At 35.0% G+C, this 69,728-nt stretch overlaps 8 protein-coding genes and 2 pseudogenes across 11 annotated transcripts; 7 read left to right on the top strand and 3 right to left on the bottom strand.

The window, feature by feature from the left end:
- Positions 1–14,501: 14,501 nt before the first annotated feature.
- On the top strand, positions 14,502–15,750 carry LOC18599789 (cytosolic sulfotransferase 15 pseudogene; annotated as a pseudogene).
- A 1,792-nt stretch (positions 15,751–17,542) lies between these two features.
- Positions 17,543–20,974, top strand: LOC18599788 (protein EMSY-LIKE 4-like). Its single transcript, XM_007029896.3, has 8 exons — positions 17,543–17,696; positions 17,797–17,909; positions 18,062–18,171; positions 18,366–18,558; positions 19,037–19,171; positions 20,098–20,169; positions 20,298–20,355; positions 20,443–20,974. The coding sequence occupies exons 2-8, from the start codon at positions 17,823–17,825 to the stop codon at positions 20,619–20,621; spliced, it is 834 nt and encodes a 277-aa protein (XP_007029958.3). The 5' UTR covers positions 17,543–17,696; positions 17,797–17,822; the 3' UTR covers positions 20,622–20,974.
- A 1,491-nt stretch (positions 20,975–22,465) lies between these two features.
- Positions 22,466–24,840, top strand: CAX7 (calcium exchanger 7). Its single transcript, XM_018121717.2, has one exon. The coding sequence runs from the start codon at positions 22,687–22,689 to the stop codon at positions 24,484–24,486; it is 1,800 nt and encodes a 599-aa protein (XP_017977206.2). The 5' UTR covers positions 22,466–22,686; the 3' UTR covers positions 24,487–24,840.
- A 5,246-nt stretch (positions 24,841–30,086) lies between these two features.
- On the bottom strand, positions 30,087–32,177 carry LOC18599786 (Sodium/calcium exchanger family protein). Its single transcript, XM_088806779.1, has one exon. It carries the CDS (start codon positions 31,890–31,892, stop codon positions 30,159–30,161), a length of 1,734 nt encoding a protein of 577 aa, XP_088662905.1. The 5' UTR covers positions 31,893–32,177; the 3' UTR covers positions 30,087–30,158.
- A 2,113-nt stretch (positions 32,178–34,290) lies between these two features.
- Positions 34,291–37,043, top strand: LOC18599785 (DnaJ/Hsp40 cysteine-rich domain superfamily protein). The gene is made up of 3 exons (XM_018122099.2): positions 34,291–34,661; positions 35,705–35,966; positions 36,790–37,043. Exons 1-3 carry the CDS (start codon positions 34,488–34,490, stop codon positions 36,855–36,857), a joined length of 504 nt encoding a protein of 167 aa, XP_017977588.2. The 5' UTR covers positions 34,291–34,487; the 3' UTR covers positions 36,858–37,043.
- A 158-nt stretch (positions 37,044–37,201) lies between these two features.
- Positions 37,202–39,311, bottom strand: LOC18599784 (Plasma-membrane choline transporter family protein). Its single transcript, XM_007029890.3, has 3 exons — positions 39,150–39,311; positions 37,742–38,884; positions 37,202–37,660 (listed from the first exon to the last, which is right to left on the bottom strand). Exons 1-3 carry the CDS (start codon positions 39,207–39,209, stop codon positions 37,526–37,528), a joined length of 1,338 nt encoding a protein of 445 aa, XP_007029952.3. The 5' UTR covers positions 39,210–39,311; the 3' UTR covers positions 37,202–37,525.
- A 2,826-nt stretch (positions 39,312–42,137) lies between these two features.
- On the top strand, positions 42,138–45,795 carry UNE7 (Core-2/I-branching beta-1,6-N-acetylglucosaminyltransferase family protein). The gene is made up of 4 exons (XM_007029889.3): positions 42,138–42,863; positions 43,006–43,081; positions 43,236–43,351; positions 45,177–45,795. The coding sequence occupies exons 1-4, from the start codon at positions 42,374–42,376 to the stop codon at positions 45,695–45,697; spliced, it is 1,203 nt and encodes a 400-aa protein (XP_007029951.3). The 5' UTR covers positions 42,138–42,373; the 3' UTR covers positions 45,698–45,795.
- Positions 45,796–47,555: 1,760 nt separating this feature from the next.
- On the top strand, positions 47,556–49,716 carry LOC18599782 (protein-S-isoprenylcysteine O-methyltransferase B pseudogene; annotated as a pseudogene). 3 transcript variants are annotated; one of them, XR_001927741.2, is made up of 2 exons: positions 47,556–47,671; positions 49,052–49,716. The product of XR_001927741.2 is annotated as a protein-S-isoprenylcysteine O-methyltransferase B pseudogene, transcript variant X3 (transcript). The 3 variants fall into 3 exon arrangements; XR_016026143.1 differs by having other exon boundaries at positions 47,556–48,896; positions 49,057–49,716; XR_016026142.1 differs by having other exon boundaries at positions 47,556–48,896.
- A 484-nt stretch (positions 49,717–50,200) lies between these two features.
- Positions 50,201–53,500, bottom strand: LOC18599781 (C2 calcium/lipid-binding plant phosphoribosyltransferase family protein). Its single transcript, XM_018122372.2, has one exon. The coding sequence runs from the start codon at positions 53,341–53,343 to the stop codon at positions 50,347–50,349; it is 2,997 nt and encodes a 998-aa protein (XP_017977861.2). The 5' UTR covers positions 53,344–53,500; the 3' UTR covers positions 50,201–50,346.
- A 2,274-nt stretch (positions 53,501–55,774) lies between these two features.
- LOC18599780 (Cyclin/Brf1-like TBP-binding protein) lies at positions 55,775–66,459 on the top strand. The gene is made up of 19 exons (XM_007029884.3): positions 55,775–56,272; positions 56,377–56,458; positions 56,896–56,968; positions 57,261–57,349; positions 57,442–57,518; positions 58,714–58,770; positions 58,900–59,012; positions 59,124–59,203; positions 59,298–59,384; positions 60,187–60,267; positions 60,790–60,951; positions 61,070–61,174; positions 61,587–61,638; positions 61,736–61,854; positions 62,914–62,994; positions 63,461–63,598; positions 64,176–64,265; positions 65,208–65,261; positions 66,226–66,459. The coding sequence occupies exons 1-19, from the start codon at positions 56,211–56,213 to the stop codon at positions 66,439–66,441; spliced, it is 1,818 nt and encodes a 605-aa protein (XP_007029946.3). The 5' UTR covers positions 55,775–56,210; the 3' UTR covers positions 66,442–66,459.
- Positions 66,460–69,728: the final 3,269 nt, after the last annotated feature.

Genomic DNA, 69,728 nt, shown 5'->3' with positions numbered 1-69,728 from the left:
AGAAAACCATTAAAAGGTTGGCAATGAATTTCTTCTTGGATGGATACCTCTTATATAAGAGAAGTAGGGACCAAGTGCTTTTAAGATGTGTGGATTCAGCCGAAGCTCAAAAAATAGTTGAGGAAGTTCACGAAAAAATTTGTGGGGCACATGCAAGTGGGCATATGTTGGCAAGACAGGTCATGAGAGCAGGGTATTACTGGCTCACGTTGAAAGCGGATTGTATAGATTTCGCTCGAAAGTGTCAGATATATGCAGACAGAATCCATACTCTTGTAAATTCACTGAATGTATTGACATCACCATGGCCATTCTCAATGTAAGGCATGGATGTGATTGGGTTAATAGCCCCGAAGGCATCAAATGGGCATCGGTTTATTCTGGTGGTGATTGACTACTTCACTAAGTGGGTAGAAGCAGCATCTTATGCCAATGTGACCCAGAAAGTGGTATGTAAGTTCATCCAAAAAGAAATAATATGCCGCTATGGTCTCCTGGAAAGGATCATCATAGATAACGCTAGTAACCTTAATGGTTCAATGATGAAAGAGGTTTGTGCCAAATTCAAGATCAAGCATCACAATTCAGTGCCTTATAGCCCAAAAATGAATGGAGCGGTAGAAGCAGCCAACAAGAACATCAAAAGGATAATTGAAAAGATGATAGATGTATACAAAGATTGGCATGAGAAGTTACCCCTTGCTTTGCATGCTTATCGCACAATAGTCCGAACTTCCACGGGAGCTACGCCTTTCTCTTTGGTATTTGGGATGGAAGTAGTTTTACTAGTTGAAGTAGAAATCCCTTCCCTAAGGGTCCTTAAAGAAGTACAGTTGAAAGAAGCCGAATGGGTTAACGCTCGTTATGAGCAATTGAATCTGATAGAAGAAAAGAGGTTGACAACACTTTGCCATGGGCAGTTATATCAAAAGAGAATGATAAAGGAATATGGCAAGAAGGTACATCCTCGTCAGTTCCAAGAGGGAGAGTTAGTATTGAAAAGAATTCTTCCGAACTAGCAGGATCCTCGCGGGAAATGCACGCTGAATTGGGAAGGACCATTTATGGTGAATAAGGCTTTTTCAAGAGGAGCACTAATTTTGGCAGAGATGCACAGAAGGGAGTTTTCCAACCCAGTGAATGCCAATGTTGTCAAGAAATTTTTTGCGTAAAAAAATCAAATCAAAAAAAAAAGAGAAAGAAAAATTTTCAAGTTGAAAGCTTGAACAAGTGGTTTGAGTATGGGAAATGTGTTTAGGGCGAAAACCCGAAAGGGCGGTCTAGACATGAAGGAGGTCCAAATACTACAAGGGCTTAACACAAAAAGGATGAAAATCATGATCCGAGATGTTCAGACAAAAGACAAGGGAGCTGACGCTTGTGCCTACTTTGAGATAAAATTTCGAGGCTACTGTCAATATCTATCGGAACAGTCATTAAGAAATAACTGTATCTCTTTTGTATTAATCGATTTTCCCCTGTTCCTTGTCATTATGCCTGATTGTAGAAACTTCCCTTTTTTCTAATGAAAAATAGCCTTTCTGCTCCCAACATTGTCATTATTTCCATTCTACCAAGAGAGGAGATATGAGTACATTGCATTGCATTTGTTATAAAATTGGAATGATATTTAATAAAGAGCATGATAAAGTAAAGAAATGTTTACAATATTTTGAAAAATGATCATAATTGACAGGGAATGAAATAGAGTCTGGTAATATAAAAATGAAAGAGAAAAGATTAAGAAAAGAAAGAAAGAAATGGAAATAGCAACAGAATGGAGAACAGTAAAAATGTGAAGAATGATTGGACCATGCATATGATAGAGGAAGAAAACAGTTGTGAGCAATGAATTGGGGAAGACGAGAGATCGGAAGTGTGATCGGTTCATCCCCCAATGATCAAAGAGAAGGCTCTAAAACACACCAAAGAAAAAAAGCTGATGATTAGGATATTCAAAATGCCATGTTCAAAGTTTTAAAACAACTGAAAAAGAAAGAAATTCATCTTTAAAGTCGTAGAACCTCAGATGAGGTAGATTATTTTTCACCATTTCAAAAAAGAAAAAAGGTTTCGTTGCCTCAGTTTTGAGGAGTTCATTTTTAAAGTTAATTTGCCTCAGTTTTCGAAGAGCCACATTTCTTAAATCCTCCGGGTACATTCTGAAGACCTCCGAGTACATTATTCTCTTAAATCCTCCGGGTGCATATTCTAAAACCTCTGGGTTATTAGTTTCAAGACTTTTAAAAGTCTCATTGCCTCAGTTTTGAGGAGTTTATTTTAGAAGTTTCATTGCCTCAGTTTTAAGGAGTTCATTTTTTAGAAGTTTCATTGCCTCAATTTTGAGGAGTTCATTTTTTAGAGTTTCGTTGCCTCAGCTTTCAGGACTTCATTTTTAAAAGTCTCGTTGCCTCAGTTTTTAGGAGTTTATTTTAGAAGTTTCGTAGCCTCAGTTTTGAGGAGTTCATTTTTAACAATCTCGTTACCTCAGTTTTGAAGAGTTCATTTTTAAAGTCTCGTTGCCTCAGCTTTGAGGAGTCTCATTTAAAAAAAACATAAAAAAAACAACAAAAAAAACAAAAAACAAAAAAAAAAGCTTTGGTAAAAGAATTTAGAAATTTTAAGTCAAGTACAGTGTCTACGTCTTTGCACTATTTCAAATTACCGAAAAGAGCAAAGAGAGGTAGCTGTCGACACTTAAATTTTGACAAATAATAAATCAAAATTAAATATTAATTAAAATTTAATTAACTGAATAATTAGAATATTATAAAAAAAAAGAGTGTACTAGCAGAGTGCGAATGCCCCTGCCAGTACCACCACTACAGTGCCAGACACGAAAAACTCACGTCTGGCAAAGTAGTGGAGCGTGCCCCCTCCAGAAGCCATAAACGAGTACAAAGGGAGGGGGCACTGTAGCAAAAGGGCAGCTAAGAACGAGCAATCAAAAACGCTAGAAAATCCTAGCAACCAGCAACCAAGAAATCCTAGCTTTCTAGCAACCGAAAACAACCACAATCCACAACCAAAAAAAACAAAAAAATCGGCAGCCAAAAAACTGAGGAATCGAAAAAAACCCAAAAATCCCTAGCAAGCTTCCTAGCAACCATAAAAAATCCACAATCAAACCCAAAAACAAAAAAAAAAACAAAGAATGAAAAACCAAAAACCATAATAGAAAACTTTAGGTGCCGCCGGATTTGGGAGGAGAATCTTGGGTCTCTTGTCGTTAGTTAAAAAAAAAGGTTTTGGGGGTTTTGCGTCTCGACCTTAGGATGAGCGAAGGAAGGAGAGTTGCAGGCCTCTTGTCTTCGGTTAGAAGAGGGCGGTTTAGGGGGTTTTTACGCTGCCGTTGGGAGAGATTTGAAGCTGATTTAGGTGGTTGCCGGTAGAGGGAGGAGAGAGAGATTCGAACGGCATCAGGAAAGGAAAGGCTATTGGGTGGTCGACGGTTGGCAAGCTAGAGAGGAAGAAGGACTGACTAGCATAGATAGAGAGAGAGAGAGGAGCTCGATCTTTTTGGAGCTGACAAATGGAGATTGGAAAGCCGTTTACAGCGTCGGCGAAAGGTGTTTTGTAGATCCTGTCTTCCTGGTAGCCGGTGAAAGGAGGGAGGTCCAATTTGGGTGAGTGAGTAGAAAAAGAAAATGGGAGAGAGGGTGGGTAAAGACAGCTTGGATGTTTGGATTGTAGATACATAAAGTGCCGCCATTTAGGTAACTGGAGTGGTGCAAAACGACGTCGTTCCCGAGGGAAAGAGTGGTTGCCGGTTAAGCATTGAATCAGTACATTTCAGGGGCGATCCAGTGGGCTTTTGTAGGGTAGGCCAGTTGAGGCAAGCTGTCTGGGTTGGACTATTGTCAACCCATTGAAGGTATACCTCTACTTTCTCTAATGTTAACTTTGTGATATTGTGTTGGATTAATTATTTAGATAGGAGAATAATTAATTTAGCTTAATTAGAATAAAAGATATAATATAAAAAATATTTTTTAAATGACAAAGGAAAACATATAAAAGAAGCAAAAATATAAAAGAAAGATAAGGGTGAAAATAAAATGTTTAACAATATATATGCAAAAATGGAAAATAGAAAAATGAATGAATATATTTGATTATGTGAATTTATATAGGTAACATAGGAATGAATTTTGAAAAATAAAAAAATAATAAATAAATAGAATTCTCATTTGTGGACGATAAACTTGTTCAAAGAAATAGTTTTATAAAAATAGAGAGATGGTGAAAATGGATTAAAAATGAACTCAATACCGATGATGGGATGATTGGTCGAGAGGCGAGGAGTCGCAATCCCGGGTTAATTTTTCCTAGGTTCGGAATCCGAATTAAGGCTCCACCAGTACGATGGGAGGGCCTCGATTTTAAGATCCCGAAGGTTTTATAAATAAAATTTAACTATACAAAAATCATTTTAAAAAATAATAAATAAATAATAATAGATAAAAATAAAAATAATAATGATAGTTCAAATATATATATAATAAATTTGTGAAATGTTAACATCCATGACATTAAATAAATAGACAAATAATAAAAACTATTAATAAGGAAAATCCAAAACAATAAATAATTTAAAAATTAAACATTAAATATCTAATGGTATAAATTATAGATTAATAAAATATTATGTAAAAGAAATAAGACAGAAAGTAGAAAAAAAATGGAATTAAATATAGATATATAAAACAAGATTTTAGGCATTAGGTTTGAACAAAAGATTGATTACAAAAAATAATAATACTAACAAAAAATATAAGATGCTAAAATAGCAAAAAATAAAATAAAATAAATTTTTGTTCACTAGGGTAACATAGAATCATGAATAATTTATAAGGTACCAAATTACAAAAAGGAAATATGTAGAAGGAAGATTCATAAAAAATAGCAAAGAAAATATAAGAGAAACTTAGAATAAAAAGGATACAAAAAATAAAACAAAGGATATAATGATAATAAAAAAATATAATGATAAAAATAGTTAATTTCAGGAGTATAGCATTTACATATTGCATCATACACATCATTGCATATAAGTATTTTTGTTTACGAGTTAAGCCCCAATGATGGGATCTTTCGAGGATCTTGCGAAGGTGGGTATTTTTCAAAAAGTTTCTTAAGTGAAAAGATATTCTCGGGTCCCACCAATATGATGGGAGGGCTCGAGAAACATCTTCAATAAAAGGCTTTCGCTCGTATTAGGTTCATTATGCATGAAAATATTATTTTTAAAGAAAACGTGTGATAACCCCGATGATGGGATTTATTCGTTGAATTTGCGAAGGTGAATTTCTCGGATAATTCCTTAGGTGAGAGAACACCCCGGGTCCCACCAGTATGATGGGCAAATCCGAGAGAACGTCCTCGATAAAAGGTTATTCGTTCGACATTTTTTATCTCACGCCATGCATTTCATCTTGCCTCACATTTGCATTCCATTTTAGGTTAAATAGGAGATAAAATAAGAGAATAATAATTAAGGAAATATAGTGAAATTAAAAATTAAAGCCTAATAGAATAATCTAAAAATGGTACCATTCATTGAATGGGCGTCCCGGGGGTGCTAATCCTTCCCCGAGCGTAACCGTACTCCCAAACTTAGATCTAGAAAAACGTAGACCAGTTTAAGGTTCTTTTTGATGGGTTTAAAATTAATTTAAGGCTTCATCGATTAGAATCGAGTCAATAGGTGGCCAATCACACCTAGTAAAAAAAGATTGGTGGCGACTCCTAGTTTTTTTTAGAGTTTTCACCCTCGTCTGGCTGTCGGGTTCCCGGACTCGCACGTTACGACTCATACCATAAGGAATGTTTAACAAAATCATCATGCATTCATTTTTCAAAACAATGCAATTTATTTGAGTTCTTATTAAACCCCTCATGTAAACCCCAAATGAGAAAAATCACTTATTGAAAAGAGTCTATGCTCAACAAAGGTTTTGGATAGTGAAAGCTTTAATAGCATCTATGTGAATCAAGTCAAATAAACGATGGGTCCTCGCTGCAGCGGAAAGGCATTCTTGCAAGAATGGCTTTCTGCTACAGTGACACTTGACCTAAATTATCGTCTAGCCAAGGGTTTCTTAACTGGCCGAGGGTTTCTCACCAAACCTCTTCATTTTAAACTTAATTCATTTATTCCTTAATGTTGGAAGTCCATGCTCAACTATGGTATCAAAGAAGTGGAAAATAAGGCAACAATTGATCAAGATGTGAGACAAAACAGAAAGTTTTTCGCTGCAGCAAAATTTCTACCCTAAGACAAAAACTTTCTCGCTGCAGCGAGATTCATTCTCACTGCAACAATTTTCCAGCCAGCTACCCTCCAAAAACTAGAAAGTTTCTGGCTGCACCGAGAAACAGGGCACCAATGAACAATTTTCCTTCCTCCCAAAGAAAACCATCCTGCTGAAATGTCCAAAACTAATAAGAAACACATAACAACTTCCTAAAGTTTAACATACCGAATTTCACATACATTACAACCATATACCATTACTCATAAATTTCTTATAACACACATATTTACGTATGTATATATATATATATATATATATATATATATACATATGCCCATAATCATCATGCACACCATCCTATCATCACCAGCTCATGCGCACTCCCTACTCGCACATGGCTGGGTCATCATCGATTTATGCACACTCCCTACTCACACATAACCGGATCATCATTGGCTTATGCGCACTCCCTACTCGCACATAGCCGAGTACATATGATTACACAATAATATATTCGAACGTATATACATATTTCAACATATTGTAGCAGTATAGGAATCCATAATAGCCACATATCACAACATAACCCATTTCTCAAAAGCTTGTTCCCAAGGCACTCATTTTTAAGAAAATTTGTATTAAATCATTCAAACGCTTTGTACAAACAATCACATTCCCCAAAATGAATTTGAAATGCAGTTCACTCACCGGTTTATTGTTGAGCCTTTAGTTGACTCTAATTCTCCTAATGATCCAATTGGGGTAATGGGACTTCGTTAGAACCTAGAATCACATTAGCATCAGTATTATGTTAATTCACAAACTATAAATCCTAAAAGCTGTCTCTTAACTAGCTTTCAATTGCCATTTTAAATGGCTATCTATGTTCACTACTAAATCTGTCAAACCCTATTCTATAAAATAATTACGACGTCATTTACATGCTCAATAGAATGTTTGCATGTTTAGGAAGTTCGAGGAATCGTTAAAAGACGATATTGCCCCTAATGGTACCATTAAGTCGATTAAGCCTCGAACTAGTTCAAATAGGAATTTTGAGGTGAAATTAAGAGTTTCACAGCTCAGGGATGACTCAAAATGGTAATTCGGAGTTCAAGAATCAATTTGGAGTCAAACCAAAATTTTCACTATCTAGGGGCAAAATGGTCATTTGCCACCTGGGGATAAAATGGAAATTTTGAGAAAAGATTTTTTTTGGCCCCATTTAACTTATTGGAGCATGATTTGAGTATTGGAGTATAATTTGAGGGTTTGGCAGTGAAAAAGTTTAACTTTGGTGATTTTTGGAGTGTAGGGGTAAAATCGTAATTCTTCCACTCGCGGATAAAATTTGAGATTTTGAGAGAATTTAGATCAAATTTGACAAATTGGAGAATGGTATGAGTATAAGGGATGAAAAATATGTCTATGGGCAATTTTTTAGTTTTTGGGATAAAAATGTAATTTTTACTTTTACGGGGGCAAAAGTGTAAATTTCAAAAATTACTCCACCAAGACTTATAACATATCATACTGTATCACTTGGAGTAGTAACACCTTGGGCAGTACCACCTTAGACAGTAACACCTTAGCCAATAATGCTTCAGTTAGTAACACGTTACTGCCTTGTGTAAGGTGTAATGTCAATTTTTTTTGTAATTTCAATATCTTTTATAATATTTGATTGATTATGCAATAATATTTTTTTCATATAAAATAAGATTTTCAAGATACAACTAGTAAAAGGAAAATTAATTTTTTTCATAAAAAAACTTGATTCTATATGACTTATAAATATCAAGTTACTATGAACAATTTTCTTCATTCATATTCAAAGTAAAGCAAAACAAATTTCAGAGCAAAGTCGATTCTTTTGTGAATCTTTTCAAGCAAGTAAGTTTTTTTTCTTCTTGTAATTTTTTTAATTTTCTTTTTTTTTCAATCAGTTGAATTTCTCTTACTTGTTGCCCTTTGCATGAAATTTTTTTTAATTGGAACATGAAAAAAGGAAAAGTTTCATGCATAAGATGAGGTCTTTTTTTTTTTGTATATATATATATGTTCAAGATATAATTATTAAACAAACGAAATTGGGAATATTGTTCTCTTATTAGATATAATTAAAATCCGTATGAAATTGGATTATTTCCAATAAATTTTAATTGAGTTTAACAGTTTAAGACTTTTTTTTTATTTCACGAATATTCTAACTCAAAAGTAGTGTCTAAAAATATTATATATATATATATATATATATATATATATATATATATTTGTAAGTGTACCTTCGGATGGGAGCCTTCTAATACATAAAAGAAAAGAAAAATAAAAGAGACCTAGCCTTTGATGGGAAATTTTTTTTTTAATATGTGAGAAGACAAAAAGATGAAGGAGACTTAGCTATCAAACTAACGTTGAAAAGATAAGTAAACAAAACTGGCCTAGTTTCATATAGCATTTAAGTGAGTCTATTCTTTTGTTTACTCACTATACAAACTTGTGCTATTTTTTTTTATTTAATTGATACTTTTCCTTACCATGAAACTCACAACTGCAGTGCTACTTTGTTTTAGAGTTGGCAACTTTGTGCCACAAGCAATTTCAATTGAAACTCACGGCACTTTTAAGTGAAGTTCGCGACATGTGCCGCAAGCTTTTTTGAGTAAAGCTCGCGACAAGAGCCGCAAGCTGTTTTATAATTATTATATATTTTTTAAATATTGTGTATATATATATTTTTAGTTTTATTTATTATTATTATTATTTATTAGTTATTATATATATATATTTTTTTTTTATTAACAAATATATAAATAATAAAATTTATTAAGTATGAATACTTATCTCTTTTTTCATGATCTTACTTGTAGGCTTCTTTTTCCATCATCCTCTATGCCTAGGACGCGTGTCCCTCAGAAGATCAATTATGGTGACCCTAGAAAGGCTGTAACAAGAAAAAAACTCACTGCACATAAAAGGAAGAATAATGATTCCGAATTAGTTGCTCCCAAGAAAATTAGAGTAGGAAAGAATAGTGAAGTTCCTCTTGTCCCTGAAAATTGAGAAGATAAAATTATTAGAGAAAAAAGAGAAGATTGTTTTTGGGAAAAGGTTCGTGCCAGACAAGTTGATGAACATCCCTTTGAGCCTGTTGGATATGATTGGAATCATCTATACTCAGAAGTACCTCTTCATAAAAGAAATGGTATTCCAGGATTATCTATTCTAAAGTTCAAGTTTAAGCGTGGTAAGTTTCCCCTTTCTACTACCAAGCTAGGGTCTAATTCTTAATTTGTTCATGGTTGGAATGAGTGGGTAAATAAGGTGTTAAAGAATCCTACTTATGTTAAACTTCTCTCTTCTGCTGGGATACTTGATACTACACGTATCACTTCCAAGCTTAATATTTGTAGAGAAAAGAGGATGAATGTATGGCGCGCTATTCTTGCAAGGTGGAGCACTTTTTCTCATACTATGATTACAGCATGGGGGGAATTTACCTTCACTCTGGAAGATGTATGTGTTCTCTTGGAACTTCCTTGTATAGGAAAGCATGATTTTCACTCTATTAAGCTTTTTGAAAAAGATGTATGTATTCGAGACTTTTTCTTTGATCTACTTAAAAGTCTGAGTAAAACTTCAAAGGTTGCACGATTCTCCAATTGGATAGGGGTTTTTTATAAGAAGTTCAATGCTAAGGGAATTGAAATTGGTTCTCTTGAGTATCCAGACCATAAGCATGAGCTAGTGGCTTTAGTAATCTTTTGGTTGGCACGACACATACTCTTAGGGTGTCCAGATGATGATATTTCTTTAGCAGTTGTTCCTTTAGCAATAAAAATTGTTAAAGGAATATGTTTTCCTCTTGCTCCCTTGTATTTAGGATCTTTATATAAGAGATTAGACTTGTACTAACTCAAAACTGTTGAGTAAGCTGGGCGTTACAAAGTTTTAACTTATGTGGATGCTTTTTCATTCAGATGTGCCTATGGGAAAGGTTTAGTACTTACGCTCCCGCGCCTAATATATATCCTTTTGCATCTTTTTTTGTGAATAACCCTTTATCCAAGAACAACTATAGAGCTTGGGCATGGCATGATCGATTCTCGATAGGTATTGTCCTTGAAGTGATGGATGTGACAAAAGAATTCAATCCTAGACCTTATGTGCAACCCATAAATGGATTTGATGATCCTGAAATTTATTATGATTGCCACCCTCTACAGTATGGAAGAATGAGTTCACAAGGTATTAACTTTTGTGTATGGGTTCACAGTTCCCAATTGCCATCTATGATTGCGAGTTCCAATTTAGGTGGAGATAGAAATTTTGCTTTTTGTCGAGGTATATTCTCCTTATAGTGTGGCACAATTTGGGTTTGACTAACCAACTCCACCTGACTCTTCTTCAACTATCAGTTTTTCTTCTTGCATTTCTTCATTTCTCATGGTAGGACTTCAACTCTATTTAGATAAACTTAAGAGTTGTACTATCCCAGCTTTTGATAGAGTTGGTATCCACACTTCTAGATGGTTTGCCTATTAGAGGGAGTGTGTTGAAGAATGGAGATCTTTTATTGTACCTTTGACTAATCCAAAAGCTTGTCTCTACACTCCTCCTATAAGTAACTCCAATGTATCCTTACGCTTAATTTCTCTTAAAAAGAAAAAAAATGTAAGTGAAGAAGAAAATGATGCTCCTCACACTCTTACTTATCAAACATAATATGTGTATCGAAAAGTAAGTTCATCCTTTACTTTTTCTTCTACTTCTTTTTTCTTCTTAAATTCATTTTCTCATTATATTTTTTTTATAGAAAGAAACAACTGCGAGAGTAAAACTTAACTCAGTCGAAGAGGAAAAGACTTTTGAAGCTGAGACTGAGGAAGAATCATGTGACTCTGAACATAGTGATGAATTTGATGATGAGTCTATTGATGTCGATGAAGCTGAAGTTGATGGTGAGCTAGCCCTTTTTGATGATTTCATTAATTTGGATGTTCTATTCCCTTCTCATGTTCAGAGCTCCACCATGAACCAAGTATAAATATATTACTATGTTATTCCAATGGATGTTGATCCAGTTTTTTTTTTTGAAATTAAGATCATTCTTACTGCCCAAGTTATTCAAGCTAAGGCTATTCCTAATACTGAGGTTGTTCCCAACACTGAGGTTATTCCTGCTGTTGAGGTTGTACTTGATGTTAGAGTTGATGTGGGAGTTATTCCTGATGTTGTCATCGATAATGTCGAAGCAATTCCTAATATTGAGACTGTTCATGATGTTAGAGCTGTTACTGATGATGCTAGAGTTACTCCGATTAATTCTCGTGCTTCTTCTTCCCCAATACTAGCATACAAAAATACCAATAGTGTTTTTGGTACTCAAGTAGCATGTAGGAAAGTCAACTTCCATGGTTTTCAAATATCTTCAGAATACGTGGAATACTTGGAGCAAATTTTCAGTATAAAAAGAAAATTTTGGAGTACCTCTTTTTTGAAGAACAAGGATGCCATTTGTTTAATGATGGAAGTGTTGTGTAGAGTTCTAGTCATTTCCCATGCTCCATTAATGAGTACTTCACCAGAGGAATTGCAACAAATGTTACAAGATTTCGATGATACTTGTAACGTTGGATTCAAACTTAAATGCCTCAATGATTGTAAATCTAAAGCCAAAGCTTTTCTCAATAAGTCTTCCTTGGAAAAAGAGTTGGAAGACATTGCAACAAAGATAGCTTCATTGAGAAAGCGTGAAGCTGAACTGCAAGAACAATTAGATATCTATACCAATATTAAGAATAGTAACTCTTCTCTATGGAATATGTAGTTGACTAGGTTTTTGCTTCCCTTTTGCTTTTCTTTTACTTTTTTGAAAGCTCGTTTGAGCTAGTACTTTGCTAATGATATATCGTATCTTTATTTTCTTTTTGCAATAATAATAATATCATACACATGTTGCGTACTTATTCTTATTTCGCATTATTGTATATGGCCAAAAAAAAAACTCTCAACTTTACATCAAGGAGATTAACTCTAACTTGATATGAAGGAGATTAATTCAACCCTTAAAGTAAGTAAGCATAAAAGCTACAGCCAATTTGTAAGTAATAAGCTAGGGCCAGGAAATGAGCGATAAAGCTTGCGGCCAATAACATAACATCATTACAGCCAAATTATGAGCGATAAAGCCAGCGGTTGAAATATGAATAATAAATTATGGTCAAAGAATAAGCAATAAAGCTTGTGACCAATAGAAAAATATCATTACAGCCAACATATGAGCGGTAAAGCTTGCGTCTGAAGTAAAAATGGTGAATTATAGTCAAAGAATGAGCGATAAAGCTTGCGACCAATATTATAATATAATTACAGCCAAAATATAAGTGATAAAGCTAGCAGCTGAATATGAATTTTTTTTGTAATGTCAAATTGCAATTCATAAAGCAATGAAGAGTCAAAGTCATAGAAATATCATACATGAGTAGGAAGCAGGTTGTTTTGGATCCTGTTGTTCTCAATCAATAACTCTTTTACTTGTATTTTCTTGTGGAATATTTCCTTCTAAAAAAAGTCTCTTCTTTCTTTACTTCCTCTTTAAATTGCATTCAATGTTAGAATATTCCTTTTATTGAAGCTAGTAGCTTCCCTTTGTCTCATCATCCAATCCCGCTAGTCCGAGTGTTTCCACAAACTCCAAAACATGTTCTCATGCCTCACTAATCTTACCATTGAATTGCTTGAATTTAAGGCTAGTGTAGCCCTTAGGATATGATTTAATAACATTTGGAGCTTTTCCATTATCACAAAGCCTTGAGTAGTGGTTGGTAGGATTATTGCAGTAGAGGTAATGCTGGCATAACTACCATATAGAAGTTGATCAAGTTGGGATTTCCAACACCGACCACATCAGTTGCACTTTCTCCATTTCCTCTATTCGCATTTGTGTTTACAATTAAGGGAATGGATCCATTTGATGCATTTTCATTACCATTAAGGTGTATGAGTTGAGCTTGAAAAATGGTGGGAATGGGGAATGCAAGTTGAGATATGGTCTCCAACATCCGCCTAGCGTTGTCTTCCAACATTTGCATTCTCTCTCAAGAAGCCTTAATCATTTTCATCAGCTCTTGGATGTAAGTGGGAATAGGTGCATCTTGGTTACCAGAGGAACTACCTATCTCTTCCAAGAACGCAAAGTTTTTCCAGTAAGTTTTTTACTTAATGCAATCACTCCTCCCTAGTGGAGTTACCGAAATGCAAAGGGGGTTCTTGTGATAGGGAGAGGAAGAGTTGCAAACAAGTAAGAGGAGTCGGAGGAAGCAGAGAGGAAGATTAGAGCAGTTCTTAAAGTACTGAGTGTCGTGGCAAATGGAAGACAATAAGAAGATAATTAAGGAGTAAAAGAGAATTAGAGAGAGAAGCTCTGGAGGAGAATGTGTTAGTCTTTTTAGGGAGGGAAGAGCCTCTTTAAATGAATTGTGAGGCTCTATATATAATGCTAAAAGTGGCGGTTACTCAAGAATAGGCTTTAATGCACCTAATGAATGACATTATTATGAAAAATATTAATGTGAGTAACCGTTATTATAATTGGATATAATAAGACTTGTTCTCCAGTAAAAGGTAATAGACAAGAGGTATACGTGAAAAGGTACAAAAGAAGAAACTAAACGTGAACAAATACAAGAGAAGAAGGTGTATGAGAACAGGTATATGAGATCAAGGTGTATGAGAACAGGTATATGAGATCAAGGTAAGAGGGTGAAACGCTTGTACTTCAGGAAAAAGTTAAGAGGAAGACCTCTTAAGTACCTCCATATCAAGCTACCAAGTCAAACTCTTCGGAACATCCCAAAATGAAAATAACTCATGTACCTTGCCACTTATTCCGAGTTACTTACTGTCATTCAAGTGAAGTGGTTATTCTATGCGAAGTAGCTGTTCTACTTATATTAGTTATTCCATATGGAGTAGTGCTCTACTTATTTTAGTTATTCTATGTTAAGTAGCATTTCACTTGTTCTAGTTATTCTGCGCGAAATAGCACTTCACTTATTCTAGTTGTTCTCTATATAATATTATATTGTAACATAATTTTTTAAAAAATAGATATTAACTAAAATCAAGTATCTACAGTGATAATAATAATAAAATTTTATAAAATATATATATGATATAATACAAATTATATATTTATTTATTTAATAAAATAGTAACATGGGCTGGGACTTTATATCTTCGAGTTTCAAACCAAGGACTCATGGTTCCATTGAGTAGCTAGTTTTGAGTGGTCTTCTCCATTTCTACCCCTTCCTCAATTGCTGGTTTCATTATGGATAAAACAGAAACCTTCAAAGACAATATTGTTCCAACACCCCAAGATGAGGCGGAGTCATGGGATGATGAATTCCGAGAATTGAAGCGAACCCTCCCTAAGGAAGAAGGCTGGTATGAAACTCCTCTTTATTTCTTCCAAGGATTTTGGTGTTCATCTCCTGCACTTAAAGACGTGATTTCTTTTCAGAAACATTTTCAGGCACTTGATAGTGATATTATTGTCGCAAGTGTCCCCAAATCTGGCACTACTTGGCTTAAGGCCTTGACTTTCTCAATTGTGAACCGAAATCAATTTAGAGGGGAAGAAAATCCCTTGCTCAGCTCAGGCCCTCACCAACTTGTTCCTTTCCTTGAGTTTGATCTTTACTTGAACAACCCTTGTCCGGATCTCGAAAATAGTTGCCCTTATCAACCAAGAACATTCTCAACCCATTTACCTTATGCTTCTTTGCCACCTTCCATTAAAGATTCCAACTCTAAGATTGTATATATATGTAGAAATCCGATGGATGTATTCATATCTCTTTGGTTTTTCCTTGATAAACTTCATTTTAAACACCTAAAGCCTCTAGATGAGGCGTTCGAGTTGTTCTGCAAAGGAATATATGGTTCTGGACCATTTTTCGATCATGTATTAGGGTATTGGAAGGTAAGCCAAGAAAACCCCAACAAAATATTATTTTTACAATATGAAGATCTTAAGGAAGACATCATTTTTCATGTCAAAAGGATGGGAAAATTCTTGGGTTTTCCTTTCTCTGAAGAGGAAGAGAAACAAGGAGTAGTTGAAGAAATAGCAAGGACATGTAGCTTTGGGAACTTGAAAGAATTGGATGTGAACAAGAGGGGCGTGCACATTTACGGGATTCCACACCACACATTCTTTAGGAAAGCAGAAGTAGGAAATTGGAGCAATTATCTCACACCTGCAATGGTAGAACGTTTGGAGAAGCTTATTCAAGAGAATTTAGATGGATCGGGTTTAGCATTTAAATTCTCTTGAAAAAAGAACTCCAAATGATGCTTTTTCATCGTGTGTATTTCTAGAGCTTAGTTTATGTTGGGTTTTCATTTCTGCAATATCTACGATCTTGATCTTGTACTTGTTGCATCTCTCATGTCTTGTAATTACCTTTGAGCCATTTCTCCACAAGATATCATGTCCATTGTTGTTTATGTTAATCCTATTTTTTTCCTTTTTTTTTTTCCTTTTCTTTGCTGTGTGTTGATATAAAGGAAGTTCAAGAAAAGAGTAAGTAATTTAGGTTTCATAACTACATTTACTATATATAAACCACTTATATGAAAATTAAGATCATGTAACACTTATATGAAAAGTGTTAGGATGAATGAATAAATAGCTACAACTATATATAAACCACTCTTCTAGGATTAATGCTAAAGGAATTGGATCATGATTACCCCTCAAATCAATATTCATCTAATTCTATACCTTTGGATTAATTCATATTTTTCAGCACCTCTACACTTTGGGTGATATAGGGGGGTTATGTCGTCTATATTTAAAATTCTTCCCTCTCACTCTATCTTTCGACTCAACGGGTTAAAAAAAGAAAAGCAATAGAAACAGAAAAAGAGAGCCAAATGTTAATTCGATAAAAGCTCCATCTCTAAATTTACCGGCGTCGTGGAAAAAATTAGAAGAAGTAAAAACCCTCCGGTTTCAGATTCACCCCGGTTAAAGCCATAACCAAGAAAGTACCGAACTCTCTACGTCGGACTATGGGTTGCTCTAGGCAATACCAAATGGTAATTTTCCCTTCTTTTTCCATTGTTTGTCCTTTACATTTTCCGTTTGATTGTCAAGAAAATGTAGCAATCAGAAAGAAAAAAAAAAACTCAGATTGGAAAAACCAATAAAATAAAACATGGGTTGTTTTCTTGGAGACCCAAAAAGTCTTATGGTGATACAAAAGGATGTTTTATTTTTCCCTTTTTTAATTGGACTTTTAATGATTTTTTTTTTTGGGGTTTTGAGATGTTCAATGTTTTAGTTTTAATAATTGTGGTATAAACATTTAGATTTATTTTTCTATGCATTTGTTTGTCTTGCTATGATTTGTTTGATTGCCTGTATTTGTTCTTACTGTCGTATAATTGCAGCATGTTAACTTTTAAACTCTAAATGTAATTCCTCAAAAAAAAAAAAAGGATAATGTAGGGAGGTGATCATGCTTTTTCTTTGCCTAGAATCTGGATTACATGTGAGACCCACTTTTGGATATTCCCTTCCTTTCTTTTTTTTTTTTTTTTTGGGGGGGGGGGGGGGGGGGGGGGTGGTGGGTAATGAACGTTAGATTGATATTCAATTGATTGGATGATTTACATATGCAATCCTACGGGGCTTTGATCCCCTCCCCACTGCTCGAATTTCAAACCTATTACTTTCGAAGTTAAGAGTCTTCAGTTTTAATCAATGAGATTTCCCTTGAGACAGTGCTTAGATAATGTTTGTTGGTTGGAAGTTCCTAGATATCAACTGTTAGATCTAAGAAACTAAAGATAACTTGATTATGAGGATGCCAAGTGTGTTTGTGTAGTTTCCACTTTTCTGAATATAGGTTTTATTAGCAAATGCTTATAAATTTGGAAGTAATTTTATTGTTGAAGTTGCTTATTTCATTCTTCAATGTATAGGTCAACTTCCATTTGTTTGACTGAACTTCTTCAGATTGTGAATTGCCTTTATTCAATGTGATATGAAGGGATCAACCCTTAAAGTGGGTCTAGCAAGGGATAGTGACATGCCTTTGCAATTGCAAAAAATTACTGATGTAAATGTAATTGAAGGAAAATATAGGGATGGTAGGCAGCTGTGAGTTAAAGTAATTCACATTGAACTGTTGAAAAGTAGTACTGGATTGCCCTATTAAAATGTGCCTGTTCTACTCTAAGTAACATTTCTTTGACCTAATATGCATTGAGAAAGTGGTCATTCTTTTCCTCATTTTTATTCTACTAGCACTTATGTTTTTAATAGTAACTATTTTGGTCTCTATTCAGTTGTGGTTGTACAACTACTTGCCTTTTCATATTGTAATTTAGATCTTTTATTAAGGGAAAGCAAATTGAGAAAGAGTGAGTTCTTTGAACTTTTGAATGATCTGATTGATATACTGAGAAATTAGGAATATATTTCACCATAAAATCTCATTGGTGTGATTTCACCTCATTGCAGAGCCTCATGGAAGGGATGAAATTGACATGATATTTCAAATTCACTGTACGGAAAAAGAGGCTTACGGTTCTGTTTTGAGAGCTTTCTTTGCTCAATCTGACCTTCTTTCATGGGTATACTATTTTGTACCTGTTCCTTGCTTTGCATTGACTCTTTCTGATTTTCCTATTTAGTTTTTACCTGTTCACTGCCTTCCATGTCCTATTTTTTTTTTTCCATTATTGATTTCATCTTAATTGCTCCAAAGAATTATTTCATTTTACAGGGTAAGGAGAGGCTCATTACAGAGCTGCGGCAAGAGCTTAATGTTACTGATGTAGAACATGGGGAGCTGCTTTGGAAAATTATTTCTGATGAGTCATTTAAAATGATAAGGTGTTTCATGTTTGTAATCCTTTTCCTTCACCTGTTTTGTTTTAATTTTTTTTTTTCCATCACAATGCTTTGTTTTACTTTTCCTTCACCTGTTGCTGCGTAATTGTGTTTGCTTGCTCTGAACATTATGGTAAGTAAGAATGAATAGTCTCACTATTGGTACTACTTGTTATGGGTGGTCATAAATTGAGCAGGGAATGGCGAAAAAGTGCCCCTTATGTTCAAGATTCACTTGCTGGTGAATTGAACGCTTCCAGATCTGCTCCTAGTCCAATGGGCCATGCCTCAGAGAAAAAAAGGAAGACTTCTCATGCTTCTGATTCAATATTCCATAAGCAGGAGCCTCATGGTCAGGCTTCTTTAGGATTTCTTCCTTTTCCAACTCCAGTAAGTAGAAAGAGGTTGACTCATCATTTTTTTCTTTTAAATATATCTATTTGTATATCTAAAGGCAGGTAGATAATTCGATAGATTGACAAGAGAGAGGAAAGGAAAGAATTTTGAAAATAATGTAGGAGTAAAGGTAAGAAAAAGATACCACTTTTAACCTAATGTAAATTCAAAAGAAAGAGGGCATGCAAATAAATGAAATACAACTTGTTTAAGAAAATTACACGAATAAAGACTGAGTTGGTGTGACACTAACTTAAGCAAGGGCTTTATGTATATTTTTATATGTAGCTCAGATATTTCAATAAGAATTTAAAAGTTTAAACCTGCTTTACTACCTGTCAAGAGTCATCTAGTGCCAAATTTAACTTGGGTATATCAAGCACAGTGCTGAGATGTTCAATGCAGTGACAAATTCATTATGTTCTCATTGAATTCTGGCCGCTCTATTCAAGTAGCTAGCCATGATTTGCAGGCACCGTCAGATGACAAAGGAAGGCGAATAGTGAAATCTAAAACAAAGATAGGTTATCATGGGCCATACTTTGAGCATTTAAAGGAGGGAGCTGATGTTATTCAGATCCGTGAAACAAAAAGGCTTCTTCATGAGGTGAGCTGATACTTTGGTTTGTATATTATTTCTCTTCTAGGATATTAAAAGTTTTGCTGTTGTCAGAACCTAAGTTGCATGCACTAAAATGGCTTGTTTGGCAAATAACTTCTTCATGCAGGAGAGGCCAAATAAAAACACTTTTTAAGCAGTACTGATCCTTGTTGAAATAATTTGTAGAGCAATAAAAGGATGTGGCTTACTTTCTCCAATTATTTCACGCCAACATTATTATTCCAAGTCTTAAATGTGGTTTCAGCACTGCTGCAATATCCTATGGTGCCACCAACTTTGCTTTCAATACACGCAACAGTGACTTCCATTGGATGTTTTGAATTGCACAACTCTTTTTTGGAGACCTGTATTTATTGGAGGAAAAGAAAGGAGCAGAGATGAAAAAACCATGAAATGCTACAGTTTAAACCTTTTGCTATAGCTGAGGAGGCTTGTTTTCTGTTTATATATTTTTGGAGCTGGATATGGGGCAGGGAGGAGGAGTTTAAATTTTAAGCTTCAGAAACTGTTAATTATCATTTGGTGGAGGTTTGAAAAGGTTTGTGATAACAAGACGTCTTGGTATACTTAATTGGTGATGATGAGATCAATGATGAGAGTTTAGTATTTCATGGCATAATTGGGGATTCTTATATTTGTTTTCAATGTCAGGTGGACCTTAAACTTTTTAGGCAATTATCTGAGAACAGGGTTTCAAGGAGGCTGAATTTTGAAGTCAATAGTATTGCTTTGCTTTTGTTACTTCCATTAAAATTGTTATTCTTTTCATTTGGATTTCTTGCAGGTCCATTGACTGGTGATTTTGCTGACCATTGTGACATATTTTCTTTAAGCATGCATTTATGATATCATGCAGCTGCTCTTGTAGCAATTCCTTACTATTCCAAAATCTAAGACCTTTCATCTGTTAGATTGAAAAGATGATCTATGGAAGAAAAGGCACTGACCAAGTACAAGTTGAGATGGCGAAACTAATCCTAAATGTAATTTTGGTTCTTTCATTTGAAGCAATCACCATCTACTCATGTTAATTGTTTTGTACTTAATAAGAGCTCATATTTGATTGTCCAATTCCAATGATAATACTGCAAAAATTCACTTTTTGGTTTAGGATCATGAAAGATCTCTCCTCTTGGCACTTGCTAAACTTTCTCATGTGTCAAATGATGGTGAGTCTCATTTCTCTTTTAGGTTAACTAGATTCTTTTTTTGACTTGCCTACATCTTAAGCATATGTATGCATGTTCTGTCTTCAGATGATTCCCGTGGAGAGGTTCGTGAAAATAAACGACAAATAGTGACACATAGCAGGTTCCATCTGCAGGCTGGCGGGTTAGATAGCTATCCTCCTGAGAGTTATCCCCCAAAGAAAAGCTGTACTCTGAAGAGTTATGATCCAACCCATCCAGTCAAGCTGAAAGTCCCCCGCCCATGATGCTCTGTATATGGGGGATTCTTGTTTGCAGGCATTCTTGTTAACCTCAATAGAATAGCTGTAAACATCACACTAATGATAGATTTAATGTCGAGTTAATACAGATATGTTAATCATAGTGTGATCTTTTCTTAGATTTTTCTTTCAAGCGTTGGAGCTTCCTGCTTCTCTGGGTTTGAGCTTTACATGCTAGTTTTGCATGGGTCTCATGACATTGGCTCAACTATGCAGTGGTTGGAAGTTGGATTGGAGTTTTAATGTTGCAAACTTTGTTGTACTCGACCTGTATTGAGCTGAAATAGTGCTTACCTTTTCTCCTATGAGAAAAATAATTATATGAAGGTCTTTCATAACTTCAAGTTTGCAAAAAGAACTTAAAAGATGGAGATGGTATTTTATTTATTTATTTTTTTTCCAATCTCCTGGCCTCCTCAAACTATATATAGCAAAAGTTTAATATTGTACTTCAATTTTGACAAACAAATAAACAGAAATTAAGTTTAGGTTGCAATTACCCTCTATTGGGTTTTCACATGATTTACCCTTAGGTAAATGTTTGTATTTGTACCTTTTATTTGATTCTATTTATGATATTAATCTTGCAAAACTTTTTGAACCCACATTATGACAAAAGTAATGGAAGCTTAATGAGGAAATGTCGGGCAAGTTCTAGAACCTAAGATTAAGAGTTGGAATGCAAAATTGGGTACCAAGATGCACATAGATACCTAACTCCTTGTACCAAGAAAATTAATCAATTTTGGTAGATGTCAATGAAGAGAGAGATGCAGCCAACGCCCCAAGGTGATAGATTTTCTTCTTAGATTTCTTTCTTGCGAATGATGAATTATGAAAAGCATGTAACGCAAGGTACAAGATTAATGATTACTTTGTAATAGAAATAATTTCATTTCACATAAAAAAATTAAATCTACAAATCTCACTGGTGAAAGAGATTTAGAATATATTTTTAAGTTGAGAAATTTTCTCATTGAGCAAGCTGGTTAAATACCCCAAAACTTGTGTTCCATTTAGCCCCATGTTAATGAAATCATTACCACATTCTCTCTACAAGTTTATTGAATCCCAAGAAAATTCCACATGTACGATTGGAGTCTCTTTCCGCTGCCATCACAGAAATATATGATACTTGTAGCGCAAGCAAAGGCTGGAACCCCCCTCGAATTCCGATGAATCATCGCAATCAGGAATATATACTAAACAGCCAATGTTTTTAGTAAGATTTCATCGATTGAAATGATGTTGTTTTGACAATGGCATTTGAAGAAATTCAATGCTCCCTTCTTTCACCTTTCTACTTCCCACTGGGAAATTTCCCTGCCTTTGTACGTATTAGAGGTACAAACATGAAGTGGTTACGACTTTGTAATCAATAAACACGCAAAGGTTGCCATCCCAGATTAAAGCAACGCACAGAAATCCATTGAACTCCACTAGTCTATTGAGGAAACAGAAACAATGAACAGAGAAATAGACATCTTTTCTCCCATTCTCCGATTCTTCAAAACAGAAATGAGATGGTTCTGATAGGCATTCGAAAACATGTGCAAAACCAAGCTAAAATCCCGGCCTATCCCGATAGCCTAATTAATTGTGCATGGATTTTTGCCTTAATATTACTGCTGAAATTAAAGCACAGATCGATTCTGTCCAATCCTTGCAAATTGATATGATTTATTCCCTAACATGTATTTGAGATTTTTTTTTTTGGTAGAACTTGCCATTCTGTACTTTTATACAGTTAGAAGCTCTATCTACAATACCAAGTTATATACCTCATGCATCCCTCCATGTTGTAAACTGGAACTTTGTACCATATTTGTTGAGAAAATGAAACAATTCTGTTCATTATTCACTGCTGTTGTCTTGTTACTTGAATAAAATTTGCTTTCTGAATAATATCCCCCTCCTCCATTATAACAAAGCCTAAAAGAAAACTTATCATTGCCCGCCAGAAATTAACTCTCAAAAACCATGAACCTGATTACTTCTTCTCAATATCTACACCCTTAACATCCCCTCTACAAGCTTCTGTGAACTGTGAATGGCAACTCCAACCTCACTGTTTCTTCCCAAGAGACTCCCTCTTTTCCTTAACATATCCTTTCTGTTCCTCCTTTTTTTCTTTATTGAAACTTATGATTCTCTTGGCGAATCCAATAATGGGCAAATTCCCATCATCACAAACCACTCTTTGATCCCCCAGGGAAGCAACAGTGATGGTTGTGCCGGCCTCCATGACTACACTGATTATAAGACTAGGTGCTTGTATGTCAAGTCAGAAATTGGCTGCAGGCCCAAAGGGTACATAAACTATCTCCAGATTTTTTATTGCACTTGTGGCAGATTTCCATTTCTTGGTCATCTTGTACTCCTAATATGGCTGTTTGTCCTGTTCTATTTGCTGGGTGACACAGCGGCAAATTACTTCTGTACTTCCTTAGAGAGCTTGTCCAAAATGCTAAAGCTTTCCCCTGCTATTGCGGGAGTCACCCTCCTTTCACTTGGAAATGGTGCTTCTGATGTTTTTGCCAGTATTGTTTCCTTCACAGGATCTGGTAATGGAGGTGTTGGCCTTAACAGTGTCTTAGGTGGAGCCTTTTTTGTGTCTAGTGCTGTGGTCGGGGTAATTAGTATATTGATTAACCGTCATCGGATTTCAGTTGATGAGCCCAGCTTCATTAGAGATATCCTCTTCTTCCTTTTTTCACTTTCTTCCCTCATGTTCATCATTTTTATTGGTCAAATTACTTTGTGGGGAGCTCTTTCTTTTGTTTCAATATACTTCTTGTATGTTGGTGCTGTTTCTGCCTCACACTTCTTCAACAAAAAGAAAGACAGGAAATTGAACTTAATCCCAGTGTCTTCTGTTTCAAACAGCCATGATAACTTTGGAGAGGTTGGTATACCATTGCTTGGTTATGCTAGTGATGAAAAATCAGTTATGAGGGATAAAGAAACTCTTGAAAATCAGGAGGAAACTCCAAAGTTTTTCAACTTTGATTCACCGAGTTTTTATTACTTTGGTAAGTTTCTGTACCTTTTGGAGTTACCTTTATACTTGCCAAGGAGATTGACCATCCCTGTTATTAATGAGGAGAGATGGTCCAAGCCATATGCAGTGATTTCAGTAACGTTGGCCCCACTAATGTTGGCAGAGCTTTGCAATTCTCAAAGTGAGAAAAAAATGGGTTCCAAAAGCAGCTTGGTGACCTATATGATTGCAGGATTGGTTGGAATGGTCTTTGGAAATCTTGCATTTGTGACTACCAAGAAGTCTAGCCCACCAAAGAGGTGCCAGTTACCCTGGCTTATTGGAGGATTCCTTATGAGTGTAACCTGGACATATTTTACTGCTGAGGAACTGGTATCTTTGTTGGTTTCTTTTGGAAATATCTTGGGGATAAGTCCTTCAGTTCTGGGGCTCACTGTCCTTGCCTGGGGCAACTCACTTGGAGACTTAATATCTAATTCTGCTATGGCAATTAATGGTGGGGCAGATGGGGCTCAAACTGCCATCTCTGGTTGCTATGCTGGGCCTATGTTCAACACATTGGTGGGTCTGGGGGTATCTTTCGTTTGGTCGTCATGGTCAGAATATCCTTCTTCATTTGAGATTCCTAGAGACCCTTCTCTTTATGAGACCCTGGGATTTCTTATGGTAGGCTTGCTTTGGGCCCTAGTAATATTGCCAAGGAAGAACATGAGATTGGATAGGTTTCTAGGAGGTGGTCTCTTGGCCATTTACTTCTGCTTTCTGTCTCTGAGACTAGCCAGAGCTCTTGGTCTATTGAAACTTCATGGGGGTTTCTCTTATCATAGCCTAAAATGGTGGTTTTCTTAATTGTTATTTTTTAAAAGATACATATAGCAGTAACCTAGCATATATAAGTATATGTGTTATATGAATCAACAAGCAAAGCTGCCTGCCGATTTTTTTTTTTTTTTTTTTATGGTTCATAAGTAAGAGTAGGTACTGAATTATGGACATTGGTTTTCTTTGATCTTACTCTTCTATTTCACTTTCTTATTTTCAACCACAAGAACATAATCAGGATCCATTGACTGCCCTAGACATTTGTCAATTCTGTGGTTTTGATGAACTTTACAGTGAAATTTTGGAGTAAGATCCTAGCTTACTGTCGCATCTTTTCCCTTTTTACACCTTAAGCATGTAAATGCCATACGAATTAAGTTCTCTCTCTCTCTCTCTCTCTCTCCTTTTTCCTTGTTTAGTTTCAAAACAAGATGACTACTACTATCATGTGACTCATCCACACATTATTATTTGCTATTAATCTGACGGGAGTTGAGACTTTGGTAGATTGTTATGCATTCTGTGATCCCACTAAGAAAATTATTCCTTTAATTCTCAGCCTCAAATGTGACCGTCAAAAGTTCACATTCATGATTTAACAGTTAAGATAACAAATTTAATTAGAAATCCAATCTATAGGTAAGCCTTCACATTCCCTTGCCTATGCTTTTGCTACAAAAATGTCTTTTTAACTTCTTTATCACACTTAAATCTTTAGAATAAAAACACAGCTAGTCTTTTTTTTATGTAAATAACCAAAAAAAAATGTCCTAAAATTAAAGTTGGGCAAATCTTCTTCCATCAGGAAAAACATTTAGATAACCAGAGCTATGCAGACACCTAATTTGACTGTGGTATACCCTTGATTGAGAAAAGGACAATAACCCTAAATGCCAAGGAACCAAACAACTCCAGGACATTGACACACGACCACATGACAACATCCAACATTGATGGTTATCTTGCGAAAGTTGCAGCCTAGCTAGCCATATGCATGAACTCTCTACAAAAATGTTTTAATTGTGTCCTTGAGGCTTGAAGGTTGCAGCCGATAATATCCACTTGGACCACTCTTTTATAATACATTGGTTGAAGCACTGCGGTCCAATCAAAGGAACTAGCAATTATGAAATTATGCTTGACATTTCACCGAACCATTTTAAGAGTATATTTTTTTATATGGACATGATGTATTTAAAATTATTTTTGAAATAATTTTCATAAAGATCGAATCTTGATTAAAAAAAAAGAATTCATTTTTCTTACTAATTAAATTAACCCGTTTGAGTGAGTGTTATATTATAAGATGATTTGGAAAGCTATTCGAGCTGAAATTTGGCTTTGCCTAGACAAAAACTAATAATAATAATAATAATGGATAAGATTTTGGAATTGGGTGGTTAGTTTCAGCTTGATTGGTCACAAAAGTCAAGCAAGCAGAGGTAGAGCCTCCTTAAGTGCGGTGCGGGCCATGAATTTTTTAAAATTTTTTATATTATCTAAAATTTTTAAATTTTTTTATAAATTCACTTAATAATCCTTTTAAAATATTTTTTTTAATAATTAATATAAATAAAAAATAACAAAATAATTTTATATGCTTGATTCAATTTTAAAGTTTTTTTATTTTTTAAATTTATATTTTTGTTTTTATTTTTTATTGTTTATTTTTATTCTATTTACACGTATGTTTTAAATCTTTATAGATTTTCTTTTATAAATTTTTACGAACCATTAATCATTTTTTTATTTTTTTATTGTATCATTTGTGAGTTCTGTCTTTTACTTGTCATATTCTTCTTTTTTCTATTATGTGAATTTTATTTTTTATAATTTTAATATTTAAAAATTAATTAATTATTATATAATTTTTAAATATAAATTATAGTGTTGCACTATTACTTAGAATTTCATCAATATATCAATTTTTATTCAGAATAATTAATGCGTTCTGATATATATGTTGCAAACTTTAAATAATAAGGATATATATATAAATTGACAGAATAAAATAATTATATTTCTTTTAATACAATTTTATTTATTATATATATTTTTAATGACTCTCAAAATAATTTTTTATTTAACAATTATTTTTATTCTTCAAACCTTTTGATAAAATTAGAGTAATTATACTCAGCATATTGCTAGTTAAGCCCAACAAATAAATTCTAACTTAATATGTTAAGCCTATCAAATTTTTTAAAAATATAAAAGAGAATCTACTAATTCAAGCCCAATAAGTTTTAATATAAATTTAAGAATATCATAACATATTATATCTTAACAATTCAACTTAATAACTTATCATAAAATATCATATCTCAGTAGTTCATCTCAATAACTAAATTTGTTAATTAAAAATTTAAGAAGTAAATAGAAAATAAAATGTGAGCTTCCTCATAAAGCTATCCATTTTGTGTAGATCACATAAGGCAAAGAGATAATTCATTTGAATTTAAAAAACTATTTTCTCTTCCACTCGTGCGCACAGAGAGTGTGAAAGATTTCTTCTATAGTTTTATTTAGTCATATGTATATATATGATACCACCATTACTGTTAATGTGTATTTTTTTATATATTTAATATCTTTTAAATTTTATTTAATTTTTGAAATAAATAAAAATTAAATTATATATAAAATTAATATTTAGTGTCTTATCTATTTAACCCTCTTTTTAAAAATACTCTAATTACGTCCTGCAAGCAAGCTTCGCTTGTTTCATGTTTTCTACTGCTAGGTGTGTTTGCCCAAAGAGACCTGGCACAGGAAAATATCTTAACCAGTGGTCTAATCAAATTGGGCTGGTATAATTATATTTCATTTATTTTGATTTGTCACCTTAATAACAAAATATGTGGAAGGGGATGTTTTCCATACAAGACATATATTTCCAATTTCTAATTATATTACCTTTTCTAGAGTTTTAAGGAAATTTCTTATATTACTTAGATAAGAAAAGTTTTTAATATAAATTTCAATGTATATATTCTTCAATTCCGAAAATATAACAGCTAACACCAAAAAAATCAATAATGCATATATTGTAATTTACAATGCATTTGCTATTAAAATCAAACAAATCAATGCTCAGCTTGAGCTTCAAGTGATCAATTGTTAACAAATATCAAAATTAAGCCAAGCTTGAACATAGAAATAATTAGCTTGATTTGATTCATTTACAACCCTAGTTAAAAAATGATGTACTGAAGTTTATAGAAAAAAAAAGAATTACATCATATATTGTAACTTGAAATCGAATAGATGTTTTCTTATTAGGAATGTTTCAATATGTTTCTATTCTAATTTAGGAAATTGAATACCAAATTTTACTTTTATGTCAAGTATAGATTTCATATGATTTCACCCCTTACAAGTTAATGAATTTATTAAGTTTTTCTATTTTTACTCGATATGATTTGATCTTTCAAACTTTCCCTACTATAAACCATGAAAATATTCTCTATTTATTGATCATAATATAGTGTTAATGTAATTGCTTCTATGTGGGTTAACATGGACAATGAAACTGGCAATGTCGAAGAAACATCATTTTCTGCTCTTCAAGTTAACGAGTTATTTTTGCGTAAAATTCTTACAGGGAACAATTCTTCCATGGATCAATCGGTAACTATTCCTTACCGGCGGAGCGTCGGCATGGTTCCTTTCCAGTGGGAGTCACGGCCAGGAACCCCTAGACATCATCTTGTACCGAGGAAAGAGATTGTCCCTCCGGTTAGGCCACCACCGGCTTCGTCGACATGGAACAGCCAAGAGTTTGATAAGCATTGCATCAACATGTCAAGAGAAACAAGAGCTGGCTTTTGGAAGAAATCCAAGAAAAATTATCAAGGTAAAAAAAAGGCTAAAGGAAACATTGATGAGTTTGGTTGTTATATGACTTCATCTAGTACAAATTCAAGATCTTCATCATCAACTTCTTCCAAACGGACTTCATCAAGATTACGTAGTTTGGCCAAGGTATTGGTTAAATGGGCTAATTTCTAATCTTTGTTTTTTTCATCTTTTTATGCCTTCGGCTACTCGATGGACCAAACCTTTTAGTTCTGGATCTATATTTTATTTCAGGGCAAGTTAATTTGATGTTATATTATAAGGTGTTAAGGGTAGATTTTCCTTTTCTTTCCCGAGAAAGTTCAAGAGGAAGAGACAATGCAAGTCATCATCGCTGTTCAACATGATTCCATTTTATATATATATATATAAAAATTTGTTATCAAGGGAAGTTTCGACGACTGAGCTGGCATTTCACTTTGTAAATTTGACTTAACAGACCCAAATGGTCATGAATGAAGCTAACTAATCAAAGTGGGGTCAATATATTTTGCACAGTGCCAAAAAATTGTGGCGAAGGCAAAATTGACATTGATGTTCCTACTTCAAATAGATCATATTGCGTTGAAATCTCAGTTGAATGGGAAGAAGAAAACATTCTTGCTTGTGTGGATTGTTGTTTCCTCGCCTATCCTGTCAACATTTGTTTCCTGCTTTCCTTTACATGTTGACAAAAGATTTTGGAGCTTTGCACCGTGGTTCCATCTTAACCTGGAGCTATTCTTTCACCATGTTTCTTTCAAAGGTTTCTAATAGCAAGACCCAGAGATACGTGGAAGGTAGTGAATTATGGACAAGAGCTCTATTGGGGAGTATGATCTTGCAGGGGCTAGTTCTAGTCTAGGCTTAAGAAATCAAATCAAATCAAATCAAATATTTTATCAAAGTTTGAGTCTCAAATGTATAATTAACCCCTTTTCCTATTTTTTGGATTTTTTTTTCCCTTTCTGATGCAAGTGGAAAATGCTATGGCCCATCCTTGACTCCTAGCCTTTTGCTTTTTCCTAACTATTTGAACTCATAAGATCAAGTAACTTTGCCTAGGAGTGCTATGTTTGATTAATTGGCTAGTTAACAGGTAGGTAATGAACTTTAGTTTCTGTGGGGCGTCCCCTAAAGAAATAATTGTTAACTGATAGGTAAATTCATCAGACTAAAGCTACTCTATCTAGCTTTCAATGGCAGCACCTTCAACACCGGTAAATATAATCGTACAAAAGTACAATCATTGGCCCCGTTTTACTCCAACAAAATAATTGAAAAATGTTGGAATGAGGTCATGTACCGGAAGATTGAATTGAATTGCATTCGAAGGGATAAAATTTAAGATTCCAATCTTCTCTCTGCTTTGAACTTCTTCGTATGTAAAAAAAGAGTTCCATTTTGGATGCCTATTTTCTGCTTGTATACGGGGTTTATATCTACTGATGTAGATGACAGCCGTAAAAACTAACGACACCCATCAAAACTTAAGCTTCACCACCTGATTCTACTGCCATATTTTCGACCAAAAAGTCCTGCAAAATTTCAAGCATCAACTATGTTTTTCCTCCTGAATTTTCTGCAAACCATAGTTTCTGTCAGATCGAGTGCAAGTTAGGATTAGCTAACGTATCTGTTGGATAATATTGACTGTACATATTCTAGATTCCCGATGATGGTTTTGAAAGAATTGTGATTTCATTGCTGCGTTGAAAACAGAATAACGTGTACATACCATTCATTGAAAATCCAATCAGTAAATTAGTGGTTACTATAAACAGGAAGGATATATAAAAAAAATTGATTGCATCGCGACATCTAAACAGTTACATAGTTTTCGAGTGACTGGCATGAACAGACTAGGTTACTGTGTGAAGTTGGATTGGTCCAACTACTTGAATAAGCCTTAAAGAGATAGAAGTCAAGTAGATCAGAAAAAGCCCTCCTCCCAGGACCCCATCAAGCCTCATATCTCTCATTGGCAGAACCAAAAGTGCCCATAGCAAGGCAGCAACTTGAAAACCCAATGTTTCCAGGAGGTAAGGATCTTTAGGGATCTGCACTGGTGAAGGGTATCCAAACCAGGCAGAGCCGATCATAGACATGCCCAATCCAAACAGTATGTTGAAGATAGGGCCAGCATAACAGCCTGATATAGCCACTTGTGCCCCTTTGGGACCACCATTCAATGCCATCGTCAAGTTGGTGATTAGATCTCCAAGGGAGTTGCCCCAAGCAAGGACGGTCAACCCAAGGATAGAATGACTGATTCCAGTTAAGTACCCAATTGAAATCAATAAGCCAACCAATTCTTGAGCTATGATGTAACTCCAGATCACACTCATTATGAACCCTCCAGCTAGCCATGGGAACAAGCATTTCTTTGGTGGGCTGGAATTTTCAGTTGTCAAATATGCAAGAACCCCAAAAGTGATTCCAAACAGGAACCCAATTCCGTAGACCAGCAGGCTTGTATTAAAGCTGAGATTGTCATCTTGAAGGTCCCAAAGTACAGATATGAGAATTGGTGCCAATGCCACTGAAACAACTGCTACTGGCTTAGACCATCTCTCTTCACAGGCAATAGGAATTGTCAATCTCCTAGGTAAATTAAGGGGCATCTGAAGGATAAATAGCAACATACTACAAGGAGCTAATAGTCTTAAACAAAAGCAACGTTTCTTGAATCCTACCCCATTATTATCTTCCAGATTCCCTTCCTCTAAACAATCAAGCTCTACTTTCTCAATCCCAGTCAAAAGCGGTATGCTCAAGCCACTATTATAACTTGAATCGGAATCTATGTTTTCCATGCCACCAGAATTCCAAAAAATATACATGATGTAAACAATGATAACATATAGAATATACATTGAAGAGAAAGTCATTGCTCCCCAAAGATTGATTTTCCCATAAACCAATATCAAACTTAAGGATGCAAGAACCAAGAGGATGTAGCAAACATCTCTTACAAAGGCAGGTTTGTTAACCTGAACTCGTTTCCTGTGCGTTAAAGTGCTTATTGCTCCGACTACAACACAAGTTACAAAGAAAGCACCACCCAGCACCGTATTTAGGCCAACATCCTCTGTTCCACTATCCATGAAGGAGGCTATGCTGGAAAACACATCCGGGGCACCATTGCCAAGAGACAAGAGTGTAACACCAGCAAGTGTAGGGGACAATTTTAACAGGCTTGATAAGCTTTCAAGAGAATAACAAAAGTATTCTGAGGCGGTGTTTCCCAAGAGATAAAACAACACAAGGAGCCAAAGGACTAGAAGGCAATGGCCCAACAAGGGAAATCTTCCAAAATTGCAATAAAAAAGGTAAAGATAATCAACATAGCCTTGAGAGACACATGGGTTATTGGACTTAAGGTAAGAGCACTTGGCTTTGTAATCATCTAACTTCTCCAGTAACTTGCAATCTTGCTGATTATCGCCGATGGAATTATAACCGCTTAGAACAAGATTTCCTGAAGACCTGAAACATATCATCAAGAAAACACATGCCACCAAGAGAAATGAAATGTTCAAGAAAATGATGTACCTCTTGCTCTTGTGTTCAGATATAGAAACCAAAGTACCCATCACACAAATTCAAACCAAAAACTTCTTCCAGGCACAAAAAAAAAAAAAAAAGATAGTACTAAATCATGAATAAAGCAAACTTGGACTGTGGCAATCACAGGCCAGAAGGCTGAGCCAGGATCAAACTCTTTTCTTCTATGAGCTAACCTTGGAAGACAGAAGTAAAAGCAAGACAGGAGCTAACCTTTGCATGTGCTGTAAAAGTAGTTCTCTCAGGACTATGTCCTGGTTTTCAGTTGGTGCAGGGTAACCATAGTTTGGAGAGATCAACAATGTGGGAGAAAATTTAGTCTTATAGGAGGTGGATGGTGACTTGGCTAAGGGTGCATAATTGATCAGATTTGTCTCATAGTTGCACCAATACCATCCAGAGGAAAAGACCGGATACAGGGCTAAAGCAAATGATACACGTGGCAGTCGGTTTAAGACTTTTGTGTCCCCTATCCATTGATTGATGATGGTTGAAAAAAAATTAATGTATATTTTTCCAAAGCAAATGTGGAAAAAAAGTTGAAAGAGACTGAAATGTAGGACCGTCTTTCATAACGTTGGGATTGGGCACATTTCCCTATGAAAAGCAGAACAGATGTGAATTTGAGAAACGAGGTACACGGTTAATACATGGACTTGAAAAAGATATAATAAGAAAAAAGATTGGTTCAATTAAAAAGCACAAACCTTTTTACAAAAAATAGAAAAGGGTTACAGTTACGTATTGAGAGTCGGCAATCGTAGCAGTGGAACAAGGAGCACCGCAAATGTCAGCTTCTCTGTGGAAGAAAGTGTGAAAGAAGCCAAGAAATCATTATTAGCTGAAGTGGAAGGCCATGGGGGGAGGTGGGGTTTGGCCCTTAACATAAAAGATTCTCTTGTTTATTCGCCCACTTGTCTTCGGTGTATAGCAGTATCAATGCTATCAACCAAGAAAACAAAGGCCATTGTATTGTACTATATAGCTTCTCACCTTATCCTAAAGCCTTTAAAGTTGAAACCATGAAATTGAAATATTACATCAAAACCGATGGTGATGGTGAATTGTTGGTAAGATTACTAAATCATATAATATAATATAACATAACAACATAATGATGATATATATATATATATATATTGATATGTTCAAAGGATACCCATTACCTTAAAAAAGTCGAAACTCTTGTTGCACAGTACAGGCTTGGGAACAAAAATAAGAAGGTTGTAGCAACAAAACAAGAGGACTTCTTTGTGATTAAGAAAGGAATAATATTGTTTCTAATTGAGTGATTTTATTTGGGATTATTGTCTTCTATGAAAGACATAAGAATTGCTTTGCTTCTTCGCCGCTCCATAATCCAAACTTTACTAAAGCTTTTGCCTTTGATTTGACTTTTTTGTATACATGACGTTTCAAATAAGTTATTTCCTTAGCCATCAATCATCAAACTTTATCCTAAATTGGGGTCTACATCCCCACTCGTATATCTATAAAGTTTGAACCAAAAAGTTTTAGGTTAGATGCTCAAATTAAGATTAAAAGTTTGAACATTTTTTTTATTAAGGGTTAAATACTTTAATTGTAATAATTAAAGATTAAATATTTTTGATTTTTTATAATTAAAGATTAAGATATGAAGTGTCTAGCCCGTGTGTAGGACATGTATATGACTTCAATTTAATAAAAATCATATTACAATTGAAATTTTTGATCTTAAAGTGACAAAATTATAAAAAAATTTACTTTAAATTGAACATTTAGTCAAAGCCTTAACCCCAAACTTACTCTATAAGAGAAGATAACAAGTGTGAATATCATGTTTGACTTCAATTTCCCCAAAAAAGAAAAAGTAATTCACCTGTAACTTGAAAATAAATGAATTATGTTACATTGTTCAACCTTTTTCAATTCTAGATGAGTCCGACTCTCTTGTTACTTTATACATGTCTACCACAAGTGAGCCATCTTAAAATATTTGTTATTTTTAATTTATTTTCGAAATTCATATATAATATTTATTAAGATATTATAAAATTATATAAATTATACCAAAAAGAAGAATATGTTTCGCAATATATTACAATCAAATTAAAGGTCGTGCCAAGAGCATTACAATGTGAAGTAAATTTTGGGCCCAAGAGGAATGAATATATATATATATATTTACCTGTGAAAAAGCTAAAATACTACTTTCCTAACTATATAATATCCATTTTTCCTACCTCTCATCCTATTGCTTTTCTACATTTTTTTTTTTTAACTTTTGACTTGTATAGGCTCATGATAATTCAACAAGTCATTGGATTTCCCATCTCAGCCCACTTCTGATAGTCTTTTGGGCCATGCCCCATTATCATAAGGCTTACAATTGGAATGGTCCGATAACCCGATTTCCTTTCCCACCAAACATCGTTAACAACGAGAGGTACACGATAAAACAGGCACTAAAAGTAACCTCCAAAAAAAAAAAGAAAAGAAAAATTCGCCAATTCTTCGATTACTTCGAAGCTTCCTCTTATTGATTTCGAATTTACTTCAAAACCCTTTTCTCCAATTCCCAGGTTTTAATCGAAGGAACTCGCTTTTTGTTGTGTTCTTTTAATTTTGAATTTTGGGATGTAATGGAGTCTGCCATGAAAATTTCATCGTCAATTATATTTCCCATAAATTCAACACCAAAATCGAATAATTATAACAAAATTTCGTATGGGTTCCGATACAACGGGAGCAACTCCATCTTTAAAATCTGCGCCGTTTATTCCAATGGCTCTGTTTCTTCCTCTGCTTCTTATGGGGTTAGTTCCATTTCTTTCCTTTTCCTTTTTTTTTTTTCTTATAAATCTTATGTATATTTATATTTAAACTCTGATGGCTCTCTAAATTTTGTTAACTGTTAATTTATAGAATGAAAAAGGAAGGTTTTTTTATTATTTTAAGTTCGATAAATTTGTGTTCGTTCAATTACAGTTTGATATTTCCTTTTGGAAAAATGATAATATATGTGAATTTGTTTGTATTTTTCCTTGTTGGCTTTCTTGTGATTTGATTTAATCCAACTTGTTAATATGTTCGACTTCAAATTCATCCATTTTTATACATTGAGCTGTAAGAAATGTAATTGTTCCAAAAAGAAGAAAAATAAATGCTCTAAAAAATGTAATTTGTGCTCTTCCATTCGATCGTCATTAACCTTAGATAATACTTATTGTGGCGAATTTTAGTCTAATTATCATGTTTGCCAGCCAAAAGTACATAAACTTAGGTATAGTTTGGATCTTGCTTGCCACTTGTGTTCAGAGTAAACAGTAGAAAGTGCAATTTCAATACAAAAGCAAACAATATTTTAAACAGTTAGGAATTTCGAGAACAAAATGCATGATTTTACTTTTGTAAAGAACAAGTATGATAGAATTGGTGTTAAATTTTATTTTTTTCTGTCATTTATAATCAATTGTGGATTTGCTTTCTACCATTGCTGCTGCAATTTAGAAACTATTTATGAAAAACAAAATGGAAATAGCGAAAAGCAAGTAGCAAATGTGACAATACGACAAAGCCTTAAAAGTCTGGAAAGCTTTGTTAATTTTTTTTTTTTATCACGGTGCTTCTTCTAGGTTTATTTATATTTATTATAAGATGGATTTCCTAATTACTTTGTTTATGCCTGCTACTAATGTAATCATTTTTGCTTTCGGTTCCTGTACTTTTACAGGAATTGTGCTGTAGAGTAACAAGAGTTTCATCTTTGTAACCAACTGTTTGACTATGTCTAATTTACCTCCTAAAAATCAGTCAGTTATGGTTGATATAACAGAAATGGTAAATTCTGATGTTGCAGGCTGAGTCAAGGGCAGTGGGAGATGCACACAGACGAAGAAGCAGTCTTGAATCACTATTTTGTTACGATAAACCTATCCCAGAGGAACGAATTGAAGAACCAGTTGGGGTATCTTTGGCTGAAAAAATAGTTGGAGATAATCTTCGTTGCACTGATTGTCAGGCCAAGGGGGTTGTCCTTTGTACCACTTGCTCTGGTTCTGGATTATACGTGGACTCAATATTGGAGAGCCAGGGTATCATTGTTAAAGTCCGCTGCCTAGGTAAAATTAACTCCGTTTCAACGATTTTCTGCTTGTAAATGGATGCACATGTTCATGGATGTTCATGCAGTCAATATTCGGCATCTGTTATGTCAAGGCTTATCTCATATTGCTATAGAAGGCAACTATTGTCAATCCCAAAAATCTGATTCTGCATGTTAGGCATATGGAGTTCTAAAAAGGATCCTTAAAACCAGTCTATTCTTTGGAAATTCTTTATTTATGTTGTTCTGGTTGATTCAGGAGGAAATAAAAGAAAAGGATCTTTTGTGTAATTAAAGAGAATTTTTACAGCGATTAAAGTAGGGTTATACTTTGATGCTTTTGAGTTAAGAAAAATTCAATTTATGATGTGAAGCTTCTCATTGTAGGTCATTTTGTGCTTGGAGGCTCCCGTGCCTTGCTTTTGTGCCATGTAAACCTTGTGAAATAGCAATTCAGTTCTGCTTAGTGAAATGCATTATAGTGTTTACGTTACCAAAATGAACAAGTTAGACCGTCATTTCAGTTGATGCACATGGATTGACTTGACTACACTACCTATGAATATTGAGAACGCAGATTTTGTCCCATATCTTCTGTCCAATCACCACAGACATTCATAGAATACAACCTTGTCAACTCCACATGTCATTGCTACCACATTTGTCCCATTGAAGGCCACTTGAGTATTCTTATATTTCATTCACCAGTCATTTTCATCTTGTATCTCATTTTCTCAAGTAAACTTTGAACAACTTCGATATGTTCTGAGTTTTTAATAATGTGTTATATCCATATGTGGCCAATATGTTCTAATAGTGTGAAATTTGTTGCTGTTCAGGTTGTGGAGGAAGTGGCAATATTATGTGCTCAGAATGTGGTGGCCGAGGTCATCTAGGACCTAAGTAACTTGTGTTTGGCCCCTTGACCTTGGGAAATTTGTTGTAGCCTTCTGTGTAACATCTATACATCGGAATTTCATTCATTTACAAAATTCAATGTTCGATTGTGATAAATTCACGATAAAAGAAATTAAATTCATGTATCTGACTCATTCAATGGTGTTTGCCTTATTATTCTAAATTTCGTTTAGTATGTTGATTGATCTGGACATCTGGAGCTGCATTTGCTTTTTGGCAAAACTTCTTGTTGATTTTTCTCTTTCATGGTACTTGTTCAAAGTTCATCGAACTGCAACATATATCTATAATATAAACGTAGAGCATAAATAATGCCTTTAAGAAGGGCAGCAGTGGAAGAAACTATATCCAGTAGGTGGATTCTTCTATTGCATAGAAAATGATCTATTATCACAGCAATCTGTTTTCTTTATGTTTATAATGAGAAAATATTCTATTTGAAATGTGGTCCATCTTTTTCAAAGATGCTACAAACTTGCTACGGAAATTGTATGGAATTTTTACAGAGAAGAGTTGGAATTCTAGCAACTAAACAGGCTCGCCAAAAATGTAAGATTTACCACAAGATGGGTGTTTTTGCATCAAAGTTTCTGTAGTCTTGATGATGAATCCTTACTTAATTGCCCAGGCTGCTCATCCGATGGCTTCCATAGACTGTTAAACTCGGTGTCTCTGAAGCTCTTGAATGCGAACTGGGATCGTTGAATCAAACCGAAGGCTTTGTGGGTTCTCAGCATAAGCAACAAAATAAGCTGAAACACATGCTTGTTGCCAGGCCAATGCTATCCGACACTGCCAGACCAAAATGAATGTATTAGTAAGTTTCATGCTAGGAAGTGTTTCTAACTTATCAGTCAAGGTTTACTCTCTTACCATGAAATAGCCGATCAAAAAAGCGTAGATAGACACTTCTGTTGCATAGCTCTTGTGAACTATAAGCGCCCATGTTGCTCCGGCTAAGGTGCATATTGAACCAACTGCAAGCCCAGAGAGAAAACAGAACACCCCTGTGAGGTCAGAATCAATCAATGATATCAGTTCTGCCCTTTGGAACATTTCCCACGTATTAGCTGATGCCTGCACAAAACCTTTATTATATACCCCTACATGAACGAAACCCCAGCGATTCCCATATTTGATGAGAGTTGAAGCAACTCCTGAGTAACAATTAGCACATGAGAACAAGAACTCGTCTGTGCCCCCTGCTACCAAGCTCATAGCTCTGGCTGAACCCCGAATGGTTCCAAAAACAGGAACAAGGGCTGAGCCTATGCATACACTTCCTACCAAATGCTTGATTGTGTCGCGGAAAGCAATCTGTGTGTTCATGTCGACCCCACAAGCAAAATTCATGTATCTGACGCGTGAGATTGTAACATACAGCAGGTTCTTGATCACTTGCATGCTCCATGTGAAGCTAAGCAGGATAAATATGATGAACAGGATGTCCAGGCCAGTTCCTGTAGCGGTCGCTCCCCCAATTCCGGTCACCAAGAAAGCGGAGTAGATTACACAGATTATGAGGGATAGGGTGACAAATGTAGTAGTACCATCAGGTGGAAAAGATGTGGAAACTTTGAGGATCTTGGTAGCATATGCAAATCTGGGATTGACCCAACAGGCATAGAGGGATTGGATCACGCCAGAAACTACTGCAATTGTACCTATTGCTAAACTTACTGGAGAACCAATTAATACATGGAGCACACCAACTGCACATGTAAGCAAGGGACTAACCCAGAAGGCAACTTTGACGGCTTTTGATGGATAGTGAAAAGAGATCCATTGCCATATGAAAGAAACAATTCCACCAGAAGCAGTTGAAACAAGAAGCGGAGGGTACCATTTCTTGGGGTGGAAACGATGGGTGTTGCTGGCATTGATGAGTCCGCGGATGGTTAAGGCGATTACCAAGATGGAAACTAGGAACAACTGAATGTAGAAAATAATTTGAAAAATCTTCCTTAGGAATCGTCCCGCCACTGTTGCTTCTATCTTGATGCTTGGCTCTTGTCTCTGCAAGTACCAGTAGGAAGAAAGTTACAGAAATGAAGCAGTAAGAAAAGAAGGAAACAGAAACAGGAAACAGGCAGGCTTCCTTGGCAAGAAAATGAAAGAAGGTCAAGATACAAACAAGAATTGATGAAATCTGAAATGAAACCTTAGGGAAGATAATTATATTTCAGGACAGACGCTTGATGGCCAAGAAAGAAGAAGAAGAAGAAATAAAACAAGCAAAAAAAGGGGCTTGAAAGAGAAAGAATGACAGAGAGAGAGAGACCTGGATAATGCTCGTAGATGGAATTCTTTGTTCTTGAGTCTGCATGTGGAATTTCTGCATATTGGAGTCCCTAAATCTTTCCGCTTGTGATGGCTACTTAACTCGAAAGGAAAAAAAAAAAGAAAAGTCTTTGCTAAGTTTTAAATTCTTGGTCTTCCCCTTCCTTGGCTGCCACACGATTATGCAAAAATTGCTCAAAATTAAGACTTCCCAACTTCAATATATAAATATTTATATATATATATTTGAAAGAGATCTATATTATTATTATTGTACCCTCGTCACTCTCCAAAGAAAAGACTTAACTTGTTTAAGTCTTCTTAACCTAATCATCACTCACGCATTTTCATGAGTTGACCAGCTCCTTTTCCTCTCTTTTTCCTAATAAAGATTGCAACTTACTTGATCCAATAGTTGTGGGAATTGTCAAGTGGGCTTATACATCAACACATAAAGCGTATAGTCAGTATGTTCATCGTTCATTTCATTAACTCATCACATCAATCTTATTTGTATATTGTATATGAATCTCACGTGATAAATCATGGTGACATAAATGTATATGTCATTTTAAATACACAAAATGTATCTACAGCCAATCATTGACGGTGTTTCGGGGCTTCCTTTTGTTCTGGTTATGCTGAGATGGAAGATTGAGACAAATCCCCATTGTGTAGTTCTCGTGATGTAGGTGAGTCTTCCTTCGGGCTTTGAGTTCTTTAACCTCTCCTCCTTTTCGGAGCAAACTTAACTTGTTTGGTTTAACTACTAACTAATTCCTTGTTCTTATATTGCTTTGTAAGGAACAAAGATATCATAAACCTGTTTTGTTTAAACATTTATGCACTCAAAAAACCAAAACGACAAAAGCATGTAAAAGTAATATTAAATAAATGCACATTTGACAATTCAAAAGAATAAAATACCACTTTAATCAATACGAATATCCTCTATTCTTTTTCTTTTTTCTTTTCTAATGAGAATTACTTGCATCACGAAGCCTAAATGATTTGTATGTACATGTAAGATCTTGTGAGATACAACAAATACTTTATATACGAGGTTTAGATATTATGTTAAAGTCGATTGAGACCTTGAAATCATTAAATTTTAAGTTTCAATTTCATCATGTGTATATTTAATCTGATTTTATACTAATTTAAGTTTATATAATTTATTAATCGATTTCTTATATTGAATGTAAATAATGTTATTTTTGTTCAAGATGGTCTGATTATGACGTAATTTTGACCTGTAAATGTAATCTCAATAAAAGAATATTGTATTAAAAAATGGAGTAAGTCAAAAATTAGAAAATGCTAAAGCAATGAGTTCATTAAAGGGGGGTACGTAGTATCATCTTCTCCATAACGTTTCAAATTCAATTGGATGTTGATTGAAAAAGCTAAAAGGAAAAAGAGGTGGGAACTATGAGGGAAAAAGGGTCATCCTAATGGAGAAATTGATGATGACTGGTTACCATTCCCTTCACGTAATATATAAGCAAAAAAATGGTGGGGGCATTGTGAGATTAGGTGAGTGGCATATGGGGAAATTGCAGAAGGAAACATTCCCCCAACCAATTAAATTCTTAAACGTCATATTATTATTGTTTACTCCTTTGATCAGCACCAATAATAATTTTCTAATTACAAGAGAATATCTCAGCTATTTGATGATGATACTTAAACATTTTCCCACTGAAAGGTCAAGAGGGAAGCTTGCTTCCTTCGCATTTTCCCCTTTTTGTTTTTACATGATCTTTATCAAATTCGGGCCAACATTTTTCTTCTATTTACACTTATATAAATTTAACGTTTAAGCTTATTCTATTTGACATTTAATGGCTTGACTTCTCTGTTCTCACACAGATAGAGATGATTTTGTTGTTATGGGGGCAATTTGGTACTATCAAAAAACATACCTTATTTTCAACTAACATCTAATGGGAAAACAAAACCTTTTTGGGTTTTCTTTCCTACCTTAAACCCTATAAAACTAATTGCCTTACATGGGTTTTAATTAAAAAATTATAAATTATTTTATTAACCTTTTTTTACCCAAAAATTTAATATTTATTAATTTTAAATTTAATAAATATCGAAAAGTTGGGATATGAAGAGTTCTATGTTAATTCGAAGTGAATCGGTTTTGAGTTAACAGTGGGTTTTGTCTATAACACCAATTTCATAAATAAAATATAGAAAAATTAATATAAAATTTAGAAAACATGTGTTGGATAGTCACTTTTATATTGCAAAAAAGAAAAGGAACAAAAAAGGGGGAATAAAAGTGGTATGGTAATTTACTTCCCATAAACACAATGGTTCATGTGAATGGTAGGGTTGGCCTGGAATTGGTATGAATCATGTGCCCTGACCAAATACACGTGATTTAGCATTTTGGGTTATTCATTTCCTCGTCGGTGTCATGTTTAAGTTTTCCACCAAAAAGCATCAGTGCTTGGAAGAATTGTTGGAAAATATGTACTTCAATTTTATCTCTTTCTTCTGCTTTGATCCTAAGGCGTTTTAGATCAAACCCAATTGGGCTTCTATCTGGTTAAAGCACCAGTTTAATGAAGCTGCCCAACTTCAATTGGCACAGTCAAGTTCTCAGGCCTAATCTCCACTTGGCAGAACCCAAACCCACAAGAGAATGAATGTGGAAAAAGAAAAGATGAAGCTTCCTGCAGAATAATATGTTGGATGCTTTTTCTCTTTGGTACGGTTGTTGACAGGTGACCAATTTGTTTTCTGGTTCAGCAGCACCTTCGGATAAAAGAGTATTTTGATAAAATTCAAAACAATTTTTGGGATTTTCATTTCTTTCTTTCAAGTTGAATTCCACAAATACCCTACTAAAGTCCAATCTCTTCCCCCCATAAACCATAGGCAAAATAGGAAGTCCATCCCCCAACTGGCATTAAAAGTCTTTCCCTACCAATAAATTGATGGAGTGACAGATGCAGGCCTTCACTTCAAAGTAAGGTACCCTCCAACAAGATCTAATCCGCACACTTCCGTATGCAAACAAGTTACCTTTTCATTATTCCCCCAATCTTGCAACGAAGCAATAATAGCATCCATCCAATATTATTAACCATTTTAACCACCCCTTAGCTTACAAAGACAACTGCCCTTTCTTCTTTCTCTCTTCCCAACTTTATCTCTAGTTTTTCATTTTTTTTCTTCTTATGACAAATTTTGTTTTTCCAACTAAAAATGGGCATCAGAATTTTCATGATTTCCTTCGTGTTAACCTCAATTCTGTTCTCTCTTTTATACATCCCAACTAAACTAAGCATCCCTATTACAAGCTTCAATCCCATGGCGACCTTGAACATTGTGCAAAAATCCAACAGGACATATCCAGTTACATTTGCCTACTTAATCTCAGCATCGAAAGGAGACACTGTCAAGCTAAAACGAGCCATACGGGCCTTATATCATCCTGGAAATCAGTATCTGATTCACCTGGACTACGAGGCGCCTGCCAGGGAGCATAGGGCGATTGCAGAGTTCGTATCCAACGACCCAGTTTTTAGCCTGGCTGGTAATGTCTATATTGTTGGGAAACCAAACTTGGTTACTTATAGAGGTCCAACTATGCTCGCTACAACGCTTCATGCAATGTCAATGCTTTTGAGGTGCTGCAAATGGGATTGGTTCATCAATCTTAGTGCTTCTGACTACCCTTTAGTAACTCAAGATGGTATGGTGAGTGGCCTTGTTTTGATGTTTTTAGTTCTTCAAATTCTGTAACTAACAGTTTTTTTTCTCTCTTTCTTTTTCATATTTCTTGTCATTTTACAGTTTTATGTGAGTTCATGACTTCATTTTTTGGGGGTTTTCAGATCTGATTCATGCCTTTTCCGACTTGCCAAAAGATCTCAATTTCATTCAGCATACCAGTCACCTGGGCTGGAAACTGTAAGGCACTTTTCTTCTATAATTATTTTGCCCATTGTTTTTGAATTTCAGCAATTTTTTACTCCAATTTTTTATATTACCGCATTATCTTTTTACCATGACATTTTATTCTCTGCAGTTAAAAAAATATGAATTTCATAATAAAATTTTGCAGGAACAAGAGAGGGAAACCTATAATAATAGACCCAGGGCTTTACAGCCTCAACAAGTCAGAAATCTGGTGGGTTATTAAACAAAGGACTCTGCCCACCGCTTTCAAGCTCTACACAGGTTCCTCCCCGTACCTCTTTTTTTGGTTATTTCTCCAATGTCTCCCCAAATTTTTCTGTCAAAATCTTCCAAAAAAAGAATTCTCTTATCTCTGGCATGTGAGCTCCTGAACAAAGTGAAGTGACATCACATTCAGAAGTACCACAGTACATGCACATGGACATGCCTGAGAATCTATTCAATAGAAACATAAAACTAAAAAATTTTTACAGTCTTCTAAACTGGGTCCCTGTGTTTTTGGCATATTCCAATTCACATTTTTATCTTTTTCCTTATTTTTAATTTTGTGCCCATGGCATCAGATTGTTTTCAAATCAACCCACTGCCGACAAAATGAGCCTGACTTGCTTAAAATACAAATCCTGAAAGCTCAAGGTCCTGGTTATGTAACATCTAAATTTAGTCTTGTAACCCTCCTCCTTTTTGCTTTTATCAAGTGGGTTCCAGTTTTGAGGTTTCCTTAATGTGGAGCTCTAGTTCTTGTGTTTCGGTTCAGCGACAGTCTCCAATTTTGTGTCAAGTAAGGCACCGGCCCTAATTAAAACAACCATGGGTTGTTTACTTGGAATAACTAAGGTGAAAACTCTACTAATTCTGGATTAACAAAGGTTAAACTCCCTAATTAAACTTAAGAGAGAAAGAAAAAAGGCAATGATTGAAGATTATTTCGGAGGAGGTCTTTATTGTGAATTTGACTAGGATTTAGGCTTTTATTAGTGCTTCTCACATTGTATCTGTTCCATCCCATTTGTCCTTTTCCTCTCTCTTTTCCTATATACTGCCATTAGTCATGGTAGGTAAGGTCAGTGAGTTGTTGCTCCAACAAATGTTCGTGGCATTTCATCATTCTACCAAACTAGCCTTGTAACCATGTTGTCTTTGACCATTATCCTTCAATCACCAAACGATATTGTTAGCAAATCAAATCATATACGGACTCCATTTCTTCGGAGAATCTTTGCTGTCTGTTTTTGATTTTGGGAAACTTGTAAATTTTTACAAGCTTTTTTGAGTTTTGATATATTATATTCTTCGGAGATTGTCCTATAAATTGGCATGGATTAGTTTCTTTTTTACCCCAAGATCCAAAGATAGCTTAAGGACATTTACACTATCACGGGACTTCATTGTTGCATGGATTATTAAGAGTCTGAGAAGGCAACAAGGAAAAAAGAACCAAATTTTTGTAATCATAGGAGAAGGGACAGACTGCAAATTCCAGGCTACATGATCTAGAAAATCCACGTGCCTAAGCATATCTTCCTGACTTGTTCAGTTGTTCCATATGGAATGCACGTGCTATGGTATCTCGTATAGGGTTCTTTACTCCTTTTATAAGTTCTAGACCATGGTATAAAGTATAAGGATTAATGAAGAATCTCTGTGGTTCCCTAGATAGTTAATCTGATGCAGAATGACAAGTAAATCTAGAGTTGATTAAACAATGGAAAATGCTTAGAAAAGCCCAATTTTCGATAATGGAGTCCAGACACTTTAAGTGGTGGAAAATGTCAGTGCAATTTCTGATGAACTTGCACATGCCACACCTGATAGCCTGATGAGTGATGACTGACTTGGAACTGTAGGGTGACTAATTAACATATCTTCACTTCAACTCAAAATTAGTAACATAAATTTGTTGGGAATTGGATTTCTTTTTTCTTTCTTTCCATTTTCTGTCAATGATTTTGTGCTGGATCAGACAATATTGTCATGGTTTCTTTAGGAATTTGAACATGTTCAATAAAATTGTCTGATGAAAAAGTATTTGATATCATCTATCAGAAATCAGCATTAGATTCATCATTTCGTTCATTAACAACAGGTTCAGCTTGGACTGTGATCTCAAGATCTTTTGCTGAGTATTCCATAGTGGGGTGGGACAACTTGCCAAGGACTTTGCTTCTATACTATACCAATTTTGTGTCATCTCCTGAAGGTTACTTCCAGACATTGATATGCAACTCTGAAGGCTACAAAAACACAACAGTCAACCATGACCTTCACTATATTACTTGGGATATGCCTCCAAAGCAGCACCCTAGGTCCCTGGGACTCAAAGATTTCAGAAGAATGGTTCTGAGCAGCCGCCCATTTGCCAGAAAATTCAAGAGAAATGACCCAGTTCTTGACAAAATTGATCGAGAGCTTCTCAAAAGGAGGAAAGGAAAGTTTCCTTATGGGGGTTGGTGTTCTGAAAATGGAAAGAAACAAAGGGCATGCTCAGGTTTCCAGGGTGAGAATTATGGTATTTTGAAGCCTGGAGCTGGGTCTAGGAGGTTAAAAACTTTGCTAACAAAACTTCTTTCAGCAAGGGGTTTCAGTAAGAGGCAGTGTAGACTATAGATGAAAATATTTTTTATTCTCCTTAAATTGAATGAATACCATATAAAGCTGTTTGTTTTTTTCCCATATTTGAATGAAAAATCATCTGTGTTCATTCTTGTAATGAATAGCAGCTAAATTGCTACCACCTAATCTCCAAGGTAATGTATGAACTAATTTGAGGAAGAGGTCTATGGCATTCATCCATGCTTAGCTACCTTGTTGAAAAAACTTTAGCTCTTCTACTATGCCCATATCCTGAAAAAAAAGCATCAAAGAGATATAAGAAAGAAAACAGCCAAGAAAATGGAAAAATCTATAAAGCATTTCAATATAACAGACTCATATAAACAATTTATAAATCTTTCGAAGGCCCATTGAAACTGGTTAAGATCTGGATGGTCTGAACTGCGTCAAGTAAATACCGTAGGTAAGATATTGGAGAAAATTAAACCCAATAAAGCTGGTTAGTGTTGGGTTTAATTTCCTCCAATTCTTACATACAACTTATTCACTAATTTCCTTGAGTTTAAGTCCTTAGATTCTGTATGCCAGCCTAGAGAAATAAATAACATTAAGCAAGAATTGGAGGTGAGTTATTGGAGGAAATTAAACCGAAATAGAGGCAGATATGCAATAATACCAATGAATTTGGCTTAATTCCCTCCAATTCTCACATACAACTCAATACACCACCTTTCTTTTTTCTCCTTTGATGTCTTTGGTTCTCACAATATGGCAATGCCCTTAAGCTTTGAAAGATGGTTATATATAACAAAGAGATCAAACATTTCACATGACAAGAAGATAACAAAAGAGTTGCTCAAGATGCATGAAGTTTTGAGTGGCAAAAATGTCGTGAGGCTTTTTACGACGACAAGGTTGTTGTTTGACTAGCATGTGCTGTACCAAAAGACATCCAGGATTTGATCTTAGGTAGCGTTTGGTATGAGAAAAGTAGGAGTATATTTTTTTTAATGTGTTAAATTAAATTATATTGCAATATTTGTTTTACAACAGACCACTACAATGTAAGGTTACAATACAATCACATTACAGTCAAGAGACATAATGTGATTGCAGTCCAAAACTAATGCAATCACGTTACATTACGATAGCGTTTGGTATGAGAGAAGTGATAACACATTCCTTGCAATGTGTCCAATTAAATTACATTGTATGTTGGTTTTGTAACAAACCATTGTAATATAAGATTGCAATACAATCACGTTACAACCAAGAGATGTAATGTGATTGCAGTTCAAAATTAATACAATCACATTATATTGCATTCTGTAATTTTATTAAAGACATTTGTACCTTTCAACTTTATTACTTTATGAAAAATATTTTATAATGTTATAATTAAAATAAAAAATATTAAAATAAAATATATAATATAAGAATTAAAAAATAAAATAAAATAAAAATATATATATAATATAAGTAAAAATTTAAAATAAAATATATAATATAAAAATTATATTAAAAAATAAAAATAAAATATATGACATTAAAAATATATGTAAGAGATGGTATTATATAAAAATTAACAATAAAAAATATAAGTATATTAAACTTATATTTTAATAAATAGAGATAATTTTAAAAATTAACTTTACATTCTCAACAAAATATTTATAAACCAAACGTCACAATGTTATTTTTCATATATTTTAATCATTATTTTACTTGTATACCAAATATTGTAATATTATATTTCTTGTAATTATATTACTTATAATTACATTAACTATAATCATATTGCATTGTAAAATATCAAAGTAACCTTCAGTTGTACATATATGCTTAATTAAAAAAAATTAAAAAAAGATATAACTTAAAAAGAGAGCTTAAAAGGACTAAAATGCCTAAAACCCTTTTCCCCCTTTCTTTCTTGTCATCAGTGCTCCTACGCATCAGCCGCACCTTTCCTCTCCAAGACTGCAACGTCTTTCACCAGAGCAGTAGATCCAAGGTGGTTCAAACCCACAGGTAAACCCCAAACCCCAACTCAAAGGAAGTAACTTTGCATTCCAAGGACGCAACTTTTACATTCAAGGAAGCAACTTTAATTTCAGAGAAATGAACCCATTATCTCAATTTTTGTTGGCGATTCTCTTTTTTCATAGCTCAGAATACATTTTAGCCGTTGCCATTCATGGGATATCAAATGTTAGTCTCACGTCACTTCTTGTTAGCAAAGAATATGCTTTAGCCATGGTTTTTTCATTGGTTGAATACTATTTTGAAGTCCTTTTATTCCCTGGATTAAAAGAACATTTGTGGGTTAGCAACCTGGGGCTGGCAATGGTTGTTATAGGAGAAATTATAAGAAAGTTGGCCATTGTAACCGCGGGTCGGTCTTTTACACATTTGATTAAGAGATACCATGAGGAGCATCATAAGTTGGTTACTGACGGCGTTTATGGATTTGTTCGTCATCCGAGTTATTGTGGTTTCTTGGTTTGGTCAGTCGGTACCCAGATAATGCTGTGTAATCCCATAGCAACTATTGGTTTTGCGGTTGTAGTTTGGCAGTTTTTTGCAAAGCGGATTCCTTATGAGGAATGTTTTTTAAGGCAGTTTTTTGGGGCAGATTATGAGGAGTATGCTCGGCGAGTTCCTTCTGGGGTTCCATTTGTGAAGTGAAAGTTCATGGATTATGTTTGTGGGACTGACTTTGATTGACATAAGCTTTTTTAGTGTGATTTGAGGTGAGTAATTTGGGGCTTGGAAACCTGAAATAATAGTACTTATCACAAAATTGGCTATCATGGCCATGGTTGGTCATTCATACTTTTGATTAAGGTCTGGTTTACTGTGTGGAGCGTCATAGGTTGATTACCAATGGAGTTTATGGAGTGGTTCATCATCCAGATTTTGGTGGTTTCTTTGTTTGGTCAGTTGGTACTCAGATAATGCTCTGTAATCCTCTGTTGATGATTGTTTTGCTGTTGTCATTGGGCAGTTATTTGCAAAGCGGATCGCTTTTGAGGACTTTTCTTTGAGGCAGATTATGAGGAGTATTCTTGAAGCATTCCTTCTGGGTTTCCATCCATGTCTGGATTAGGATTGTGTTAGTAGGGGGCTTTGGTTTGCATAAGCTTTTTAAGTGAGGAAAAAAAAAATCTTTTGAACCTGAAAAGATTGGTGGCCAACATGGAAAGATGTTCTACACTTCTATTGTTGTTAATTCCCAACATGGTTGCATAGGGGGGTAACCAACTGTATTCAATCATCTTTAAGGCTGCTTCTGTTAATAACAGTTTAATTATCTTTTGATGATCTTAATTTCATTCATCTGAAAATTAAAAATATTATATCTGTTGGTTCTGGATAATAGAAACCTATTTGCTGTGTTTTTGTTGCCAGATTAGATTGTTAGTTATTCCAATACTGCTGCTGATGGTATGAAGTTGATAAAAATGGAAAAGTTCCGATATATTTGTGGATCTTGAATTGAAACAAGATAGCGGCGAGAGTCTTCCTTCAAAATAGATCCTCAGTGAATGGATATGCTTGAGATACACGAGTTTGCATTGCAGCAGTGGCAAATGGGAATGCATTGTTTAAGAGCCTGAAGAAGCCAGTTTGATGGACTCCAAGTTCACCATCTTGTGGAGCTGGATGATGCACTGGACATGATTGCTGGGTTTTGCCACGATGAACTGTCCAGCATCAGACTTAATCAGTCATCTGGATTGATTAATGTTTTGATCTCTGAGAAAGGACTTAGCATCGTCCCTAATGTTAGTTGATTGCAGAGCAGAGTTCTGCATCAGAAGCATTGTTTTTTCCTCGTGTAAGATGCTTAAGTTGCCCTTACAAAAATGAAGTAACCTTATTGAAAACATAATTAAAAACACAAGGATCTTCTACCTTTTACTTCTGGTGATGAATAGATCTCAATATCTCAACAGCCTCTTTTGGGGTTTTTTTTTATTATTATTATTGTTGTAAATCTTAACTACTCCTAGAAGAATTTGTAAGAATTGATCAATAGATTTTAATATCTTTATGAAGGCTCATTTGGACAAGATTTATCATTTTTTCTTCCTCCCTTTTCTTTTAATCTTAACAACTCCTAAATGAGACATCAAACATCTACATGACTGTGATGAGTTGATCAAGAGATCTCAATATCTTTAGTAGTTCACTAGACAAAAGATTTGCCCCCTACTTTTCTTTAATCATTTTATAAGTCTGAACAACTCTTTCCTAAAAAGACTCTTAACTTCTCCATAATTGCAATGAGTTGAAGTCAAACAGACAAGCGGAATATAAAATTTCTAAGACTTATGCTGAGTCCAATATCAAGTCTCTGTTAATCAACTTGTGTTTTAATAAATTACCAACTTTTCTCTCATAATCATGGAAACCATGTTCCCATTTTTATGCAATGCGCTCCTAAAAGTTTACCTTTAATGCAATGCCAACGGTCACCTTGGTTCCTTTAACAACCCATTGTCCCCCAGACAACAACGGTCACTTTTTCCTATTTTATGAAATTCCAACACCAACTTTTCACCAACATAATAAAGAAAGAAAACCATTCATTATTCCATTTTAATACGTGATCAAAGAACTAATCAAATAAAACAATATTATGCTAACTAGACTAGAAACCAACCATTCACCAAGAAAGTGCATCCCCACCGTCCGGAATTCTACATGATTTGATCGGAAAGCGACGGTAGTCGCCGGAAGAAGTTGAGCGGAACCGATGGCATGTCATCTCTGAACCTTGGGTGGCGGATGTAGTAGAATCCTGACCCTAACACAAAGACCTTGAATGGTACCACATAAAACAGCAATGAAGCAAAGAGGCAGAACACCACGAATAGGCCTGTTGCTCTTGGGTCCCTCCAATTGAACAAGGCCTCCAAACGCTCCCCTTGGGCTGCCACGTCACCCAATAGCGTTTGAGCCCGCCCCGCTAGTGCTCGTAGACGATCGTATCGTATACGTATGGTATCCGGTGATCGTGCGGTTGGTAATCCATCAAATTCTTCGTCTAGCTCATCGGGACCCACGGCGTCCACGTAGGAGAGTCTCGGGTCCATGTTGTTTGGGACCCGTAGGCGATAGCGAAATCTCAATGCTAGGATCAAGAAGGCGTACATGAATACGGTGGGGAGCAATAGATGTGGACATAGCACCACTGCCAAAAGCAGCACGTGCACCAAAACAGTAGTTGGAGGGTGCGTCCACGTGCGAATCCCATCCAACCAGCGTGCCAGAGTTGCCGCATGCGACAAACACCCCACAACTCGAAACCAGTTTGCCTTGCTTCTCCTCATGCTCCACACGTGTGTATCACTGTCCAGCATGAACTGAACCACTTCTTGTCCCAAAGGCGGCTCGGACCTGGCTAGCCTAGCCGTCACTATGCGCATAGCGGTATGGCGCAGTATGTCTTGCTGGGCTGGACCCAATGGTCGAATATAGTGCATTCTTGGTAACATTGGGCTGCCATAAGCTTGGATTAGACTTAGCCATGACGAGCAAGAAAATCTAACGGCTATCTCAATCTCCCCCATCTTCTTGGCACCGTTGGGCAGCAATACGGTTAGGCAGTAGGTATTTAAATACACCCTATTCGTATCAAGTGTCGATAGTCGGACACGTATCTTACCAACACGTACATCTCTACCGGGTTTTCCTGCTTCATCACGCTTGTACCTTTCGTTATCGAATACACCAATAGTGAGTACTGTACATGGATCATATACATCCCACGTGTATTGCTCATTCCAACGTGGATTAAACCGATCAAGAATCGTACGTGTACGTATCCACTTGGGTCCATACTTGGCCACCACGTAAGCATCGGTAGTCCCACGTGTACCGTCCTTGGTCTTGACAGGTAACAAATTACTGGCCCCACGAATCCCAACCTCAAGCAACCCAATGGGAGCCTTAGCCAGCTGCTTAGCGGCGGCTCGGACATCGCTAGTCACGTGAGCGGCTTCATCAAGCACGTGATAGCCACCTTCTAAACATGCTCTGACATGTATTCTGCCTGCATAAGGCTTACTTTCACCACCAACCAAATTAAACCATCTTGATTTAAGCTCCATTTTATCATCTGTCCTCCTCTCCAAGCTTGGTACATGAATTTTCGCCTGACCCACTGGCTGCCCATTGCTCACATCTTCAACCGTGACCACCAAAAACGGCTCAAACGGCTCAGCCGCCACGAAAACCAAATCCTCATTCCAAGCTGACCCAAGTTGAGTCCTGCTGGTTTTGAAAAGTTGAGCCCCAAGCTGAGCCTTGACGTAAAGTTCAGGACTCCGAACCTTAGCTTCGGACCCCAAACCAAGCTGCAAATCTTGGGTTTGGATAACCGTTAGTCTCAAATACCAAAGCTTTGGAGACAAGTAAACCTTAGCTCGGGTCTCGGGTATTAACCCACCCGAATCTGACTGCCAAGCTTCCTGGAAAGCTTCATCAGCTTGTGTTCCGACCCAAACAGCAACCATGACATCATTTCCAGGCGACTTCTCGGATTCAAGACTATACCATTGTGGAGCTAAAGGACTATCCGGAGGAACCCTTTTTGGCACTTCTTGTAGATCAAACGACACCGTTCCTAAACAATTCTCCACCAAAGAAGTAGCTCCTTCTTTTTCTTCTTCTTTGTTCTCTTCTTCAGTCCAAACTGACACTTCCAAGGAACTTGAATTCAACCCATCTTTGTCGAAAGCGAAAACTTGGTCCCAATCTTTATCAATTTGGCTTTTTGTTTTGATACTGTGAGTACCAATAACTAGCTTGCCATAAGCGGGACAAGCTGGTTCTTTGTTGGCTCGTTTTGCTTTAACAACTCGGACGTATAAAAACGGCATACGGTCTACGAGATCGTATGCATGGCTACGGTCACCGGAGAGTGATCGGAGTTCTAGCTCGTTGATGACCAGTTCAGTGCTTTTTCCTGTTTCAGCCTTGTCTTTTGCTGCCTTTGTTGGCTCTTCTTTATGTGCTAGTGGTGGATTCTCTACCTCTGCCGACGGCGCAGTTGTCGCTGGAGTAGCAGCTGCGGCGGCGTCTTGAGGGTTACTATTCTCTGCCGGAGGTGGATTTGGCTTATCTTCTTCTTTGGGTGATTCTTCTTTAGGCTTTTCCTCTTCTTCTTTCTTTTCCCCCACTTTTTCCTCCTTCTTATCCTCCTCTGGCTTTGGATTCTCCAGTGGCTTCTCCCCTGCTGCCTCTGCTTTCTCCTCCGCCGCAGCCTCAGCCGCTACCGGAGGCGTCTCTCCATCAACATAAAAAACTTTAACTCCAATCTCCCCTTTAATCTGGGAAAAAACACTCCTTTTCTCCAACGGGTAATAAACGAGACTCTCGTCTCCAGCTTTCACAAAAACACTGCCAGCCAACTTCACTTTCCCCAAAAAAGTGCTTCTTTTCCCTGTTTTCTTATCATTATACAGATTAATCTCCAATATCTCCGTAGCCATTGACTCTATATCATGAACCAGAAACTCCAGCTTCTCATCCCAGACTGGATTTAGATCTCTAAACTTTGTCTTGGTTCTTCTTCTTTGACCATCAAAATCAACTATGGCATAAGCACTGGCCGTTCCTTGCCCATCTTTTGGCATCAGGTTTTTGGCGTTGCAGATTTCAACTATAAGCTTTCTAGTGCAATTCTCTGCCATTGTTTTGGTGAAACAATGAGATCATACAGAGGAAAATTGATCTGGGTTTGGAGTGATTGAGCAAATGAAGCTAGAAAGAGAGAGTTTTTGTTAGAGAGAAAGAGTGAGAAAAAGAGAAAGAGACGTTGAAGTTGTTTTCTTCTTTATTTTGCGAGTAAAAGTGAAGGAAATGGAGGCCAGGTCGGGGGTTTAAAAAGGAGAAGGCATTGAAAGAGAGTGGAGCGTGGACACGTCTGCAATGACACGTATGACGAAGTTACACGTGGCAAAATCTCGGAGGGTGTGATTGGTTTGGATGGATTGTGCAAACAGGATCAGGCAAGCCCCGGCTTGTCGGGTGCTGAGACGATTGATAATTTGTAATGAGGCTTGGGTTTGCAGATATTTACCAAAATGAACTAGGAAAAGTCTATGCCCGTTCATGAATTTGGCAAGACTTTTTTTTTTTTTTTTGTGTGAATTTCATTGAACAGAAGGAAAGAATCATGAAGAGTCATAATAAATGTATGAAAACAGGGAACAAATTTTCCTGTTTTTCTCTTTGTCTGAGCTTGTACTAATTCATCACTTTCTTGGGGCTTGTTCCACGTTCGTAATGAAGGGTTCACTAAGTCATAATTATTTTTTGTTAAAAAAATAGAAATAAAAACAATAAAAGAAACAAAAGTTAATTGTTATGAACATGAATTTATCTACACTTTTTTAATTGTTATGAACATGAATTTATCTACACTTTTTACATGCACAGATCAAAGCCAAGAGGTGAAATGCATTATCATATCATGCTTTGGGAAAAGGGAAAAAGGGGAAAAAAATGAAGGAATTGATTCATAATTATCATTGGATTAATTAAAGAGGGTAAATTTTTTTATGCAGAACCCAAGATTTAGCTGAAAACAAGAAGAATATTTATACAGATAAAGATTCTCATGAATTTCAGTTCATTTTGGCTTGTAGCTGAGATAGGCTATGTGTTTGATGATTTGTTTCTCTTATTTATTATGGAAGAAGGCATATATATATATATATCAACACAAGTGGGCTTGCAACTACTACAGTCTGCAGAAATGAACGTTGCTTTGTTGCTGTGCTCTCTTCTTTTGAGTCGGTCAGTCTCTTGGGATAAAAAGAAAAGATTTAAAGAGAGAAGAGGCTCCACATTTTAACGATTTAAGGTAACCACAGGAAGGGGGAAATTTTAATGCTCTTCACGTACGGCAACTGACACAAATGTTAAGAGCAATTTAATGATCAAGTTTCATGGTAGATGCCTTCCATGCATGGCTGCTTGTCTTGTTCAACAATCTTTGTACATTTATATATATATCTCACATGCATGTTTTGCCATGAGATATTGGAGTGATCTAGAGGTTTTCCTTGTGGTTAAAAAGAGACAAAAACTTACCAAACTTGATGCAAACAACTTTTACCTAGATCCTGTCCCTAATACTAAACCGCATTTGAATGTATGCTCATCTTGGAGCAATGGTCGGTGGTTGGCTTTATCAACGGGCAAGGACCTCAAGGCATTCTTGACAATTGTGGTTGGATTCAAAACCCAGGCTAGGAACATGGCTCCTATTTTGGGGGCAAAAGCAACCAATTCATGATTCTATGACTCCAGTAAGTCCAAATTTTCTAAACGGAAATGGAGCCTCTCCCCCCTCAAAAAGGAAGAAACATTCAAAAGAGTTTTTCCATTAAGTCTTTGGATTCTTCTTAGTATTATTACTCCATTAAGCAATTCTAATCTTCTTGGCCACGTTAGGTGGCATTTACTTTTTAAGTTTTGAACCACTTCCTTCCCCATGTGCATGCCAATTGAAAGAAAAGCTTTCTTACAAAACATATAATCATGTTACATTACCATCTACTATAATATCTTAGTCTATCATGTTTGCACAACATGATATAATAACAACATTTAATTAATTGTTAGTTATAAAAATTTATTCGATAAAAATAAAAATATAAAAATTTAATTAAATGTAACAGATAAATAATTTTTTTTTAAATATTATATTTTTAAGTATGGAAGATAAAATAAACAGAATTTTCAATTTTGAATTTTAATTTTTCTAAAAAGAACTGTTAAATGAAATCTAAATTGCTATTAGTTTTCTTATACCAAACAAAAAAAATTATCTTTATCGTTAAAATATATGTTTTCACTATTTGTAATATGCATATCTAACAAGAAGAAACTCTCTTTCATCAACACCTAAGACCTAGCCAAGTTCCAACAAAACCTGTATGGTCAAAATATAATTAATAATATTACTTATTTTTCTTTAAAAAAGAAGAAGCAATAATTGTGGACACAACATACATCCAGCCGTTGGCCCGTTGCAGCCAAGAGAAGGAATCCCAAAACTGAAATAAGTAGCCTTTTTCCAGGGCTAAATTTAAAAGCTAGGCTCGTCACTGGAAACAGTGTTAAACTCCCCACCAACTCCACGTTACGGATTTATATCCCGCGCGCAAATCCGGTATTTTCGTTCCTCCACGTCACTTTAGTTAATATTAAGTCCCAGTAATGGACACGTGTTCAAATTTTACCGGTCCAAATTCGACGACTATTTAAACTCCCCCGGTTAAATTTTGGTAATTTCAATATTAACCTCCCACTAAACCCTAACTCCTCCAACATACTCTCCCCCTCCTTCGACCTCCGATTTTCACTTTGATTTTTCCTTCCAATTATTATTACAAATCTATTTTAACCTAATTTTTTTAATGTTTATTATTGATAACTTTGATCTCGTACTCAAATTTTGAAAAATACGACAGTTCGTAGTTTTCTGTTTGGTTGCTGAGAAAACGAAGGAAAAGGGTTTTTTTTTGGTTAAATTCATAATTTAAGGAGAATGGTCTACTGTAATAATTGTTCCAGAAACGTTTCTGGAGAACGCTTCTATGATGGTCCTTTGTAAGTAACTTTTTCTTGCTCTTAAATAATTTTTTTAAAATTTTTTTGATAAATTTTCAATTTCTTTATCCATTATTTGTTTATCTCTTGATTTCTTTTTGTAGGTGTTGTAATTTTTGTGGGAAGGTGTTGGAAGAATACAATTTTTCGTCTGAACCGCAATTTGTTAAGGATTCAGCTGGCCAGGTAATTTTCTTTCTTTTTAAAACTGTATAATTGTTATGAATAAATATGGAAGAATTTTTTAAAGAGGTTTCCTCAAAAAAATATATATATAAGGGTTCTGAAATTCATTAAAAGTTGCAATATTTATGCCAAAATTTAGTGGAACCGTTGTGGTTTAAGTTTAAGCTTTTTGAACATTGTTGTTTGGATAGAAAATATACTTCTTGCTAGCTAATTATAGTTTCCTAAATATGAGCGTGACTTGCTGAATATTTGATTAAAACAAGAAGTTGGCATGTGAGTTTCATTGGTGGATGTGTTTCAATAAACTATAAGTGAAGTGTATTGAAGGGGGTGGGGGGGTTTCAAATTTTGTTTCCCTTTGTTTTGTTGTAGTTTCTATTTTCCTGTTTTTGGCTCTTTATTAATTTCTTCTACTAATTTTGTTTTGTTTTCAGAGCAAACTGTCTGGAAATTTTATAAAGTCTGTTCAAGATATTTCAGATTCACGTAGGAGGACGTTGGATAAAGGTATGTTTGTAAAGTTTCATTTATGCTATGCGAGAAACTATGCCTGCATGTTTTCTACCTTCAATAAAAGATTATTGATACATTTCCTGAACATTTTGTTTGCTAATTCTGGATGATCCAATTTCAAAACTTGTTGACATCTATTATTGGAATTCCATTGGCTCAAATTTCAATTGGATATGTGTTATTCCATTTTTTATTGTTATGGTTTTAATATGTTAGCATTAATATACTTATTGCAACATGACTTAAAAGAGTCTTGTTTATGGCTTTAATTTATTTGATGATGCAGCTTTTGATGATATGAGATGTATGAAGGATGCATTAAGTATTGATGATTATAGCGATGACGTCGTTGAAACTGCTAGCCGCTTTTATGAAGTATTTTTGTTCTGCCTAAGTTTCATATTTTTACTTGTTATTTTGTTTATATTTTCCTCAATTTCTTTATTTTTTTTATCTGCATTGTGAAGATTGCCCTTGAACGGAATTTCACTAGGGGGCGCAGGACAGAGCTAGTACAGGCTTCATGTCTTTATCTTGCATGTCGGTGAGGAATTTCTTCTTTGTTATACTTATAATGCAGTTACATGTAAATAGTGCTATCCCTAGCTTTGACATGCCTGATTTTGAACACAATTTGTTGTCTTAACTTTAAGCATGAGGATTCAGCTGTTTATGCATCAATTTTATAACACGCACACGTATGTATGTACTGATGTGCATGCCTAAGAACATTCGTAAAATCAGATTTAACACGTGAATTTTTTTAGGTTCTCACATAGGTATTTTTCATATTTTCCTTGTTTTTCATAAATTCATCAATATTATTGTCTGAAATTTGTTACTCAATGCATGTTTTCTACCAAAATGTAGAGGTTATGCAGATGGAAGTAATTTTAGACCACTTCAAACCTCTCTTTTTTAAATTTAAAGAATAACCAAGTGTGATTTTTACCTTCTACCTTTTAATTATTTGAGGCCCTTGCTCTTTGTTCCTTTCAAATCTTTCTTTTTGAAATTTGTGTGGTCTTGGCCTTCCTTTTGTTTTCCTTCTGCAGTATGCTGTAAGCTGTGATTCTTTCCTTTCATCTTCTGATGGGATATGCTTATGATTTTTTGTTTGGGATGTATTTATGCCTTCAGATTATTGTGTCCTTATAGGCTTTTTGGTCTTGGAATTTGGGTGAAAATAGGCTAAGGAAAAGGAAGGTAACATCATAAAGATTTTTTGAGGGATGGGAATGCTTACGTGGTGAATGAGGGTATAAGTCTTGTATTGTACGGTTTGATTTTGGTCAGAGAAATGTGTTTGTGGCTGGCGTTTGAATGCAGGAAGAATATTGCACGTTTGGATTAATAAAGGTTAGATAGGATTTCTTTCAGCTAGTGGTCCACTATTAGGAAAACACATAAGGTTCATGTTGTGTTTGTGAGAGCCATGTGAAATTAGCACTACACTTGCTTGAAAGTTAGAACATTGCAGGCTGGTAACAATAATTTCATTCTATATATGCAATGGTCAGGGAGAGGGAAGAGAGGAGGAAGAGGGGGCGAGAGAGCTGTCAATATCATCTGATTCATTGTTATTTTAAAATAAAACCTGTAAAGTGTTATACGTTGGAATGTGCTTTATTGAACCCAAAAAAGAAAAGAATGTGTTTTTATTTCATTGTTCTCATGCTGATTAAATTTGGCATTACAGATATATTCCCTCCTTAATCATATTAGTTCTGGATTTGCAGGCAAAAGAGAAAGCCTTTCCTTCTTATTGATTTTTCAAGTTATTTAAGCATAAATGTGTAAGGAATTTTCCTTCTTTTTTTACACTTGATTAAAAATTTGATTTGCTTATTTAATCCTTTATTTCTAAATTTTTCTGTAGCAAGTACCTGTTAGTTTTAATCGACATTCTGTTTTTTCTTCTGCAGTTATGAGCTAGGCTCTGTCTATTTGCAGCTTTGCTATGTGCTGTACCTTGCTGACACAAAAGATCTTCAAAAACTAATTGATCCCTCAATTTTTATTCATAAATTTACAAATGGTAAGTTGCTTGATTAATTCCCTTTACTCGAGATGCTTTGGCTGATTGCATGGCTCCCGGTGTTTTGTTCTTTATACTCCGGACAGGCATAATAACCAATATGCTTTGCAGTTTTGATTCCTGAAGGGAATGATGAAGTTGTTAAAACTGCACGGGACATTTTAGCTAGCATGAAACGGGACTGGATGCAGGTGTGATTTTCTTTTAAGTACTTTATTTTGATTCTGTGGATTATGCTTGGTAATTTTCAGAGTTAAAATCTTACTGAAGTTGACAAATTTACAGACAGGGAGAAAGCCCAGTGGATTATGTGGTGCAGCACTATACATTTCTGCACTTTCACATGGTCTGAAGTGTTCTAAGTCGGACATTGTGAGTTACAGTTCATATTTCTTGCTCGGTACCTTTTTCAGTAATCATATGTTGTTGTTCCTTTTGCTTAAAAATCTTTAAGTTTTTTTTTTTAATTTATAATAGCTGGTTATATTATAAGCTATTTATGCAGGACAGACCTTACAATTTTAAGTTTATGGGTAGGACTTGCACTTAGTAGATGTTTTAACTTCCAAACATGTTATGATTGTTGTAGACGAGACACATGTTAATGAAGGTCCTAACTAGTAAGTCTCTGATTTTAGATTATGGAGCATATCTTGACCTAAGCTAGAGTTGGGACAGGTTTAGACTGCTTCCCACTGCCCCATCTAAGGCCTTTCTGCAATCTGTCGTTGTAGTAATATGCATGTATGTGATTGATGCTAATCTTTTTTGCCGTAAAGCAAACTTTAGCATCGTGTTATTAAAAGTGGAGGCATAAAGTAAATGAAACTTGACAGAAAATGAAAAAGCCAAAGTAAAAGGAAATCCACATCAAGCCTCAAGCAAATATAATGCTGGATATGACACCACTTAGCATCCAGTAGACGATAGATATTTTGTTTTTCCAATTTAGTTGATTTTATTATATGATTTTCCTTACATGGTAACCCTCTTTGTTAGTCTGTGGGCGGCTTTTGCTACTATTTTCTGAGATGAGATATATGCCATTTTTCAAGTTCTAATTCTTCATTAATTAGATTCATATTTTGATTTTTTCCCCTCTTCTTATTATCCTTCCTCTCTCTCTCTCTCTCTCACTGAAAAAGCTGGGCTAATTGAGGTCTCTGCTTATCAGATAAGGGTTGTGCACGTTTGCGAAGCAACATTGACAAAGCGGTTGGTTGAATTTGAGAGTACAGACTCTGGGAGCTTAACAGTATGTATCTTTTTACATGTACATGGCAATATAAAACTGCACTGTGCCAGGAAACTGGTAATGGAATAAGGTTATATATCAGTAACTCTCAAGAACCATTTTCTGACCTAACTGATGTTTACAATAATTCAGATTTTTTCTTATTGACATTGATGTGACTTCCTAACTGCATACAGCCCTAAGTAAAGCATGATGGCCACAATTAGATCTATATAGCCTGCAGCATTTTGTGGAAAAGGCTTTGTTGTTGTAACTTGTTTCAAAGCAGTTGTTATTTTCTTATGGTAGAATTTGATTACTAAATCTTTACTGTTATTACTACTGTTGTTATTCATGTCCATTGTGCACAGTGTCTAACTAATTTTAGCTAAAGTTTAATGCGGATTTCTATCATTGCTGTGAGTGTTATGTTGAATTTGTTGTATTTCATGTTAATGTTTTCCCCTTCAATGCATTTGTTTTGTATATTTTGATTGCATTTCTTTTTTGGAAGTTCCTTCATTATTTTAAACTTGTAACTAGATTGAGGAATTTACGGAAAAGGAGAGGGAGCTTCGAACTAGTTCATTAACTAAAAAACAACCAAATATTGGGTCAAAAGAGGCCAGCGCGCATGAGGTGCTCTGTAAGCATATGGACAGAAAACCTTTTGCCTACGGACTTTGTGAAGAATGTTATGAAGAGGTGAGCTCCCATGTTCTTTACACAGGCTTCTCATCTTTTTTCTCCTACTACAAATGTACCATTTGAAAACTGTTTTATCATATCCAATTTAAAGTTCATGCTTAACTGGTTGGTGCAGTTCATGAAAGTTTCAGGAGGACTTGATGGGGGATCAGATCCACCTGCATTCCAGCGTGCTGAGAAAGAGAGAATAGCAAAATTATCTATCGAGGAAAATGCTAATGTTGGTGCTTTTATTATACCTTACATTATATACTCGTCATATTGGGAGTATCCACATGAACATGCAAAAATTATTCTTTCTTCCTATGTCCCTTCTAGCCTTCCTCATGAGCTACAGAATTTTTAATGTTGTGTTGTATTTCATTTCAGTTTAAACATTTAGTTATGAGGAATTCTTTTGGGGACAAGTTTGTGCTACTTAATTATGTGAGATAAAAGCCTTTCAAAAAACAATTATGTGAGATAAAACTGTCTCAAATTCTTGTGATGGGAAGCATAAATTTATTTTCTCCTGGGATTTTCTTTTTCTATGCTTTTTAGTTCTTTAATTATAGGTTATCTCCAGCCTAGTTATAGTAGTCATTTTTTACCATAATATTTCATCGTTTGGGTTTTTTTTTTTTTCTTTTCAGAGGGCGTCAGGCAGCCCTTTTGCAAGTGGACCTGAAAAACCTGAAAGTATTGGTAAGTTTTCTTTTCATAAGTAATCATGCTGCACATGGTATTGGATATATTTTGTCCAAAAGCTCAAGATCTTTTATTGGAAAATATATTATTTCAGGGGTTTCAGAGGGCACAACTAAAAAAGCAGCCTTTGATGAGGGTGACAATGATAAATTACCCGGAGTTGATGGTAGTGGTGATGAATCAGATAACTTTTCTGATATTGATGATTTGGAGGTAGGGAATTAATGCTGATTTCTTGTACTTTAGCATCGCATTGTCCATATGATATTCAACATGAAGAAGCACCTCTTACTCAAGCTGAACTACTTAACTAAGTGCGAAACTGATGACATTGGTTATATTTCCAGTCCAATGGCATATTCTTTTTAAGATGTTTAGAATTAAATATTAATGTTTTATATCAAGTGATTTGAGGGTTGATCTACCTTTTTTTTTTTAAATTATGGACAAGCCATAATAAGTTCATCCTTTTTTGTTTATCTTCGGTTTTCCATTTTACCAATAGAAGCACGAAGACATTTACCACTTAGTTAAAAAATTATTCTACCTTAACTGTTTTGTTTCTTTTACTTGGATTGAATCATCTTTTTGTCCTGCGTGCATCAACCATCGAAGACGTTATACCCTTGATTTGAAGTAAATTGGGCTTAAATTCAGCTTTGAATTGCCCACGAACAGAACCAAGGAAAAATGTATGGGTGGGTTGTCTGTGTTCTTGTAAGCAGCACCACTATTGTTATATTATCTGTCTTCTTGGCTGCTGCGGCTCTAAATAGTGGTTAATTAGTAAAAATTAAGTCTGAATGATTGAGAAATACTCACCCAATTGAAAGGGAAAAAGATGCAAGAACTGACTCAAATTGACCTGAGTGAAGTTTATTGTACGGGTCTGTTCTCCATAATTTAGAGTTGGTTTTCCTTCCTAAGTTTCTTTGGAACCGAGTTTGGTTGGTCAGGTTTAGAATCAACCATGCTGACTTGAAATGTAGTCCTACAAGTCATTTTCATTGGTATACCTTTTGTAAACATTATTGTTTGTGTCTTTTAACATGTGCTATGTCTGTATTAATGTATGCGTCTATTTATTTAGAATTGCATGCTTCTTGTATGAATGGCATCCATGTCTTTATATGTGTAATAGACTTGATTTAAAAAGTGTTGGTTGATTTATGATGTGTATGGAACAGCAATAACTAGCGGTTAATTTGTCTTCTTAATTTTGATGTCAATTGACTATTATGCTTGGGAATTACTCAAAAGTTACCTTTTCAGGTTGACGGTTATCTTCACAATGAGGAGGAGAAGCGTTTCAAAAAGATAATTTGGGAAGAAATGAACCGCGAATATCTTGAGGTGATCTAAACCATAGCTTTGTTGAGTACAGGATCTCGTCAAGTGTATTTTGGCCTACTTTAATCTAATCGCACTCTTCAAATGTAGTACTCATGACATTGGCCTTTATCTCAAGTAATTATGTGCATCATAAAAGGCATTTTGTAAATCTTTCTGGTTAAAAATATCCATAAGAGGATGTATTGAATCTGGAATAATAATTAAGATATATTTGAGTATTGAAGAGACAGACTATTAGATTGTTTTTCTCATCTTTTTATGTGGTTAAATTAAGCCCTGAATCCTGAGAAATTGTTTGATACTATTAATTGAGGCTTAGTGCCTTTGTATTAGTGAGACCACAAGTGAGTAATATAACTTGACTGTGCTTTCATGACTTTTTTGCGAAAATAAAAATCTTTATGATGCAACATGTTTAGCTGGTTATCTCTTCACAGGAACTTCGTTATTCTGCAACCTTTTGCAGGAACAAGCAGCCAAGGAAGCAGCCGCAGCCGCTGCCAAGGAAGCTAATATGGCCAACTATGATAAATGTCCAGAGGATCTCCAAGCTGCACAGGAGCTTGCTGCAGCTGCTGCAGCAGTAGTGGCAAAATCTAGAAAGGTGATTCTTGAATATGAGCTAGGAAAGTTTTTTAATTTGTGGAAACTATATCAAGAAAAATTGTAAACCACCTCTTCTGTTTCATTACATATTGTGAGTTCCCTGGTGCATTTCTAAGTGCCATGTTAATATTATTGCCATTCAGAACAGGAATTATAATGTATATGCAATTAAGAGCATTGAATCATGATCGTGTTATACATTATAATCAAAACACGATTGCTGTACTGCTTAAGATATGCATGGAAGACAATATCTAACAAGGTCAAATGCAAAACAAAGGGCAACTGGTACCATACATAACAGCATAACCACATCCATTTAATTCTTGATCTTTACTTCTTCTGTGACCGTTGCCACTTCAGTTTGATTCAAAGGGTTTTTTCTCCTTTCTTTCTTTTTATTAAAGAATTATGAGCATAGTTCTAAGGCCTACAAATATGTTTGTATAATTTTTTGTCCAACAATTATTTTGTCTTAGGATTATGGTACTTATCTTTTTAAGATATATTTCTTTAAGAATTCTTGCCAGTATTTTTACTTGTTTTTCTCTCTTTTTATTTGGTTGTGTTAACAGGAAAGGCAACAAAAGCGAGCTGCTGAAGCAAAAAATTCTGGTCCTCCTCAGACCGCTGCAGAAGCGACCCGCCGAATGCTGGCTAGAAAGGTATCACATGTCATTTTTTTTTTCCATTTCTTTTGGGCCAAAAAGGAATCACACGTCTGAATACAGAAAATAGTTCTGAGATTTTTGCCCATCCAAAAACTGCACTTTCTTAGAAATGGGAATGATACAGTGTTGTAATAATTCAGTTACTGGAACCTTGTTTTGAGAAGTAAAGTAATTTTGGGGTGAAGAAAATGAAGCTGATGTTGATCTCTCTCCATATGCTTGTTAGCTTTCCCCAATTATTTTATAATTTTGATATAATAGGCAATCATAAAATAGAGGTATCTCTGCGATTGTATGTGTTTCTTTTTTTTCTTTGCACAGAGAATCCTTTTGTCACAAAAGATTTTACTGAAAAGAGCTTTATGTTTGAATAGGAAGGGAATGATTGAACAAAAATGACATCAACAGGGTTAAGAAAAATTGAGTACTACAACATCATCACATTTTAATAGATTGCTTCCTTGACGTTTATGTATCATGTGCATTCAACCTTTTAAGGATACTGGGAATTATTTATTCAAACAATGTCAAAAGTTGGCTTTTTATTCAATCTGATTACCTGACTGGAATGAAAACCTTGAACAGGAGGTGAATCTGAACTCCTTATTCCTGAAAATCTCTTTCAATGAGATTTTAAACTTAGTCGATGAGTTTGCTATGGCCCAATAACTAGCTCTGTAGTCAAAACAAAATGATTTCAAACAGAGTGCTGATTTTCATAGGATCTATTTGATGGACCTAGCATATACACAGTTCTGTGTGACTACAAGTAAAAGCAAAGTCGTGGGGAAGTTCTATAGTTTATAAGTGTATATATGCATGTGTGCTTGTTTACTTGTGCAACTTCAAATTTGATAGATACTTAATATGGATTCTATTGACCGCATTGCTTAAATTTTTCCGCTACTGATGGATATAAATATGGCTTCTGTGCAGAGACTAAGCTCAAAAATCAACTATGATGCGTTGGAGAAACTATTTGATGAACCAGTATGTTTATGTCTAATTTGCTTTTAATGTTTTAATATGAATTGGTACACACACAAACATACACACATATTTTCTACTTTCTTTCGTTTCCCTTTTTGTATAATTCAGCACAAGTACTTTCTTTTTTTGGGTCTTATGATACTGCCTGCATCTGACGTTTGCTTTCACAAATATATCCTGCTGTCATGATTCTGGATCTTATATTTCGAGGTTTTCCTGTATCTCTTAAACTCACTGCTGTGTCTCAATTATAAACTGGTTTGGATTGAAAACTGTTTAATTTAGAGGGTTAAAGAGAATCAAGAGTTTCACTTGGTGTTTAGTGATTTTGACACAATATATTTAGAAGGGAAAAAAGAAAAAGATTTTAATCTTCCAATCCTACAGGGAAGTTTTCATTTTTTCCTATTTTCTGAATGTGTTTAGATTGGCATCAGGACTAGACTTAACTGGTTTTAGGGAGAGCCTCAATTTCTCTTTTTAAGTTTTGGATAATATTTTATGCTACCTTAACAGTAGTTGCAATGTCGTGTGGTGCCTTAGCTATAATGTGAAATGAATTCTAGTTGCAATACTTGAATTTATCATCCTATCTTTAAGACCTAAGAATTCTTATTCTAGCTTAATCTACATTCTTAATAAGCATAAAGAACATCCATAGAACCGGTTTTGTTTATTGTCCCAGAATGAACCTCATACAAGTTCTCTTCAGCTATCTCCCATTCAGACTTAACCTTTCCATCATATCTACCATTTTTAACACTGTAACAAACATGTTCTACGTTTCAAATTTTGTCACCTGTAGTGATCGAGTAACTGAAATTCTTGGAAGCATATCACACTTGGCGTTTTGTTTGCAAAACAAACTTCAGTAATACAGTGTCATAGCTTATTCTATTTTTAGGAAGTTGTTCATTGTGTTTATCGATGTAATTGCGTGTTTGGGTTTCCTTTTCTATCACAGGTTGCTTCTTCAGAGAAACCCAAGAAACAAAAGAACGAATCACATTCAGATGAAAAGGAAGACAAGGTTTCCAAAATTGGGAAAGAAGAAGGTGATTTAGCAGACGAATATAACGATGTGGAAGGGGATGGAGGAGGAACAAAGTTTGACAATAACCTCGACTTTGAAAATGAAGTCTATGACTATGACGATGATTATGGTTATGATGAGTACTGACTGCGTCTTCGCCCCCCCCCCCAAAAATTGCCACCTGTAACAAACACTTCTTTTATTGTTTAATTTTTTTTTGGATAGAAAGGAGATTCGAATTCTTTTTTTTTATACTGTTATCATTTAGTTATATATTTAAATATTATAATAATATTGAATTTTTAAAAAGTTGTACATGTATATTTTTTTTTATGTTAAATGTTAAATAATTGTAATTTATTTTAAATTTTGACATAATGTTTTAAAAGAATCTTTAAATTATTTAAAAAATCTAAATAAATTTCTTATTATGTTTAATTAAGTTATTATAATTTTTTATTTTAAATGAAATAAATCTTAAAAATTTTTATTGTAGATGGTGAAAATTGTAATCATGATTCGTTACATTGAGAGAAAAGAATAAATGACATGTTCATTAATAATAATTAATTATGAGTGCTTATTTAATACAAAAATTAATAGTATAAAAAATAAATATTTATTTAATTTATTTTTACTAAAACAATTTAAGGTTTCCCCGCGGTGCCGTAAAGGAAAAACAAGCTAAGGTAGAACTTGGCAGACAAGTACACTCAGCTGACAAAGCATCCATAACAGTAGTTGCATCTGTCAAAATACCACTAAGCATCAAAGCACATGTCACAATAGCATGGATTTGTCCTATATTTATTTCAACTCCATATCAAAAACTTCATTAGAATAATCACACTCCTGCCATGATAATACCATCTCCTTACCTAAAGTATTGCTTTGGTTCACTGTACCAGGAACCCAGAAGAAGACAAGAGTGATAAAAACCAGAAAAGGGAGAAAAAAAAAAAAAAAGGATGTATCCACCATTTTCTTATGATTCCAAGATAAGGGATTGATGTAGATGAATGATTTTTCCAATAGTGCACTACACTAGTATGCGCGCATGTGTGTTTGCATTTGCAGATTACTAAAGTAATGTAAGTTGGATTTTAACTGATCTTTCCTCTTCATCTAAGAGGAGAAGCTTCTTGCAGATAACATCCCTGAAATGCTCGAGGAATTAAGCTGCTCATCTCTCCAAACATGGAATTACAGTGCATTTGACAATGAACCAATAAAGTTGTTATGGTCTTTATTACCTTCTGAACTGAAGTCCAACTGCTAAACAAATTCCTACTTCTAGCAGAGTCAGATCAGAAAACAGTTAAAACCTCTGCTAAAATCATCACCTCCTCTATATTCTTTCCAGCCAAAGCCATTGTATGACTTTAAGCTTGCAGGAAAAGCAATCCTTTTCAAGTCTGTTAATTGCATCAATATCTAACCTCTACATTTTCTGATTTCTGAAGCATCCAATCAACTTCATAAGGCTAGTTAACATAATGAGCAACAGGCTTTAAAATTATATTTTCATAGTAAGTTCTAAAGAAGGTTGAGCATAATACTTGATCTACTTTCTTATTGAATCCAAAAGATGTAATTTATTCCCCCCAATTAACATGAGTCTATGCTTGAAATTAGTCTAAGAATCCAGCATGGAGGCTCAGGTGCAAGAGCAGAATAAAATATAGATGCTCACCAAATCTTTCTGTTTAGATTAAAGACTCCAAATTTCGTATAACTCGATGTATTCTGAATTGGGCATATAATTGAATCCATTAGCCTTGTTTTAAGCACACTATTTTGAGCCATGGGCAGCAGCCAGCCGGTGGAGCAACCAACTGCAAGTTGGTATGGACTGATTAGATGTTGGAATCAATCAGTCAGGTGGTATCCAATAATTGGGGAATGTTCACATTAACTAAATATGTTGAATAATTTAATTCTCTCTTAGTTTGCAATAATGTCCATCTATAAAGGAAGACACATCTTAAACTTGAGGGAGATATGGGACATTATTTTGCACAAAGCAATCTTGTCTGGCTGTTGTCTTCTGTGCTCTGACAGAAACCAAAGCTTGCCATTTGGAGGCAGCTTTCACTTGCACATATAAAATTCACTAGATTCTAATAATTAAATGAAGAATAATATGAATAGAGGAACATGTACTTGTGAGCTTATAATAAAATAGGTATATGACACCCTCCCGACTACCATTTTAAAAGGCTAGGAGGTTTTGGCAGTGTTTCTGGACCTTTCATCTTTTCAAGTGGATCCATCAGGCAAGGCTGCAACTTCTTGTCTGTTATTGCAGATTCATTATAAATGCCACCTGGAACCTTAATGGGCAACAACTATAGGCACTAAACTCTTCAAAATCTCAGGTACCCCACAGTATCATAACCGGTGCAGGCTCCTTCCCCGTTTCAAAAGAGGGAAAAAAAAATTTCTGCATGGAGAACAGATAAGAATAGCACAAAGGAAGTTTTCTTTGTACTTAAGAATGGACATGGATAAGATCTCAAAGATTTCACTTTGGTGGACACTTGATATTTTTTGCAGCTCAAACCAGAAATTGCAACATGTTTTATGAAATGGCAGCCGCAACACATATGATGGCAACTAGGGCCAAGGTGTGCTGTGCGTAGTGGTGAAAGAGAATTCCAAAATGTCAACTGCTACTCTGCTAGGTGCCTCAATCTAATTTCAGGGATACCATTATTGCATTGAATTACGTATATGGACATCCATCTAAAGAAAACAAAAAAAAAAAATTCATGTTTTGAGGTGATTGCAAAATCTTGGGTTTCAACGTTGTCCACTAAAGCAGTAGGCCTGATCCTTTATTGACCTTACTTCTATCACTATCTTAGAATCAAATATGAATCTAAGTAAATGCATGAGTAAAATTTAAAAATTTAAAACAAATAGACTCATTTTTTAATTTAAAAATTCGATATTATATTCGCACGCGTACAGTTTAAAGATTTAAATTGAATAGACTCATTTTTTATTCTGAAGATTTGATTTTATACTTGAAAATCACTCAACCTAAAAGCTTAATTTGGTAGTAAGGGTTTGAAAATATGTTCCAATATCGAAAGAATAGCATAGCATACACAGTCTAATTTGATTTCTGACATTATGGAAGAGACTATTTTCTACTGCCATTTTGCCATTTTTCTTTTAAGAAGCACTTCGTACAATGGATATGAATCATCTCCTAAGCAAAATGGCACTAGGGTCAAATAATTCTGTTATCTGGTGCTTTCAGTTTAGCAATATATGGTTCATTTCCAACTATAATGAAGTAGAAGCATTTTAGGTTAATTTCTTTCTTCCTGAATAATCTCTTATTGTAGTTCCTCCTAACCTTATAGACATTTGGCATATGCTACCAAAATGGAATATCATCCACCGCTAGTTTTGAAGCCCACTTA

The sequence above is a fragment of the Theobroma cacao genome, chromosome 5 (genome assembly GCF_053813885.1).
Source record: "Theobroma cacao isolate CCN51 chromosome 5, ASM5381388v1, whole genome shotgun sequence".
Lineage (NCBI taxonomy): Eukaryota > Viridiplantae > Streptophyta > Magnoliopsida > Malvales > Malvaceae > Theobroma > Theobroma cacao.
The sequence above is the reverse complement of the archived record's forward strand: the minus strand, read 5'-3'. Positions and strand labels throughout refer to the sequence as shown.

What these genes read in the sequence shown, in the direction of transcription:
- LOC18599788 (XM_007029896.3), top strand. Translation starts at nt 17,823, where the DNA reads ATGATATTTCAAATTCACTGTACGGAAAAAGAGGCTTACGGTTCTGTT. An exon ending in TTCTTCCTTTTCCAACTCCA is followed by an intron (nt 18,559 to 19,036) that starts GTAAGTAGAAAG and finishes CATGATTTGCAG; the next exon opens with GCACCGTCAGATGACAAAGG. An exon ending in CAAAAAGGCTTCTTCATGAG is followed by an intron (nt 19,172 to 20,097) that starts GTGAGCTGATAC and finishes TTCATCTGTTAG; the next exon opens with ATTGAAAAGATGATCTATGG.
- CAX7 (XM_018121717.2), top strand. Translation starts at nt 22,687, where the DNA reads ATGGCAACTCCAACCTCACTGTTTCTTCCCAAGAGACTCCCTCTTTTC.
- LOC18599786 (XM_088806779.1), bottom strand. Translation starts at nt 31,892, where the DNA reads ATGGGTACTTTGGTTTCTATATCTGAACACAAGAGCAAGAGGTACATC.
- LOC18599785 (XM_018122099.2), top strand. Translation starts at nt 34,488, where the DNA reads ATGGAGTCTGCCATGAAAATTTCATCGTCAATTATATTTCCCATAAAT. An exon ending in CTTCCTCTGCTTCTTATGGG is followed by an intron (nt 34,662 to 35,704) that starts GTTAGTTCCATT and finishes CTGATGTTGCAG; the next exon opens with GCTGAGTCAAGGGCAGTGGG. An exon ending in TGTTAAAGTCCGCTGCCTAG is followed by an intron (nt 35,967 to 36,789) that starts GTAAAATTAACT and finishes GTTGCTGTTCAG; the next exon opens with GTTGTGGAGGAAGTGGCAAT.
- LOC18599784 (XM_007029890.3), bottom strand. Translation starts at nt 39,209, where the DNA reads ATGCAGAAATTCCACATGCAGACTCAAGAACAAAGAATTCCATCTACG. An exon ending in CATCTACGAGCATTATCCAG is followed by an intron (nt 38,885 to 39,149) that starts GTCTCTCTCTCT and finishes TGGTACTTGCAG; the next exon opens with AGACAAGAGCCAAGCATCAA. An exon ending in TTTTGATCGGCTATTTCATG is followed by an intron (nt 37,661 to 37,741) that starts GTAAGAGAGTAA and finishes TTGGTCTGGCAG; the next exon opens with TGTCGGATAGCATTGGCCTG.
- UNE7 (XM_007029889.3), top strand. Translation starts at nt 42,374, where the DNA reads ATGGGCATCAGAATTTTCATGATTTCCTTCGTGTTAACCTCAATTCTG. An exon ending in CCCTTTAGTAACTCAAGATG is followed by an intron (nt 42,864 to 43,005) that starts GTATGGTGAGTG and finishes GGGGGTTTTCAG; the next exon opens with ATCTGATTCATGCCTTTTCC. An exon ending in CGCTTTCAAGCTCTACACAG is followed by an intron (nt 43,352 to 45,176) that starts GTTCCTCCCCGT and finishes CATTAACAACAG; the next exon opens with GTTCAGCTTGGACTGTGATC.
- LOC18599781 (XM_018122372.2), bottom strand. Translation starts at nt 53,343, where the DNA reads ATGGCAGAGAATTGCACTAGAAAGCTTATAGTTGAAATCTGCAACGCC.
- LOC18599780 (XM_007029884.3), top strand. Translation starts at nt 56,211, where the DNA reads ATGGTCTACTGTAATAATTGTTCCAGAAACGTTTCTGGAGAACGCTTC. An exon ending in GTGAAGAATGTTATGAAGAG is followed by an intron (nt 60,952 to 61,069) that starts GTGAGCTCCCAT and finishes TGGTTGGTGCAG; the next exon opens with TTCATGAAAGTTTCAGGAGG. An exon ending in CTATCGAGGAAAATGCTAAT is followed by an intron (nt 61,175 to 61,586) that starts GTTGGTGCTTTT and finishes TTTTCTTTTCAG; the next exon opens with AGGGCGTCAGGCAGCCCTTT.